General features: G+C 51.7%; 5 protein-coding genes across 13 annotated transcripts; 3 read left to right on the plus strand and 2 right to left on the minus strand.

Moving 5' to 3' along the window:
• Positions 1-9,048: 9,048 nt before the first annotated feature.
• AGBL5 (AGBL carboxypeptidase 5) lies at positions 9,049-28,795 on the plus strand (the record flags this gene model as incomplete). Of its 6 annotated transcripts, XM_080711703.1 has the most annotated exons (15): positions 9,115-9,329; positions 9,566-9,737; positions 9,867-9,953; positions 10,049-10,212; positions 10,712-10,889; positions 11,436-11,614; positions 12,018-12,474; positions 13,911-14,080; positions 14,507-14,642; positions 15,234-15,436; positions 15,913-16,127; positions 25,937-26,096; positions 27,181-27,307; positions 27,610-27,656; positions 28,122-28,170. In XM_080711703.1, 15 exons carry the CDS (start codon positions 9,115-9,117, stop codon positions 28,168-28,170), a joined length of 2,559 nt encoding a protein of 852 aa, XP_080567829.1. The 6 variants fall into 6 exon arrangements, with proteins under 6 accessions (XP_080567832.1, XP_080567831.1, XP_080567829.1 ...); XM_080711706.1 differs by lacking the exons at positions 9,867-9,953; positions 27,610-27,656 and adding an exon at positions 28,624-28,795 and having other exon boundaries at positions 9,049-9,329; positions 25,937-26,083; positions 27,198-27,307; positions 28,122-28,255; XM_080711705.1 differs by lacking the exons at positions 9,867-9,953; positions 27,610-27,656 and adding an exon at positions 28,624-28,795 and having other exon boundaries at positions 9,072-9,329; positions 28,122-28,255.
• Positions 28,796-29,045: 250 nt separating this feature from the next.
• On the minus strand, positions 29,046-30,157 carry OST4 (oligosaccharyltransferase complex subunit 4, non-catalytic). Its single transcript, XM_080711707.1, has 3 exons — positions 30,151-30,157; positions 29,893-30,030; positions 29,046-29,255 (listed from the first exon to the last, which is right to left on the minus strand). Exon 2 carries the CDS (start codon positions 30,027-30,029, stop codon positions 29,916-29,918), a length of 114 nt encoding a protein of 37 aa, XP_080567833.1. The 5' UTR covers position 30,030; positions 30,151-30,157; the 3' UTR covers positions 29,046-29,255; positions 29,893-29,915.
• A 7,204-nt stretch (positions 30,158-37,361) lies between these two features.
• On the plus strand, positions 37,362-46,113 carry EMILIN1 (elastin microfibril interfacer 1; the record flags this gene model as incomplete). The annotated part of the gene is made up of 8 exons (XM_080711863.1): positions 37,362-37,531; positions 38,356-38,481; positions 38,923-39,143; positions 42,131-44,056; positions 44,401-44,517; positions 44,932-44,949; positions 45,095-45,232; positions 45,776-46,113. The coding sequence occupies 8 exons, from the start codon at positions 37,362-37,364 to the stop codon at positions 46,111-46,113; spliced, it is 3,054 nt and encodes a 1,017-aa protein (XP_080567989.1).
• A 1,083-nt stretch (positions 46,114-47,196) lies between these two features.
• KHK (ketohexokinase) lies at positions 47,197-62,673 on the plus strand (the record flags this gene model as incomplete). Of its 4 annotated transcripts, XM_080712014.1 has the most annotated exons (9): positions 47,197-47,288; positions 53,912-54,028; positions 56,837-56,971; positions 57,143-57,277; positions 58,991-59,063; positions 59,997-60,143; positions 62,137-62,225; positions 62,346-62,503; positions 62,588-62,673. In XM_080712014.1, 9 exons carry the CDS (start codon positions 47,197-47,199, stop codon positions 62,671-62,673), a joined length of 1,032 nt encoding a protein of 343 aa, XP_080568140.1. The 4 variants fall into 4 exon arrangements, with proteins under 4 accessions (XP_080568140.1, XP_080568142.1, XP_080568141.1 ...); XM_080712016.1 differs by lacking the exon at positions 57,143-57,277; XM_080712015.1 differs by lacking the exon at positions 56,837-56,971.
• A 1,639-nt stretch (positions 62,674-64,312) lies between these two features.
• CGREF1 (cell growth regulator with EF-hand domain 1) lies at positions 64,313-67,646 on the minus strand (the record flags this gene model as incomplete). Its single annotated transcript, XM_080710969.1, has 5 exons — positions 64,313-64,825; positions 65,018-65,139; positions 65,275-65,345; positions 65,438-65,503; positions 67,561-67,646. The coding sequence occupies 5 exons, from the start codon at positions 67,644-67,646 to the stop codon at positions 64,313-64,315; spliced, it is 858 nt and encodes a 285-aa protein (XP_080567095.1).
• Positions 67,647-68,702: the final 1,056 nt, after the last annotated feature.

Genomic DNA, 68,702 nt, shown 5'->3' on the forward strand with positions numbered 1-68,702 from the left:
AACTGGAAGTTTGTTAAAATGAGGATTTCCTAGTGCATTTGCCATGTTCCTATTAGACCACGTAGTTCATAACAGAGCTACTCTCTGTGGTTTGGTGCCATCTCTGTATGCTGCTGAGGGACCTGACATTGTGGATATTTACCCAGGGACAGAATGCTGCCATGGAAAAATCCATCAGAGAACGTTGAAAGTGATACCTAGAAATGTTCCTGAGAGCGAGCTGGGCCTGGTGACGCACGCTTGTAATCTCAGCATTTAGGAGGCTGATAGGAGGATCGTGGTTTGTGGACAGCCTCAGATACTTAGGCCCTTTGGGGGTGTAGCTCAGAGGTAAAATACCCCTAGGTGTCATCCTCAGTACCGCAAATAAATGTTCCTGAGACATTAGAAAACAAGCAATCTTGTCGGCCCTTAGACCTGAGTGCATTAGGCGAAGCGTGCAGAAAAGCATTGCTTTGTCTTCACATTTCTCCAGACATCATTCATGTACAGGACATGACTGTCTAGAACAAGGATTAAAATGGTAACTATACAAGCCAGGGCAGGATGAAGAACAAGGCTAATAAAATCCCAGTGTGAGGATCCCTCATGTCATGAGGAGTAACTTTCCTCTCCATAGTTCATTAGATGCCTGAATAATAGAGGCCAATAAGTGAGAAGCCCTGGAAGCCAAATCAGGGCCTTGAGGGAAACTGGCTGGAGAAATCCTTACTGAAGCTGTGAAGTGATTTGGATTTTAAGACATAATGGACCTGGACGAGCCTGCTATCACGATCAGCAGAAAGTTGGGACCTTTAGGGAATTCTAAGAATTCAAAATTATTTTCATAACACTACTAAGGTGCCATTTGCCTTTGTTACAACATTGTACTCTGCTTGATGTAAAAATAAAACTGCTAAAACATTAACAGGAATCAAGGCAGTGGCACCAAAGTACACCAGTAGTTGTATTCTTCACCCCACCTTTTTTTTTGGGGGGGGGGCGGGTCTGGGGATGGAACCCAGGGTATTTGACCTCCGAGCTACACCTTCTGCCTTATTATTTTGAGACAGGGTCTCACTAAGTTGTGGGGGGCCTCACTAAGTAGCTGAGGCTGTCCACGAACTGCAAACCTCCATTTTCGGCCTCCCAAATGTTGGGATTATAAGTGTGCACCACCACACCTGGCTCCCGCTTTTCTTTTAAGGTGTGTACTGAGCATTGCAACCAGAGACATTTTACCTCCGAGCTACATCTCCAGCCCTTTTTTTTTTTAGGGGGCGGGAGTGGGCTTTCTACCTCCGGGCTATACTCCAAGACCTATTTTATATTTTATTTGAAAACAGAGTCTCACCAAGTTGCTGAGAGCCTCACTAAGTAGCTGAGGCTGGCTTCAAACCTGTGCAATCCTCCTGTCTCAGCCTCCCAAGTACAGGGATTACAAGCATGCATCAGTACACCCAGCTTCACCAGCCCTTTTTATTAATCATTTTGAAACAGGGTCTAACCAGATCACTGAATCGCACTACTTTGCTGAGGCTGGCCTCAAACCTACGATCCTGTCTCAGCTTTCCAAATACAGCTCATATGCTCTTTTAAAAGCCAATTTAAGCCTAGCATGGTAGCACCCACCTGTAATTCCAGCACTTGAGAGGCTAAGAAAGGAGGATCACAGGTTCAAGACCAGCCTCAGCAACTTAGTGAGACCCTGTTTCAAAATTAATTTTTTTAAAAAAGCTTAGTGATAACATTCTCCGGAATCGCTGTACTGCATTGATGAAAGTACGTTTGAACCCTTTTCCATCTGACCGCCGAGGGGGGAAAAAAAAAAAAGCCAGGCGTGATGGCGCGTGCTTGTAATCCTCACACATGGGAGGCTGAGACAGGAGGATCACACAGGCTCAAAATCAGCCTCAGCTATTTAGTGAGGCTCTCAGCAACTTAGTGAGACCCTGTTTCCAAATAAAATATAAAATAGGTCTGGGAGTGTAGCCCGGAGGTAGAAAGCCTCTGGGTTCTACTCCTAGTGCCACCAAAACAAAGAAGGAAAAAATGATGATGATAATAATAATAATAAATAAGAATAATAATGGGCTGGGCGTGGTGGTGCAGGCTTGTAATACCAGCATTTGGGAGGTGGAGACTGGAGGATTGCAGTTCACAGACAGCCTCAGCTACTTAGTGAGGTCCTCTGAAACTCATTGATACCTATTTATTTATTTATTTATTTATTCATTTAGTGGTACTGGGGGTGGAACCCAGGGGCTTTCTACCTCCGGGCTATACTCCCAGACCTATTTTATGTTTTATTTGGAAACAGGGTCTCACCAAGTTGCTGAGAGCCTCACTAAGCAGCGGAGGCTGGCTTCTAACCTGTGCAATCCTCCTCTCTCAGCCTCCCAAGCATGGGGATTACAAGCGTGCGCCACCTCACCCGGCTTATTCTTTATTTTGAAATAGAGTCTTACTGAGTTGCAAAGGGCCTAAGTAGCTGAGGCTGGCTTCAAACCTGCACAATCCTCTTGTCTCACCCTGGGATTACAAACATGAGCCACTATGCCTGGATTAGTCTATTTATTTATTTATTTATTTATTTATTTATTTATTTATTTAGCAGGTCTGGGGATGGAACCCAGGGTCATTCGACCTCCAAGCTACACCCCCTGTCCTATTTTTTATTCTTTATTTATTTATTTTATTTATTTATTTATTTTTGCGGGTCTGGAGATGGAACTCGGGCATTTGACCTCTGAGCTACACCCCCTGCCTTATTTTTTATTATTTATTTTGAAACCGGGTCTCGCTGAGTTGCAGAGGGCCTCACTAAGTAGCTGAGACTGTCCGCAAACCGCAATTCTACAGGTCTCAGCCTCCCAAATGCTGAGATTACAAGTGTGTGCCACCATGCCCGGCTATTCTTTATTTTTGAGACAGGGTCTCACTGAGTTGCAAAGGGCCTCAATAAGTAGCTGAGGCTGTCCGCGAGCCGTGATCCTTCAGTCTCTGCCTCCCAAATGCTGGGATTACAAATGTGCACCACCACGCCCAGCCTAACCTATAATGTCTTGAAACATCATTTTTTACTGAAAAAACAACTAACAAAGATTATTTAGCACAATTTTGGCAGATAGTCCTCTTACATGAACAAAGTAAGCCTTTCACTAGAAAACCAACTGACATTATTTTGCTTCCAATAATAAAATTTGAACTTTCAAATGAAATTGGAATCTTGGCAGACTTGTACCTCCCTTGCTTGTCAGCTTTCTCATCTGAAGCCCTTTCACCAGATCAGTGGTGACATTCTTAATTATGTTTGTGTGTGTATGTGGTACTACGGATTGAACCCAGGTCCATTCTACCTCTGAGCTGCACCTCCAGCCCTATTTTTTATTCTTTACTTTTGAAACAGGGTCTCACCAAGTTGCGGAGGGCCTCACTAAGTAGCTGAGGCTGTCCTTGAACTGCGAACCTTCTGTCTCAGCCTTCCAAGTATTGAGAGTACAAGCATGCGCCACCACGCTCGATTTATAATTATGATTGTTTTATATCAAATAGTGAAATGTGTTGACATTTTGAAGATCTTCATAACTTCGTCAACCAATATAGTTCTAGTGACCCATGTAAAATGCTGTTAAATAACACATAAGTTAAAAAACATTGAAAGCAGGATGGACCATTGCATTTTAGTATAAAATATTGAAAAAAAATTTTTTGCCATGGTAATAAAAAAGAATGTCCAGAATTACCTAAAGGGCAATTGAAATACTCTTTTGCTTTCCAATGATAAATTTGTATAAAACCAAATTTTTCTTATACCTCAACTAAGGCAACAGATTAGAGATTTAATACAGAAGACATAAGTATACAGCTGTATTACATCACTACAGACCAGAAACTTGCAAAAATGTAAAATAATGCTACTCTCATTATTATAGTTTTTGGGTTTTGCTTTTGGAAATGTATAGAAAACGCACATATTGCTTATTAAAATGGTATAGAGGCTGGGCGTGGTGGCGCACGCTTGTAATCCCCGCACTTGGGAGGTAGAGACAGGAAGATCGTGCAGGTTTGAAGCCAGCCGCGCTGGCTTAAGAGACCCTGTTTCCAAATAAAAATATAAAAAATAGGTCTGGGAGTGTAGCATGGAGGTAGAAGGGTTTCCAGGAACCCCAGTACCCCACCCCCACACACACACGGTATGGAGCTGGGTATGGTGGTGCACACTTGTAATTCCAGGACTTGGGAAGTTGAGACCATAGAATCGTAGGTTTAAGAACATGATCAGCAATCTAGCAAGACTTGATTTTGAAACAAAAAATCAAAAGGTCTGGGATGTGCAGGAGGTTTTAAAAAGCCTCTGAGTTGAATCTCCAGTACCAAAACAAAGACCCCCACCATAATTTGTAAAAGAAATGCAAATGAGCCGGGCATGGTGGCACATGCTTGTAATCCCAGCATTCCAGAGGCTAAGACAGGAGGATCGAGGTTTGTAGACAGCCTCAGCTACTTAGGCCCTTCAGAACTTAGTGAGACTCTGTTTCAAAATAAAGAATAAAAAATAGGGCAGCGGGTGTAGCTCGGGGTCGAATGCCCCTGGGTTCCATCCCCAGACACACACACACACACACACACACACACACACACACAAAAATGCAATGAGCAATAAACTTGAAAAAAGACTCATTTCATGAGTAAACAAGTATGAATGTGCTGGATGTGGTGGTGCAGGCCTATCATCCCAGTTCTTGGGAGGCTGAGACTGGAGGGATAGCAAGTTCAAGGACAACCTCAGCAATCTAGCAAGACCTTTTTTTTCTTCGATACTGGAGATGGAACCCAGGGGCATTCTACCTCCAAGTGACACTCAGCCCAATTTTTTATTCTTTATTTTTTAACAGGGTCTCACTGAGTTGCAAAGAGCCTAAGTAACTGAGGCTGGCTTCAAACCTGCATGATCCTCCTGTCTCAGCCTCCCAAACGCTAGGATTACAAGCATGCACCACCATGCCCAGCTTTATTCTTTATTTTGAAGCAGGGTCTCATTGAGTTGCAAAGGTCCTCATTAAGTAGCTAAGGCTGGCCACGACCTGATAACCTCCTGTCTCAGCCTCCCAAGTACTGAGACTACAAGCGTGTACCACCACACCCAGCTATTTTTTTTATCTTGAAATAGGGTCTTATTGAGTCTGGTGTGGTGGCCCAAGCTTGTAATCCCAGTACTTGGGAGGCTGAGACAGGAGGTTCACTGCCAGCCTCAGCAATTTAGTGAGATCCTCTGCAACTTAGTGAAACCTTGTTTTCAAAATAAGAAGTAAAAATAGGGCTGGAGGTGTAGTTTGGAGGTAGAATGTCCCTGGATTAAAGCCCTAGTACCAAAAAATAAAATGAAATGAAATAGGATCTTACTAAATTGCTGAGGGTGGCCTCGAACCTATGTTCCTCTTGTCTCCGCGCCCCCACCCCTTACGGGATTACCCCGGAGCACCACCATACATGGCTTGTATACAAATGTTTAGAGCATCGTTATTCATAATAACCAAATGGTGGGAACAATCCAAATGTTCACAAAGAGATAAAAGGATAAACTAATAGTAGTGTACCCAGACAATGGAATGTTAGTCATAAAAACGAATGAAGTACTTATAAATGCTACAACTTGGATGATTCTCAAAAACATTTTGCGAAGTGAAAGAAAGCAGACTCCAAAGGCCACATATTTTACGGTTTTTCAAGAAATCTTCAGGAGTTGGAAGTGATGGTGGGAAGCAATTAGGGCAGGGAGTGTTCTCTGGAGGTGGTAAAAGAAGTTTTGCTACTAGAGAGAAGTGCCATTTGCACGGCGTTGTGGTTACACTCAGTGTCACTGGACTGCTCACTTTTGGTTAATTGTGTGTTATGTGAATTCCAGGTCCTTTTTATTTTTATTAAAAAGAGGCCATAATTAAATTAGAGAAGAAATATCACAGAGCTAAACATCGTGCCATGAAAACCACCCCAGGCTAAAGCTCTGCCTGGATGATACCGTTTGTTTGCAACAGCAGACTGAAACTAACCCAGAACTTGAACCGGACCTTGGACACGAATTTGCGGGGGGGGGGGCGGGGGGGCGGTGATGACTCAAGAGCCCATCAACTGCACAGCGGGCCTGGGAGCCCCCTCCCGCAACTTGCCCGCCATCCTCGGAGCGAGGCCTCCGTGGGGCTTAAGTTTCTTTATTTGATATCACGGTGAGCCAAGGTCAGTGGCCTGGCCTTGCAGATCCCTGAGCAAAGGTGTGAACTTCAAGGGGCAGTGGGGGTTGGGGGAGGCCGCAGGGTCAGTCCAGGATCCTACAGTAAACGCTTAGACACCCAAATGGCAGGGGAGGGGTCCCAGACAGTGCAGAAGACCCTTCCCAGGACCTGGGGGAGGGGCGGGAAACCCTGCGCGGGCTCTGGGGCTGCTGCGAAGAAACCCTGTTTTGTGGGCACTCGTAAGGGCGGAACACCGAACCCCAGCTCTCGGCCGCGGCCTGGCGCGGGGCTAGGGCGGGACTCCAGGGGCATCCCGGGGAGCTGCACCGCCCGGCTCGCCTCCAGCAGCTCCGTGCGTCTCTCTTGCTCTATTCAGGAAGAATCGATCGTAATAAAACGTTAGTCTTGGCATCAGAAGAGCGTGCATTTTGCTGGCACGCCGAGAATGGCGCTGGGAGATCAAAAGCGCCGCGGGAGGAGCGCTGCCCCGTGCTCGGGCGTGCGGCTCTGGCTGCGCGTTCGCGGTCCTTGGGAAGCCACCAGCGTTTGTAAAAAGCCGGGGCGCGCCAGGGAGGCGCCTTGCCCCGGCTCTCGGCCCTGGGCTGGCAACCGCGGCGTGGGTTGTTGTTCTTTCCTTGTCTTTAGGGCTCCGGCTTCCTCGGCTATCAACAGCCCACAGACTCGGCGTCCGCGGACTCCTTTCGCTAGAAAACCGGCTGGAGAACAGTCTCGCCGGTTCCCGGGCAGCGAAGGGTGCGGCCGTAAGCATTAGAGGGCAATCGGCAGCGGGCGGAAGCAGCGAGGCCTTCGATAGCTCAGTTGGTAGAGCGGAGGACTGTAGTGGATGCGCTGTAGTAATCCTTAGGTCGCTGGTTCGATTCCGGCTCGAAGGACTTCGTGTAATCTTTTTAGTCTGAGCTGAGTTGTCCTCCCGAGGGAGTTTCCTGGTCCGCAGTGACTTCGCGTGGGTGCTGCCGAGACTCGGAGGGGCACGTTCAAGGGCCGCGAACGATAATGCCTCTCCGCACATAAGGTACGAAGGGACAAACCTTTATTGTTTATTCCTAATGATTACATGCTTTATTTGAAAGCATCTTGCCCGTGCTTCCATTGTACAATTAGATAAATGTCTTGTAGTTGTTCCATCGGTCAGCGGGCAGCTCTGAAAAGCCTGTAAGGCAAACGGAGGAGAAGCAGGAGCAGCTGGGGGATTAGCTCAAATGGTAGAGCGCTCGCTTAGCATGCGAGAGGTAGCGGGATCGATGCCCGCATCCTCCACTCAGCTTTTGCACCCCACACTCGGGAGCCCCAAGCGCGGGCAGAGGTTCACCTGAGCGTGTGTTTTATGGCACTGCACAGTGAGGGGCACGTTAAGCGGCACTTGGCTTCACACGGCTCCTTTTTACTCGTAGGACTTAGGTGAGTCTTCGCGCTTGCCGCTCGCCCCGGCCCTTCCCGTCTCCCAGAGGCAGGCGGTTAACTGCCCGGAGAAGGCGGGCTGAGCCGCCCGCGCCCGCCGCCGGGGCCCAAACCGCCGGGCCGCAGGTACCCACCAACGTGCGCGGAACCCCGCGCGCTGACCAATGGCAGCGCGCCTTACTGGGCGGGTAGCCAGCTGCGGCCGCGGCCAATCGGCGAGAGACTTCTTGTTTCCTGGCAGAGCGGGGTCCCGGCACCGCGGCGCTCGGGTTTTGTTTGGGTCCTGGGTGGAGGGCCCAGGTGCCGGGGCCCGGGGTGTCGCCTCGCTAGCGGGAGAGGGAGCGGGAGCGCCGGCCCGGAGAGAGGTGAGGGGCTCCGCGGGGACCGCGGCCCCGCCCCTTCCGCAGCCCCTGCCGCCCAAGCCCCCGCCGAGCCGCTGCCCGGCCGACCCCGCCCCTGCCCGACCCGGCCCCCGCCCGGCCCCACCCCGCCTCACCCGGGACCAGACCCCGACCCCCGGCCCGCCCGCCCGGCCGCCCTCCAGTGTGCGTCCCGCCCTCCCGGCCTCAGACCCGCCTGCCCCGAGCGAGCCCCGAGCGAGGGCTCTCCGAAGCTCCCCGCCCCCACGTGGAGCTCTACCAGCCCGGCTTCGCTAGGGGGCTTAGGACACCCATTTGCCCACCCACAACCACCGGGGTGGCCTTTGCAGGGGCTCCAGTGTCTACAGGGTGGGGCTGGAGACAGACCCGTGCCCTGTCTGGAACTGACCCGAGGTCGCTAGGTGAGCAGGTGGCATCTGCCCAGTCTCCTTTGGCTTGGCACAGACCACGCTTTTCTAGTTTTTGTGGGTAGTAGGCATAAAGGAGGAGCCAGAAAAAGAAAGAATCAGCTCTTCAGGGATCAGGGAAGCTACAGCAGAATTCTGGTCCAGGACTTGTGAGGACACGGGTGAAAAGTGGAAGCTAGGCATTCACACTTAGAAACCTGGTTCTCTGCTCTCTGCCGGATTGCAGAGATGATTTAGAAAACAGCTCCTGAATGGCCACCTCTAAAGATGGCCATGTGCTGTGGGGGGTGTATACCAGCTAGGTTTGGGAACTCCGACGTTTCTATATTATCTACTCTTTGAGCTGCAAAGAAGCTTAGCTTTAGAGTCTAGTGTTTCTGAACATCGTTAAGCCACTGAATATTTTATTTGGAAAAGCTGCACTGTAGTACACCGAGGTTCGTTTAGGTGGGTCATAAGCTTTACTGTGAGTTACAGAGTGCTGCTTTCTTTAGCCTTGCTGGAAGGTCACTGCCACATCTTCTAAGGGGAGAGCCTTTTGTTTCACAGGGCACTCCTTAAAAACGGCTCTCATTTATCCCGAGATAACAAAAAGTCTTGTTTTATTTTTCTCCCCCTTCTGCCCTACCCCAACCCTCATTTTTCCCCAGCTCTCAGGGCCAGAGAGGGGCAAGAGGATGCTTTCCCAGCCCCACCATGGAGCTGCGCTGTGGGGGATTGCTGTTCAGTTCTCGCTTTGATTCAGGGAACCTAGCCCATGTGGAGAAGGTGGAGTCTGTGTCTAGTGATGGGGAAGGAGTTGGAATTGGGGTGTCAGTCCCCACTAGTGGCATTACTTCTTCCCCTGACTACGAGTTCAACGTGTGGACCCGACCAGACTGTGCTGAAACGGAATTTGAGAACGGGAACAGGTATGAGGAAAGAAATGGAGGGTGGAAGGAGAAAAGGTGTCCAGGTACCCAAATTCCTGGTTCAGTTAGCTCTTGACTCACTCATTACCAGCACGAGCACTTCTTCTTCCAAGTCCTCCTCTCTCCTTTCCTCTCTGCTCAGTAGCCCTTTCCCATTTTGGCTCGCTTCGGCAGTCCTATATCTCCTTTATCCAGACCTACTCTGTGTAGAAACCTGCTTCTTCTCTGGTCCTCAGGTCATGGTTCTACTTCAGCGTCCGGGGAGGAACTCCAGGGAAACTCATCAAGATCAACATTATGAACATGAACAAGCAAAGCAAACTGTATTCCCAGGGTATGGCCCCCTTTGTGCGCACACTGCCCTCCAGGCCACGTTGGGAGCGCATTCGAGACCGGCCCACCTTTGAGGTACGTTCTCCATGAGGAGGAAAGAGACCTGGGTGCTGGTAGAGAAAAGTGGGTGCTGATTTTTCCTTTGATAGAGAGTGACAGGTAGCAGGACCACAGGTTTTGGTCTCAGCTTTCCTCCAGCGCTAGCTGGAGTCCAAGATGAGCCCCTGCCTCGGGAAGCCCAAAGGAGCTGGTTGTCTTATAGAAAGCATCAGAGGGAGGGAAGTTGGTGAAGGAGACAAGGGTGTGAGTCGGTTCCTGGAACCCACAGGAGCTCGTTCTCATAAGGACCGCATGTTGCCCCTCCCTCTTCCTCCTCTGCTCCTCAGATGACAGAGACACAGTTTGTGTTATCCTTTGTTCACCGTTTCGTGGAGGGCCGTGGGGCCACCACCTTCTTCGCCTTCTGCTACCCCTTCTCCTACAGTGACTGCCAGGATTTGCTAAGCCAGCTAGACCAGCGCTTTCTGGAGATTCACTCAGCCCGTAGCAGGTGCCAGCCTCATTCTTATTCCTGCCACACCATCCTGGATTAGACAGTACCTCTGCCTCTTTGAAATTTGCCCTAAGTGCTCTGAACCAAACCTTCATCAGCCTTTTCTCTGTATAGAGTACGGGGCTTTGGATACCTTTGAAAACTGTATCTCTTTGTGACCTTGATCCCAGTGTATCACCACCTACGGTCCACTCCCCCCTGCCCAGTCCAAGCTTCTTTCTGTCCCAGCTCTCATCTTTTATCCAGAGTGTAACCAGCACCGCCACTGCTCACTGTCCCCACAGAGGGCAAATGTCTCCATCTACACAAAGCCCACTTTGTCCTGTACTCCACATTCTGGCAGTGCAAGCCCATTCAAATCCTTAGCATGAAGGACTTTGAGGCCCAGAAGTTAGGGTGAACAACCAGAATTTACAAATCCTGGGCTGGTAACAAGGCCCACCTTTTGCTAGGACTTTTTGGACTCTTCCTGGCGTAATGATTTTTATTCTTGTAGCCCACTGGATACCATCTATTACCACCGGGAGCTCCTTTGCTATTCTCTGGATGGACTTCGTGTTGATCTGCTAACAATCAGCTCCTGCCATGGGCTTCGAGAAGATCGAGAGCCCCGTCTAGAGCAGCTATTTCCTGATACCAGCACCCCCCGACCATTCCGTTTCTCAGGCAAGAGGGTGAGTGGGGATAGCATGAAGGCAGCTTTCTCTCCCTTCCTCTAGCTCCAGGCACTGCAGGTAGCTAAGACCATTCTCTCTAGGCATATAGGTTCCAGCTCAGCCTGCAGCCTGAGGCAAGGGTCACAGTTCCTGCTCTCTCTCCTTTTCTTTTTTGGTTCTAAAGATTGAACCCAGAGACTTTCTACCTCCAAGTTAATATCCCCAGCCCAATTATATATTTTTTTATGGTACTGGGGATGGAACCCAGGGACATTCTACCTCTGAGTTATACCCCCAGTTATTCTTTATTTTGAAACAGGATCTCACTAGGTTGCAGAGGGCCTCACTAAGTACCTGAGGCTGGCTTTGAATCTCCGTTCTTCCTGTCTCAGTCTTCCAAGTACTGGGATTACAAGTGTGCGCCATCACGCCTGGCACTTTGTTTCCCCTTCAGACTCAGCCAGCTGGAAGTCCACTGGCTCTTTCTGCCTCACCCACCCCTGTCCCTACACAATCAGAACCATTGCGTAACTGACCTACTGTCTGCTCTCCTCTCCATCTCAGATATTCTTCTTAAGCAGTAGGGTACACCCTGGGGAGACTCCATCTAGCTTTGTCTTCAATGGCTTTCTGGACTTCATCCTTCGACCTGATGACCCCCGGGCTCAAACCCTACGTCGCCTCTTTGTCTTTAAGCTGATTCCCATGTTGAACCCAGATGGTGTGGTCCGGGGCCACTACCGGTAAGTAGCCGCATCAGCCTTTTTGGATCGTGTCCAGAACTCCTCATGCTTTTCTCAGTGAAGACTGTCAGCCTTCTGTCTTCTCCTGTATCCCCAATCCTCTCACACCTTAAGAAGGGCAAGCCTGTCTAACCTTTCAGTGACTGAGAGGGGATGCAATTGCATCTAGTGACGTTCCTGGGAAGGAGAAAAACTAGGAGAGTTACAGGCCCCTCTGCGTGGAGGGAGCTACCTGTAGGTTTCTGTAGTGGGGTAACAGCAGGCTGGGGAGTCCTGTCCTCAATTATTTCTTTCTTAACAGTTTCAGCCACCAAGTCAGTTGCCCAGTCCCCTTGTCCTCTACTCTGGTCTCCTTCACTGGCCCCGACCTCTAGACCCAGCCTCAGTTCTTGTTTTCCCACAGCACTGACTCACGTGGAGTGAATCTGAACCGCCAGTACCTGAAGCCTGATGCTATCCTGCACCCGGCCATCTTTGGGGCTAAAGCTGTGCTTCTCTACCACCATGTGCACTCTCGTCTGAACTCCCAGAGTCCCTCTGAACACCAGCCCAGTCCCCAGCTCCCTCCTGATGCTCCTCTTTCTGACCTTGAGAAAGCCAACAATCTCCACAATGAAAGTCACCTGGGGCAGTCACCTGATGGGGATAATCCTGAGACCTGGACCCAGACAGAGTCAGCAGAACAGAAGGCCAGCAGCGTGTGGATTATGCCACAGCCGTCCACTGAGCTTGAAGAGCCAGCCCCTGACGCCATCCCCCCAAAGGAGAGTGGTGTTGCTTACTATGTGGACCTGCACGGACATGCTTCCAAAAGGGGCTGCTTCATGTACGGAAACAGCTTTAGTGATGAGAGCACCCAGGTAGGAGTCCAAAAGTGTTGCAAGTTGGGAGATAAGGGTTATGCCATGGACAGAGCAGGAACTTAGCCTTCTGGCTGGAAGGCCTGTGCAGACTACGTCTGCTGAGCTTCAAAGAGCCAAAAAGAGATGGCATGGAGCCTGGTGTGTCAGCTTTACATCAGGCATGGCCTTTGTGTAAGGGTCAAGCTGTCAGCATTGCAGTCTTTCCTAGAGTTTGGGAACCCAGGAGAGAAAGAAAATTTTGCACTGGAGGAAAGAAGCTAACCTTAAAGGAAGTAGAATTCTACCTCTCCAAACCTAGAAATAATGCCAAACAATGAGAATTAAAGAACTGTTGATTACTAGCTGGATGTGGGGGGTACATGCTTGTAATCCTAGTACTTGGGAGGCTGAGACAGGAGGATCACAGGTTCACAGACAGCCTCAGCTACTTAGGCTTTCAGCAACTTAGTGAGATCGGCGTGGTGGCACATGCTTTTAATCCTAGTACTTGGGAGACTGAGGCAGGATTGCAGGTTAGAAGCCAACCGTGACAATTTAGCAAGGCCCTCCACACCTAGTGAGATCCTGTTTCCAAATAAGAAATAAAACCGGGTCAAGGGGTTTAGGCCAGAGGTAGAATACCTCTGGGTTCATTCCCCAGTGCCACAAAATAAAATAAAAATAAAGAATAAGCCGGGTATGGTGGCGCACACTTGTAATCCCAGCATTTGGAAGGCTGAGACAAGAGGATCACAGTTTTCAGACAGCCTCAGATACTTAATGAAGCCCTTTGCAGTTCAGTGAGACCCTGTTTCAAAATAAAGAATAAAAAATAGGGCTGGGAGGAGTGTAGCTCAGAGGTAGAATGCCCCTGGGCTCCATCCCCAGTACCGAGAGAGAGAAAAAAAAAAAAAGCCAGGCATAGTAATACACGCTTGTAATCCCAACATTGGGAGGCTGAAACAGGAGGATCACGGTTTGCAGACAACCTCAGCTACTTAGGCCCTTTGCAACTCAGTGAGACCCTGTTTAAAATAAAGACTTTAAGCCAGGCGTGGTGGCGCATGCTTGTAATCCTTCTGCTTGGGAGGCGAAGACAGGAGGATCACGCAGGTTCGAAGCCAGCAGCCCTGGCGTAAGAGACCCTGTTTCCAAATAAAAAAGTATAAAAATAGATCTGGGAGTGGAGCCCGGAGGTAGAAGGGTTTCCAGGAACCCCAGTACCACCCCAAAAAATAAAGACTTTAAAATATAGGGCTGGGGGTGTCACTCAGTAGTAGAATGCACTGGGTTCTATCCCCAGTACTGCAAAAAAAAATAAAAAGAAGTGTTATTACTAGTGATGGTTATGATGGTATCTGCTGTGAGAGGTCATATGGCCCATGCTTGCTTCCTCTTCCTTTTTCCCCTTCTCTGTCTCTTCTTCTGAGTTGCCATTTTCTTTCCCTAAACAGGTGGAAAACATGCTATATCCAAAGCTCATCTCCTTGAATTCAGCCCACTTTGACTTCCAGGGCTGCAATTTTTCAGAGAAGAACATGTACGCCCGAGACCGTAGAGATGGCCAGTCCAAAGAGGGAAGCGGCCGTGTTGCAATCTACAAAGCCTCAGGGATAATACACAGGTTGGGTGGAAACTGAGATACAGTTGAGGAAATAGCTTCCTTAAAGAAAACAGCCCCTGGCTTGGGCTGTAGCTTAACAGTAGAACACCTGCCAACCATGCATGAGTTTTGGGTTCAATTCCCAGCACCACATAAAAAAAGAGAAAAAAGAAAGAAAACTACCTAGTCAAGGGTGTCAGTGGGGCCAGGACTTCCCAGGTCTTCTCAAAAGAAAGTTTTACAAGTAACAGTATTATCTTTAGTCTGGGCCTTCCTGGGTACACAATGTGGTGCCAGGGTCAGTTGTTAGTTGCTAGGATTATTAGGACTTTATATTTGTGTTTCTTTTTTTCCAAGTAATTACCTTCCTAGATTATCCAAGCTATCCCCCAGGATTGTCCTCATATCTGTTCAGGCAGGACACTGATAAAGGTTTCTGTGTCTTAGTTACACACTTGAATGCAACTACAACACTGGGCGCTCAGTAAACAGCATCCCTGCTGCCTGCCACGACAATGGGCGCGCCAGCCCCCCTCCCCCGCCGGCCTTCCCCTCCAGATACACTGTGGAACTATTTGAGCAGGTATGAACCCGTGGGATAAGTGGGAAAGGGGAAATCTCAGGCCGGAAAGGCCTTCAGGCTGTTACTCGCCTCAGGCCATCCACCACTGGTTGTTTTTTTGAGTTAACAGGAACGAGGCTCTGACTGTAATGGTATCAAGGGGATGAACAGGCAGTATTTCTGACCCCACACAGAGAATCCTGAGCACATCTGAGTCAGATTCTCTACCTCTGAGCTGGTCTTCCTCATTCTGTGGGTTTTATTCACTCCTGGGTTCAAAGTAGCACCCCACTATTGTGGTGTTGATGGTGCTAGCTACCCTAGGACACAAAAGAGGAGAAAGATCTTCAGGTCAGAGAAGTCAAAAACCCCTTCTTTTGGTAGAATTTCTTCAAGGAGCCAGCCAGAACACATTCCTGCCCCTGTTCCTGATGGATAGTAGATTAAAGAACAGCTCCAAATTGAAAACAGCTAAACAGCCTGGGCACAAAGTTAGGGTACTCAGTGAGCAGATTTTAGGCCTGGCCTCCTCTTTCTTCCACTGTGTCATATACCCCACCCCACATGGCCGGCTGGATTAGGGGACCAAAATGCTAAGCCAGTCTCCCACAGGTGGGACGAGCTATGGCCATTGCCGCTCTGGACATGGCAGAATGTAACCCGTGGCCCAGAATTGTGCTGTCAGAGCACAACAGCCTCAGTAACCTGCGGGCCTGGATGCTAAAGCACGTGCGCAGCAGCCGCGGCCTGAGCAGCACTGTGAACGTGGGCATCAGCAAGAAGAGAGGCTCTCGAACTCCACCCAAAAGTAACAAGTAAGACCGGCAGCGTGGAAGGGGGAAGGGCTAGGAGTGGGCAGGGGTCCCAAGGGGTTTGTATTCCTTCCCTACTCCTAGAAGTACCACTTGGTGAATATTTTCCTGATAAATTCAAATTAGTAAGATTGGTTCATGTGGGAGAATGGGATCTTCTTCCCTTCTAAGAGATCTGAAAATCTGGCTAGATTTCTTATTCCACAGCCCTCAGAAAAATCAAGTAGCACTGTGTTGGGGGTGGGGCAAGTCTCAGCTCCCGGAGGCTGTGAGACTGAAGGGAACGCAAGGGGTAGCGCTAAGGCAGTAATGGGGGAATGAATTGGGAGGGAAAGCTGCTGGGACAGCGGGTATGCCGTAGGTTAGATACCTCATCCATGACATAAATTCTTCCCTTCTTCCTTGAGCATCAGACCCTGGGGAAAGCCTTGGGACACAGCCTTCGTGGCCCAGGGTTAATGGCTTCTGCTTCCTTGCAGTGGATTGCCTGTTTCCTGCTCTGAAAACACCTTGAACCGGACACGAAGTTTTAGCACTGGTACAAGTGCTGGTGGTAGCAGCAGCAGCCAACAAAATTCTCCACAGATGAAGAATTCCCCCAGCTTTTCTTTTCATGGCAGTCGGCCTGCAGGGCTGCCAGGCCTAGGCTCTAGCACCCAAAAGGTCAACCATCGGGTGCTAGGTCCCGTCAGAGGTAAGCCAGTCTGGGAGCCCCTGCAGCAGGTGTTCAGTTGTTTGGGGTATTGCTGGGGGAAGTGAGAGCTTGAAGACATTCACTTGACCCAGGACCAAGGGGTGGATCAATAAAAGTAGTGTGTAGCAGAATCTGCAGCCTTTCCTGCGACCTTGGTGTTCCCTGCGGCATGACCAGAGTGGGGGCCTGGGGATCTGGGCTTGGGCACCTGGTAGGAGCCGGAGAAGCCGGAGAAGCATCCAAGGGAGAAACACTAGTTGAACAGCGCCAAACGCAGACATGGACCCTCCACATTGGGGATGATGGCATTTTGTCTTCTCGGGGGCAGTGTACAGAAATGCCCTTAGAACCCAAATTGTAGCACTAGGGAATGATGAGGAATCCCATCCACGGTCTTTATGGGCTGAAATGGTTCCTGGCTTCAGAGCTTATTCAGAAAGTGCTATCAGGGCTTCAACTCTTCCAAATAAACATCAAACTGCAGCAGTTTCTGTTATAGACTATCAAATCAAGAGTCTTACTCTTTCCAGCAGTGGGCATAATTGTTCAACTATAGTTCCCCGAGGTTTTGCTTGATAAATATATTTTTTTCTGGGTCAGAAATAAATACCAGAAACAGATGGGCCTTTAGAGAAAAGAAATGAACTACAAGTAAGTTAGACTGTGGAAGGGGAGAGATTGTTGTAGTGCCACTTCCAGAAATATACCACACCAGAGAGGAGTACTGTGCATGCTTCTAGGCTGTAGAAGTCTTAGCAGACTCGGAGGCCTAGAAGCCGGAGCTGAGTGCTGATTTCCCCTGCAACCTCCTCGTTAGCGTGTCTGCTGTTCAGGTCGCATCCTGGCTTCTGGAGAGGTTTGATGTGTACTGGGGCGGTGGCTATCAATCTGATGCACTAGTTAAGCCACAGAAGAGAAAGCAGTGGTCCCTAACAGTTTAACCGTTATGATGCTCTATCCCTGATAATCAACCTGATGCTATTTATATTCCAAACCCTATCCTCTTGAGAGTCTATCTTTGTTGGGCAAGGGCACTTTGTATGCTGTTTGAAAAATATCATTAAATTAGTAATAATGCCTTATATTTAAACAGCATTTAATAGTGAACAGGACAGTATAACATGTATAATTTCACTTAATCCTCATGAGGACCCATTGGATGGATGACATTTCCATTTTTCTGATGAGGAAACTTTGTGTTGTTTAAGAATAACTTGCCAGCCGGGTGTAATGGAACACACTTGTAAGCCCAGTACCTGGGAGGCTGAGAATGGGGGATCGCAAGTTTAAAGCCAACCTTGACAACTTAGGCTCTCAGCAACCTAGTGAGACTGTTTCCCAATAAGATATAAAATCAGACTGGGGGTGTAGCTTGGAGGTAGGATGACTCTAGGTTCAATCTCCAGTGCCATAAAAAAAAAAAAAGGAAAAAAAGAAAGAAAAGGAAAAAGAAAAAGTAGCTTGTTCAAGATCTCACAGCTATTAAGTAGAAGACTTATCCCAACTTAGGACTTTTTATGCTCTAGTATATCTAGTTTCGCATGTTATATCTGAATGAGGTTTTCCTGGCATTTTTGGTTAGCTTCTCCTAGCTCATAACTGGTAGTTCCTAGGAATCCCTTCATCAAATCATAAATTCTCCTTCCTTGACCACTATGGGAATTAGCAAAGAAGTCAGGCATAGTGACTCATGCCTGCCCCAGTACTTGAGAGGCTCAGGCATAAGGATAGCAGGTTTGAAGCCAGCCTCAGCAACTTAGTGAGACCCTTGTTTTCAAATAAAAAATAAAATAGGGCTGTAGTTGTAGCTCGGAAGTAGAATGCAACTGGGTTTAATCCCTAACACCACACACACACACACACACACACACACACACACGGTAAGCAAAGGGCCTTTCTAGGTTGTCACTGGAGGATCCTAGGCAGTTTCTAGCACTTTGTTGGCATCCTTCCTGTCCCCCTGCAATGCAGAATTGTGTTTTGAGCTTGAGGTGAGGGACATTGTATTCTACTTCTGTTACTTCACCAGATAACTAATGGAAAATAGGCTACAGCAGCAGTACTAAGTAACTTCTGGTTCACTGACTTGAAACTTAATAGAGGAAACAGGACGATAAACAGAACATAAACTCACACACATTATAAACATCCAGAGCATTTGGAGAGCTCCTGTGGTAGATAAACACCAGAGTAATTAGCCAAAGAATGTTTGGTAGAGAAACAATCTTGAAAAACAGGCAGTATATGGATTAAAAATATTCCAGAAATGATAGGATCAGGAAGGGAGCTCCTGGGTGGAGAGGACAGAAGCACAGACATCTCGCTCATGTACAGAGGGCCTCACTCTCCACTCAGGAAACTGAGTGCAGAGTGGCTAGAAGTTGAAATGAATTGAAAACAAGGATTGAGTTAACAGACATACGGTCACTGAGGTGAAGACATTGTTGGAAGGAAGAGAAGTTATCTACTTCAGAATGCTTGGCTACCTTACGCTATCTCTATGGAGATGCCCTGCAGGCAGAGAAGGAGGTAAGGCAGCAGGGTTGGAGGCCTAGGAGTCATATGTACACAGCTGGCAGGTAAAAAAAACCATGAGAAGACATGAACTTGGCAGAAAACAGAGCTGGCTCAAGTGCAGAAAAGAGAGCTGGCTCAAGTGGCCCAGGAACTTGCATAGATATTTGTAAGAATTAGGAAACTATGTTTCTGGATCAAAGAATCTATTTTTTTTTTTTTTTTTTTTTTTTTGCGGGTCTGGGGATGGAACCCAAGGGCATTTGACCTCCGAGCTACACCCCCTGCCCTATTTTTTATTCTTTATTTAGAAACCGGGTCTCACTTAGTTGCAGAGGGCCTCACTAAGTAGCTGAGGCTGTCCTCGAACCGTGATCCTCCAGGTCTCAGCCTCCCTAATGCTGGGATTACAAGCGTGCGCCACCACGCCCGGCTAAATTTAAAGGGGTTCTTTTTTTTATCTTTTTGGAACTAGGGATCGAACCCAGAGCACCACATCTGCAATGCAGGCACTTTGCCACTGAGCTACATCCCAGCCTGGATCAAAGAATCTAGATGAGAGTTACTAAACTGGGTGTGGTGGCACACACTTGTAATCCTAGCACTTGGGAGTCTGAGACAAGAGGACTGCAGGTGTGAGGACAGCCTCTGCAAGTAGTAACAACTCTCCTCAACCTAGCAAGACCCTGTTTCAAAATAAAACTAAAATAGGGCTGGGGGTATAGCTCAGAGGTAGACTGCCCCTGGGTTCAATCCGCAGCACCACACACAAAGATGAGAGTTACTAATAGCAAACACGGATACTGTTGTAAGGAGTTGAAGAGATCCCACCATCTTGACTCCCGTTGTTTTCCTGGGCATTTGCTGGCACCATTATTTTTCCAGGATGTGGCCCTGCAACAGAAGACTGTGGCATCTGAATTTGGCATCTCCAGCCAGCCCTCAGGAGACCTTTAGGGTCTGGTGCCAACTGTCCTGTCCTATCACTCTGCGACACACATCTGGTTCTGTGGCCACCACTACATTCTAGCTATGTTTTGTTTTCCCAAGCTAGAAAGACCAAGATCCCTATATCTCAGGAGTGAGTGAGTGAGTGAGAGAGAGAGAGAGAGAGAGAGAGAGAGAGAGAGAGAGAGAGTATGTGTTACTGCAGTTTGAATCTAGGAGTGTTCTTTCTGCACTATATCCCCGAGCCTTCATTGTTTTTGTTTTTGCTGTACTGGGAATGGAACCCAGGGACATTCTACCTCCAAGCTACACCCCCAGCCCTATTTCTTTTTTATTCTTCTTTTTTTTTGGGGGGGGGGTGGTACTGGGGTTCCTGGAAACTCTTCTACCTCCGGGCTACACTCCCTCCGCCTCCCAAATGGCGGGGATTATATCAGTGTGCGCCACCACGCCCGGCTAGTCTTTATTTTGAAACAGGGTCTCACTAAGTTGCGGAGGGCCTCAGTAAGTTGCTAAGCCTGGCTGTGAACCTGCGATCCTCCCGTCTCAGCCTCCCAAGTACTGGGAGTACAAGCATGCACCACCATGCTCGGCGTACTTCATTGTTTTAAACTTTATGCATTTTTTATTTTTGTACTAGGGATTGAACTCAGGGGAATTTTACCCCCAAGCTATACTCCCAGCTCTATTTTTATTTTTATTTTGAAATAGTCACATTAGGTTGATGAGTCTCACTACTTGCTAAGGCTGTCTTCAAAACTGCAATCCTCCTGGGAGTGGTGGTGCATGCTTGTACTCCCAGTACTTGGGAAGCTGAGACAGGAGGATTGCAGGTTCACAGCCAGCTTCAGCTACTTAGGCCCTCTGCAACTTAGTGAGACCTTGTTTCAAATTTAAAAATAAATTTAAAAAAATAGGGGTAGGGGCATAGCTTAGAGGTAGAATGCCCCTGGGTTAATTCCCCATACCAAAAGAAAGAAATATACCCTGCAACCTGCAATCCTCCTGTCTCAGCCTCCCATGTACTGGAATTATAGGTGTGTGCTACCACACCTGGCTTAGAAATTTTAACTGCAAACTAGCTGTATTTTCTAAGCCCCAAGTTGGGGTTGTGATTTGATAAGGGATTTTTTGATATGTTAATTTATAAGAAAATTTCTAGTGTATAAAAATTATATTACTTTGAGCTAACTGGATGGTACATTCCTGTAATCCCAACTACACAAGAGGCTGGGTCAGGAGGGTCACAAGTCCCAGGCAAGCCTGGGCAATCAGCAAGATCCTGTCAAAATAAATAAGGGCTGGGATAAAATTGAGGGCAGAGAGCTGGGCGTGGTGCAGCACGCTTGTCATCCCAGCATTCAGGAGGCTGAGACCAGAGGATCGCGGTTCGTGGACAGCCTCAGCTACTTAGGCCCTCTGCAACTTAGTGAGACCCTGTTTCAAAATAAAGAATAAAAAATAGGGCAGGGGGTGTAGCTCAGAGGTCGAATACCCCTGGGTTCCATCCCCAAACCCGAAAAAAAACTAAATTAAATTAAGGGCAGAGTATGTGCAGGGTCCTAAGTTCAGTCCTCAGTGCCATGAAATAACACTTATATCACATTTAATTGTACATTTAGTTGACTATCCTTTATTGGCTAGAACAAACATGAGATTTGGCTGTCCGGGAAAATTCAGAAAAGATCTAGGCAGTCCAGCTATAAGCTTGGGCAGAAATTCAGGGAACTGGTGTGATAGGTTCTGTCAAGAGGCTTGGAGATGGTTTTAGAAGGCCATCTGGTTGCAGAGACTAGGAAAGAGTTCTAGTAACCTTAGGTTTAAGTGGCAGAGCTGGGCGTACCACACATCTGCAATCCCAGTACTTGGGAGACTGAGACAGGAGGATCACAGGTTCAAGGCCAGTCAAATTAGCAAGACCTTGTTTCAAAACAGAAATAAAAAGGGCTGACTTAGGGTACAGCTGAGTAGAGTGCCCTTGGGCTCAATCCCCAGTATTAAAAAAAAAATGTTCCTGAGACAGAATCACCTCCAGTTCTCTAATTCTCCCCAGTGCAAAACATGTTGCTATAAGGAAAGAAGTGGTTATCAGAAAAGGGTTAATACAGTATAGAGTGAGAAAAAAATTAAAAGCTTGTGAGATACTGTGCAAAAGCAGATATAAACAATTAAAGAAGGATCTGCTGGGACTAGGGGGAGGAGGTAAAGCAGTTTCTCCTTCTATGGCTATATATGGATTAATGCAAGACAAAGACTAAGGGGAGGTGCCCAGGACAGTTTGAGAAGGTACTCACTCCCAGGATCGAGCAGGTGCCCTCCAGCTTTGCACCCAAAGATGGTAGGGAATGAAATGTGTATGCACAAATCAAATAACTGCTCTTCTAAGTTGTAAGGCCTTAGAACAGCCATTCTAACTCACACAAGGTGAGGTCAGCCTGGCTCGACTCCAAACCGTCGCCCCAGGACTATCCTGTCACCTCCAAAATAGAACCTATAGCTGATTACCATGAAATATTTATCTCATAAGTCAAGCATGGTGGCACACGCCTGTAATCCTAGTCCTTGGGAGGCTGAGACAGGATTGTAGGTTCACGACCAGCCTCAGCAACTTAATGAGACTCTTAGCAACCTAGTGAGATGCTGTTTCTAAACAAAATAAAATAGGGCTGGGGGAGCCAGTCATGGTGGTACATGCTTATAATCCTAGCACTTGGGAAGCTGAGACAGGCAGATGGCAGGTTCGAGGACAGCCTCAGCAAGTAGTGAGGCTCTCTTCAACCTAGCAAGACCCTGAAAGTTTAAGTTTCAAAATAAAACTTAAATAGGGCTGTGGTGTTCAATTCCCAGGACCAAAAATAAAAAGCAGAACCAGGGATGTAGTTTGGAGGTAGAATGCCTCTGGGTTCAATCCCAGTACCCCCACACACAAACATGAACACGCACGCGCGCACACACACACACAACCTCATAACCTCTGGAAGCAGAGTTGATCATACATCACTTGCTCAACCTTAGGCTGCTATTCCTATAGAAATGAGACATCTAGGATTGAGTCGCTGCTTTCCCTTGCCTCAACAGGGACTGCATAAGCCTGGATTACACCAGGGGCTGAAAGTCAAACTATGAGAAACTAGGCTGTGCGTTCTCACAGCCAGGTCTCAAGGCCGTCTTCTAAGTGATGATAGGTTGAGGTGCTGTCTTTAAACACCTTATACTTTCCAGACCAACCCTTTCTCCTCAATCAGATCTTCTCCCCTAGCCTCAAACTTTGACTAGGGGCAGGATGCCTAGGTATGGCCTTGGTGCCTTTTCCATGATCCCTTCCCTCTCCATTTGGCACTGACACTTTATTTTTATTTGCAGGTCTGGGGATGGAACCCAGGGGCATTCTACCTCTGAGCTACACCCCACTGCCCTATTTTTATTCTTTACTTTGAAACAGGGTCTCACTAAGTTGCGGAAAGCCTAAGTGACTGAGGGTGTCCGCAGACCGCAATCTATGGTCTCAGCCCCCCCGATGCTGGGATTACAAGCGTGCGCCACCACCCCTGGCTGACACTGACACTTTTTATATTTGCCTGCTTTGCTTCAAATCTTCTGGAGGAGCAGCCAGTTTATTACTAGAACATCAGTGTCCCCAAGGCTTCCACTCGCTTTCTTGCTTCTGTTCTTTATTGGGATGGAATGAGGGTTCATCCCTTAACGTGGTTTCAACATGCCTGTGTGTAGATATTTTTCAGGTTGTTAATGGACCTAGAATTTCCTCATTAGCACAACTCCATATAGCTAAATGACTTCTACCCTGAGATCTTTCTTATTTAATTTTAATTTGGAGATCTTTTTAGAAGTGTTGGTACTGCTTGTTACTGCCTAGTGTAGCTAGACAAGTTATTGACATGTGCTTAAGTTAGAGGCTTTTTTGCACCTAACACATGTTGCTTTGTAGTAGGGATCAGCTGAGATGCTGGCACCACCACTGAACTCAGTTCCAGGAGGGTTCAAGAGCATGTGGCACCTGCTCTCCCTCTGGGATGAAGACATAACTGCTGAACTTACAAGCCTCCCCATCCCTATCCCATCCATTCTGTCCCACCGGAGCCCACCCCTCAGAACTTACAGTAGTGAGTCTCCAGCCACAGTGATAGACCTAGAGAGTTGCCCCAAAGAACATAACTGCCTACCAGCTGGGCGTGGTGGCGCACACTTGTAATCTCCATGCTTGGGAGGCAGAGACAGGAGGATCGCGCAGGTTCAAAGCCAGCCTTGCTGGCTTAAGAGACTCTGTTTCCAAATAAAAATATGAAAATGGGTCTGGGAGTATAGCCCGGAGGTAGAAGGGTTTCCAGGAACCCCAGTACCACCAAAAAAAAAAAAAAAATTATATATATATATAATCTGCCTACCCTTAAACTCCAAGAGATGATGGAACCATAAACTACTAGCCACATGAATAAAAGACAAGGTAATGAGAACAATTTAACTCTGCTTGTAATTGTCAAGGAGCCTCACAGAGGTGAAATTTGAGATGGAACATGGAAAGTGGTTGAGGTTTTACTAGAAAGGGAAACAAATTCCAGAGGAACCACACAGTTAGTAGGAACAGAGGCTAGAGCATAGGATATTCAGTCAGCATCCTACTAAGAATGTGTGAATTGGCACCACTGGTTTCAGTCAACATACTGCCAGAGCTTCTGGGCAGGGTTAGAAGGTTTAGACTTTATTCAGAGGCATTCTACCTCCAAGTTATACTCCAAACCTGACTTTATTTGAAAACAGGATAATCTAAGTTGCAGAGGGCCTTGCTGAGTTGCCAAGGCTGGCTTTAAACCTACAATCCTCCTGTCTCAGCCTCCCAAGTACGAGGATTACAAGCATGTACCACTATGCCCAGTTTAGACTTTATTCTCTAAAAGCCCTTCAGTATTTCCCTTTGCCTGATTTTTTTTATTAGGTCCCCATTTTAGAGGAAAAGTTTATGATACCTATATGAAGGATGGATGGTAAAAAGGGAAGACTCAAGCTAGGGAGACGAGTAGGGAAATGTTTCCACAGTCTCAACGTATCTGGATGCTGGCCATGCAAGGTAGAGGAAAGGAGCGACTCCAGTGAATGCAGAGGTAGAGCTACCACAGTTGATTAAACAGAGCTGAGCATGGCGGCGCACGCTTGTAATCCCAGCATTTGGGAGGCTGAAATAGGAGGATCACGGTTCATGGACAGCCTCAGCTACTACTTAGTAAGGCATTTTGCAACTCAGACCCTGTTTCAAAATAAAGAATAAAAAATAAGGGTGGGGTATAGCTCAGAGGTAGACTGCCTCTGGGTTCCATCTCCAGTACTGCAAAAAAGAAAAAGGAAAAGAAAAAAAAAAAGAATTTGATTAAACACAAACTTCCATCTAAGAAAGGAGTAGAAAGACAAAACAGGTTTCTGATAGGGTTTTTTTTTTTTTTTTTTTTTCTCCAGTACTGGGGATTAAACCCAGGGGTATTCTACCTCCAAGATACACCTCCAGACCTGTTTTTTAATTCTTTTATTTTGAAACAAGGTCTCACTAAGTTGCAGAGGGTTCACTAAGTAGCTAAGGCTGGCTGCAAACCTGCGATTCTCCTGCCTCACCCTCCCAAGTACTGGGATTACAAATGTGCACCATGCTCGCAGATAGGCCAGTCTCAGCAACTTAAGCAAGATCCTTCTCAAAATAAAAAATAAAAAGGGCTGGGGATGTAGCTCAGTAGTAAAACACCCCTGGGTTCATGCCCAGTACTGGGGTGGGGAGAGAGGACCAAGGGCAGAACTGTGGGGTAACATTTAAGGGGCAGGAAGAACAGGAGAGGTAAGAGAAGCACCTAAAGATGGGTTGCTTTTTTGTTGTTGTTTTGGTGGTACTGGGGGTGGAACCCAGAGACTTTGTACCTCCGGGCTATACTCCCAGACCTGTTTTATATTTTATTTGGAAACAGGGTCTCACTAAGTTGCTGAGAGCCTCACTAAGTAGCTGAGGCTGGCTTCGAACCTGTGTGATCCTCCTGTCTCAGCCTCCCAAGCGCAGGGATTACAAGCGTGTGCCACCACACCCAGCTTGGGAAGCTGTGTTTTAGAAGCCAAGTTTAATAATGTCTTGCTGAAAGAATGAATTGGTAAGATGAGGGCTGTCTGAGAACTGGATAACGAGAATAAATATTAGAAGTCTTCTCCCCACCTTATAGTTACTTCAGAAGAGGGGTGTGAGTCTGATCACAAGCTTGAAAACAGGCATCTTTTGACTATAGGGAGTCAGCAGGTCGGTGAAGGCTATTTCATAATAGCTGATTAACCTTTTATCTGCTTGTGTCCCTTCCACTCAGAGCCCAGAAGCCAGGATAGGAGACGGCGGCAGCAGCCACTGAGCCATCGCCCTCCTGCAAGCAGCCTGGCCCCATCCCCAACTCCTGCTAGCTCTGGCCCAACCTCCTCACGTAACCTGGGCTCCTGCCTACTGCCCAATTCACTCAGTATATCAGGTCTGTTCCCACTGCCACTGAAATCTGGGTTGACCAACCTCCTCCCTTCCCTACCACCCAGGGCTTAGACCAGGTGCCCGAGGAGGCTTGAAGAAAACCCTTCAGCCATGCTGCCACCTAACTGGACTTCCTTGACTTGATGTAATGCAGGCCACTCCAGACCAGGGGCATCAGTTATCCTCCTAGTATCCTAAACCCCTAACACCTGTGTCTTTGTATAGGAGGCTGGATCTTATTGTCTTTGTAAAATAAAATAACAGTTAACATTTACTGAGCGTGTACTATGTGCCATGCACTGCTCTACACACCTAGCTAATTTAATCCCAGTTTTACAATAGAGGAACCTGAGGATGTTTTCTTCCTGCAAAATGCTACTTACCCAGGAGCTTAAGGTTCCCAGAGCTGGGCAACATTAGACAGAACTAGAGAAATGAAAAAAAGCACAGGCCTTTCACCTGTCATTGCATATTTCTATCCTTCACACAAAACTTAAGCTCCCTACTCTTTTCGTAAGTTATAGACAGCTGTGATGAGGACTGGTTTATTTCTACCTTACCCAAAGCCCACTATTCCCAGCCTGTCAACTCTCAGTGGGTAACCTCCAATCCACTCTTGGACAGAGTGGATTGATCCTTAAGTGCCTGAATATAGGATTAGAGTACGCCCTAGGGTATATAAATTTCCACAGTACTTAAGACTGGGTAGGTTCTGATTCTCTCCAAAAGTTGCTGCTCCACCTCTTGGACTACAGTGGAGTCCCCCAAAGAACATCTGACAATATCTGGAGACATTTTTGGTCCTTACAATGGGGAGGGGCCTGGCAAGTAAACTGCATATACTAGAGGCGATATGCTAAACTGCATATACGATACAGCTCCTGTGACAAAGGATTATCCAACCCAAAATATCCATAACACCGAGGTTGGGGGCCGCGAGTATAGCTCAGTGGTAGAGTGCACAAAGTAGCATGCACAAAGCCCTTTGGGTTCAGTTCCCAGCACTACAGAAAACAAAAGTGCCAAAGCTGAGAAACTTTGATCTAAAGGAAGTTACCTCCTCTTCTTCATGGCCCCTACCTTGATGATCAGTTTCCTCTGTTCTCTAGGGAGCTGCTCACTCTTGTCTTCAGGGGACAAGCCAGAGACTGTCATGGTGATTGGGAAAGGTCTGCTAGGGGCTGGCGCTCGGATCCCCTGCATCAGGACTCGATTGCAGGTAACATTTCTTGGGTCTTCCCCAGTCCCCAGCATAATAACTGGCAGAACCCAGCAAGGCACTGTCCATCTGGGCAGTGGGAGGGAAATGCTCAGCCCTGCTTTCCAGCCTCTACCTCCAGTCCCACCAAGAGCTGCTCTGGTACTCAAGTGCTTCTCTGTCCTGCCCCAACCCGGTCCTCATCAGCCAGGTGTCTTGCTTGCTTCCAATCCCACTGTCCCTGCCAGACGCACCCCAACCTCAGCCTGCTAGCTTTGGCTTTCCCTGCCCCCGCCCTTAGCTTCTCCTCTCTTTCTGCCCAGACTTGTCCGAGGAGAGTTTCCGCCAGGAGGGGTCCCGGATTCCCCAGGTAACACATCTGGTTGCTGCTCCTAGGAACGGCCTTGCCACCACCTCCAGTTCAGTCCAGATCTCCATACTACTTAGCTAACATGGAGCATAGACAGAAGCTGACTGGATGGGTGAAGCTTAAGCTGCTCTGGCAGGGACTGAGGCCTAGAGGGAGGCCTACAGTCCTCTCCCATCTTGATACACAGTTCTCCACAGTGCTTCTCTACTGAGCCAGACCTTGGCCAGGGCTAAATGCTGGATCCTGTTACTACCCCTAGCTACATAACATTTGGAATGCATAGTCATTGATTGAATCCAGTTCTCTGGCTGACATCCTGCCTCATCCTCTCAGCTAGAAACAGTGCTCAGGAATTCAAGGTCCTAGTACCTCTGTTGCTCTTTTACTAGACTCAGCACAGTGATGCTCTAGAAGCAAATGTAGATAAAGAAAACCCAGCCTCTTAGCCCACCCCTGTCTACACAGGCTAGGCCCAGGTTGGGCCGGGGCTCACCGCCGACTTGCAGAGGGATGAGAGGCTCTTCTGGCCCCACATCCCCTATCCCTCGGACCAGAGAGAGCAGTGAGCCAGAGCCGGGACCCCGTTCTGCTACACCAGGGTGAGCACACAGCTCCAGTCCCTCACCCCACCCCCACTCCTTCTATTCCCCTCATCTCCAGTTGTCATTCAAGGTACTTTTCCTACTCCCTTTGATCCCAAAGACTAAATGTACCTTAAGAATCTAGTCCTTGATTTTTATTCCACCATGGCCTCAGTTTTTCCTTCAAAGGACAAGAAACAACTTCTAGTTAGGACCTAATACCTTGAAGCTAACTAGCTGGTTCCAGCATCAGATCTCACTGCAGCCATCAACCTGCCTATTGCTAACCGTCTTCACCTCCCCTGCTTCACCTCCCAGCCCCTGGCTAACAGACCAGAAGAGGGGAGGTTTCCACAGCCCTGATTCCTTTCTCCTCTTTGTTGCAGGCTGCCTCAGGCTGGCCCCCCGAGGCCCCGCTCTGCTCCTGCCTTTTCTCCTATTTCCTGTACTCTATCTGACTCCCCATCCCGGATTTGTTACAGCAGGGGGCCCTTGGGCCAGCCTGAGGTTTGTTTCGCCCCATTGTCCCCCCCACTCACTATTTCCCCCAGGGTCTGATAATGCCTTTACCTCCATACCCAGGACATACCCCAAGGGGGGTAAACACAGTGAGAAATATGCTACTCCCCTCCCTCAGCTGCTAATTCCATGTGACAACCATAACTCCTTGGAATGCCAGCCACACTGTCTGAGGCCTTGCAGAGCATTACCTTGAGACAGGACCAAACAGGGACCTGCCATCCCTTCCCTCCCTCCACAGCACAAGATTTTGGGACCACAAAAAATATATATATTTTTGTATTGGGGGAGGGAGTAGAAAAGAAAGCAGCCCCTATGCTGGGCCCTATTCAGTGGCAGCTTCTTGTTCCATAGGGTTAAGGAAGACTTTGAGGAAATAAAAGTTGTTTGGAAAAATCCAGGTGTAGTTGCTTTGTATGCTGTGATGGGTAGAAGGGATGAGGTGAAGTGTGAAGGCCCCTCACACCCTCCATCTTGCCTCAGACTATGTCCTGGAACCCTAGAAAAGAGGGGGAAAGACCTGAGGTAAGGAAATGCTGCATCTTTTTTCTAGGGAATCCTTCTGGCGTCAACTCCCATCCATCCTATTCCCCTCAACATCTTTGACCCACATTTAAGGTTGGCCCCCAAGCCCTCCCTCTTCCCTTTTGTTCGGTAGCTTGGATCTACAGTAGTCAACCCCTAAACCAATGCTCCTGACCTCAGAACATGGAAATATAGAAGTCTAAGACATTTTCACCCCTCACAAAAAATTTGACTAAAGCTTCAATAGCCTTGGGGAAGTGGGAGCTGCTGAGGGGAGGCGCTCGAATCCTCATACTCCACTGGCACCTTCAGTACTTTTGTTCCTAACGGTGTCGGTGCCTCCTTGTAACCATGCCTCCAGCTTGGGCATCCGCCTCCCGGGGCCCCCAAGGAGATGGGAACTGGAGGCTCAGGAACACCCCCTTCCTCGTTCTAGCAGGGAGCAATTCGGGGGTCAGGGCACTGCAAGGCACTCTAGTCTGCGGATCCCGGGGCCCACTTCTAGACTGCACCGTGCTGGGCCCGACGCTTTCTGAAGTTTCGAACCCTGCTGGCGCCTGGCTACTCAGCGCTCCGGGGCCTGGGCGCTAGTAGCAGCCCCGGACCGTTACCTGGGGCGGAGAAAGCGCCACTTTCATTCCTGCTTCTTGGGATTGTTGACGGCCACGTAGTGGTAGAGAACGACCAGCAAGAAGAGCGACACGCCCAGCATGTTGGCGAAGATGGCGAGCTGCACGTCCGTGATCATCCTGCGGAGAAGGGGAGGGTGAGCCTCGGGCGGCGCGCTCCTCGGCCCGCCAGGACCGGCCCGCGCTCCCCGCCCGCTGCCGAGCCGCTGGCCGGGGGGACGGCGCCTGCGTGCGGCTCACCTGACGGGCTCCCTCGGCTCCCACCGCCTGCGCACCAGCCCGAGGTAAGCGCCTGAGCGGAACTCGACAGGCCGGGCGCGCCGAGCGGGCACTTCCGGCGGCGGCCGGGAGGCCTCTCTAGCCCGCCGTCTCGCCTGCCCGCGCGGCGCGCTCCGCGGGGGGCGGGGCGGGGCTAGAAGGGGCGGGGCTGGGGCGGGCCCAGAGCGGGGCGGGCCCAGAGCGGGGCGGGCCCAGAGCGGGGCGGGCCCAGAGCGGGGCGGGCCCGAGAGCAGACGTGGGGCCGGCCGGAGCCGCACAGCTGGCCGCAGCTGGCGCGGCTACCGTCGCGGTTAGCCGAACCGCGGTGGCCGCCCCCGGAGCCGAGGGGTGGACTAGGGCGAGGCGGGGGCCTGGGCCTGGGCCTGACCCCTGTCCCGGCCCCCCGCACAGCTGCACACCCTTCGCTTCCCGGCCCGGCCCGGCCCAGCCAGGTGCTTCCTTTGGGCTCTGCCCTCAGGTCCCCTCCCTGGCTCGGGCGGCCGAGATGGGTGAGAGGCGGAGCAGATCCGGAACAGGGCTGGGGCTACCGGTGCCAGTCTTTCTGACCCTCATCCGAGCTAATGCACCGGTCCTGCCTGAGATCCGACCAGTGTCTGTCTTTACCGGGCTCCCCACTTCCACACCGCTTCTGGAGGTGGGCGTCGGAAATGGGGCGGACCCTCCCGGAATCCAAACCCGAGCTGTGGGCCCTCGGCCAAGTGGGAAATCACCCCCCGGATGTTAGGAAGGGAGTAGAGAGGAAGGGCTCGGGCCAGCAAGAGGGGTCGTGGGCTCGGGGCGGAGAAAGAAGAGGGGTGCCTGTGGTAGAAGTCCGAGGGTCTCTGGTGAGGAGTGCGACACCCTGGAGCTCTACAGCCCTCTGCCCAGCTAGAACTTCTCCCCCTCACTCATTGATTTCTCGCGGCTTCACCATAAAAGGGAATGACACGGAACCAGACGGGGGGCCGGGCAGGCTGTTGCTCTGGAGCTGTCAGGGGTAATGGAAGCCAGTTGCTTTGCGGTAGAGGGGGGCCAGGGCTCAGGGGAGGCCTCTGCTTCTCAGAGCCAAAGAAAACTCTACAGGAGCTGCTATGGGGCTGGAACAGCTGGGGCGGGGGACCAGCTTGCCTACTGTGTGCTCAGTGAGCTGGGGTTGCACTACCCCAAGTGCCTTCCCTGGCCTCAGACCATCTGCAGTTTGCCTCCCTCAGCCCAACCCTTCCAGGCCAGTGGTTCATAAACTCAGGCCCTGCCATGAGTAGCTGGTAGTTCCCCTGGCTTCCTTCCACCTCCCCACCCAGCCCCCATCTCCTGTTTCCCAGAAATTTCATATTTAGACTCCCAAGCCCACATAACATTGATGAAACCCCAGACATGCCCACCCCATGGATACCACATGGAGCTGGTCTGTTCCCAGCTCTGCTCTGGGGAAGTGAGGGTCGAGGTCTTAAATGATTACACATCACTGTGCTTCATGTCTCCTGGAAATTTGAAGCAGATCCAAGTCCAACCAGACACTTAGGTCTACTGTTGAATCAGAACTAGACCTCCCTTTTAAAAATAAGCTGTGCCTCTAGGCTGCCCTGGAAGGTAAACATTCTAGACTGCAGATGAGAAAATGAATTGGAAAGTGCTTCAGATTTCCAAGGCTGCCCTAAAACCGACTAACCCAGATGCATAGTATTCTAGACTATCAGAAGCTGGAAGGGCCTTTCAAGATCATTTTATAAAGAAGGAAACATGCCCAGAAAAGTAATTGGACCAAGGTTGTACAAGGAGGTAAAGATAGTATCACCTAGCTGGGTGTGGTGGCACATGCTTGTAATCCCAGCATTTGGGAGGCTGAGACAGGAGGATCCGGGTTCGTGGCCAGCCTCGGCTAGTTAGTGAGGCCTTTTGCAACTTAGTGAGACCCTGTTTCAAAATAAAGAATAAAAAATAGGGCTGCGGGTGAAGCTCAAAGGTAGAATTCCCCTGGGTCCCATCCTCAGCCACACACACACACACACACACACACACACACACACACACATACACACGATAGTATCACCTACTCCTTTTACTTCTACATCCCATGGACTGTGGATTCAGTATGTTGACCTAGGGTGCCAGTCTCCTAGGGACATGGTAGCAGGCATGGTGGCACATGCCCATATTCCTAATACTCAGGAGGCTGAGACAGGAGGATCACAGGTTCAAGACTAGCCTCAGCAACTTCACGAGACTCAGCAACCTAGTGAGACCCTGTTTCAAAACAAAAAAAAATTTTAAAAGGGCTGGGAAGTGTAGCTCAGAGACAGAATGCCCCTGAATTCAATCCTCAATTAAGAAAAATATTTTGTCCTAGGAACCAAAGAGAAGGGTTTTATTTTAAAACCATCCAGAAATAAATGTCCTTCACCTCCCAGAACTTCCTATGCCTAGGTCAGCTAGTCTTTATCTGCCTCGAATGGGATCATTTGGCCTGGTGCCTGGAAGAACTGAAATAAAGTTGGTCTCCAGGACTGAACTAGACTCAGCTAAGGACTGACAAAGCTTGAAAAGAGCTTGGATAGAAAGACATATGGGAACTGAGTCAGGCGAAGTCTCATCCTGGGGGACTTAAGGAGAGGGAGATATGGGGGACACTTAAGGAACTTAATCTCTAGGATTCAAGGCAAGGACATGAGGCTATGATTAGGCTCAGGAGTTGAGAAAACAACAAAACCTGAGAAAAGGGAGATTGATTGGCTCCTAAAGTAATATACCTACAGAGAAGGTTGGAAGGGGACTGGGGGGCAGCAAACTAGATCAAGGCTCCCATAAGCTTTAATTCCTACCTGGGATGGTGTGATGCAGTGCTCAATTCTCATGATTCCCTTTTTTTCTCCCAGTATTTCTGACAGAGAATAGAAAGTACTCCTGATTTTTGGTGTCCTCAGCTATTCAGGCCCTGGGAACCGAGCTCATTGCTCAGTCAGTGATGGGTAAATGAATGAGTTGGTCGCCTAACATGGCCATGATTTTCTACTCACACTAAATCCTTGGAAATCTCCCATCTTGGAGAAGTGAGAAAATACATCTTAGCTTGGTGGCCCATGCTTGTAATCCCAGTACTTGGGAGGCTGAGACAAGAGGATTGTAGGTTCATGGCCAGGCTCAGCAACTTGTGAGGTCCTTAGCAACTCAGTGAGACCCTATTTTAAAATGAAGAATAAAATAGAACTGGGCGTGGTGGCGCACGCTTGGAATCCCAGCATTCTGGAGGCTGAAACCCGAGGATCGCGGTTTGCAGCCAGCCTCAGCTACTTAGTGAGGCTCCCTGCAACTTAGTAAGACCCTGTTTCAAAACAAAGAATAAAAATTAGGGCAGGGGGTGTAGCTTGGAGGTCGAATGCCCCTGGGTTCCACCACAGACCCCCCCACACACAAGATAATAAAATAGGGCTGGGGGTATAGCTCAGATGTAGAATGCCCCTGGGCACAACCCCCAGTGCCACAAAAAGTAATAAAATAGATCTTATTCTAATGCTCCAGAGACTTAGCCTTTTTTGGTGTCAACAATTCTTGGCAATTGCCTTGGAAATTTGTAGCTGCCTACCAATACTACCATGATGGCACTGCCCCCGTCACCACCGTTACCTTCCCTCTAACCTTAGTCTCCCTTGCAACCTGTTTCCTCTCCAGGGAACCCAGAGCCACTGATCTGAGATCTCACAGACATTCATGTCAACTCCTAAGTCTTAGCTCCTAATTATAAAACTACATGAAATGCAAACTACTACAATTGTATTTTAAAGCCAACATTTTTTTTTTTACTTGACACACTTGAACTGTAAAGCATTTTTTAAACTCCAGGGGGCCTGAGAGGGAATGGGTATCAACAGGGCAGTGACAAGATGACTGGGGTGGTTTTTTAGGTTTCCAGGGGCTCCCTGGAGCAGAAGAGATGGGGAAGAACAGAGAAAGGAAGCCCATAGCATCTGGAGGGGACATGAGCTGTCTTCCTGCTAGGGCCAGAGCCAGAGCCTGGAACTAATGCAGAGACCACAGACAAAGCTACAACCATCTATTGACAGGGCCTTTGAAAGCAGAATCTCCTGTGACCATTTCCTTCGAGTTTCCCCCTGTGTTGATTCCCCAGATCTCCAAGGAGCTCACAGATTTCCAGCTCTGTGGGTCCCAGAGTTTATTTTCACTATCCTCACATTGTGTCAACCTTTATTCCCTCCACCGAGGTCACATTCTAGGCCAGAGGACGTCCGAGGTAGAAACAGAGCACCCAGAGTCACGTTGAATGAAGACTGGTGGCATCTATTCTCATGGCTTCAACAATCGCCCTGCAAATGGTTCCCAGAATCCAGGCTCACATTTCTAACCATCTCCTGGACATGTATTTCCACTATGATTCTTTACTCTCAAATTCAGTATATTCAAATTAAGGTCAACTTTTCTTCCTTCAAACCTACTCCTTCACCCGTCTTCCCTGTTCTGGTGCAAACCCTGGCATCCTCTTTGGTGCCTCCTCTCCTCGGGTCCCTCACTACCAAAGCAGTCACCACCTTCTCTTTCTTTTCATGGTCACTGTCACCACCAGACCAGAGGCTGTGTGCATCACTTTGCAATGTAGATGTTGGAAGGGGCCCTTAGACAACAAACGGACTCCCAGTGGTGGCCTGGGACTTGCTCAGCTCTAATGCCAGCAGGCCCAGGGGTGGATAGGACTAATTACTTTTCCCTAATGCCCTGTCTATGGCTCTCACTGTTATCTTCTGTGTACGTATACCCACCCTCCTCTACTCAAAACCTTGCAATCTAACCTAACCAGCCATGTGAGCCTCTTCCTGATTTGCCCACAATCTACAACCTCTCTAACTTCCATCCCCCTCCTTCCTGATACAGTAAATGCTAACATTTATTGAGTACTCACCACATTCTAAATTAAGCTGGGCACAGTAGCACATGCCTGTAATCCGAGTACTTGGGAGGTTGAGGCAGGAGGATCGCAGGTTTGTGGCCAGCCCCACTAATTAGCGAGGCCTTCTGCAGCTTAGTGAGGCCCAAAGAGCTGGAGGTAGAATGCCCCTGGGTTCAGTTCCCAGTAAGTGCCACAAAAGAAAAAAAAAATAGTGCATGCATTTATGTACTTAATGCTCACAAACCTAGACAGAAGGTACTATTGTTACTCCAATGTTTTAGAGGAGGAAACTGAAACAGACCACTTTCCCTGGCTCTGAAATCTCTGCCCTCCCCATTGCCTCTGTTCATCATCCATCTCCACCCGCCCAGCACTGTTCAAATTCTGCCTTTTTCAGCAGCTCCCCTCTGACTACCCTCAGCAACCAGCTGTATCATCCCTCCTTTTAGCCAGAACACACATCATCCCTTTGTTCTGGTCTCTTGGCACTCGGTCCGTCTTCCCTTGTGGTAGTTCTGTTTCAGGGCTGTGTCCCATTCCCCAGCAGCCTGGGTTGAGCCCTCGCTGACAGTGACTGAGTTTCAGATATGCCTTTGCTGTGCAGGCACCTCTGTGATACCTGGCACACAGCACTCTCCTGTTCCCCTTCTGTCTAATTCCTCAGCATCCCATACCGAGGAGACAGCGCTGAGGACCAGGCAGGGGCCCAGCTTATGGAGCAGAACCTCACCAGGAGCTTCCAAGCCAGGCTGAAGGTCCTTTGCCTGCAGCAGAGAGGAAACTCGCCTCTAGGCTGGGAAGTGACAACGCGATAGCTATACTGTTAAGTACCAGTTCATCCCCACGCAGCCGCCCACCCCATCCTCCTCACTGCCTGGCCCATATTATTTGGCAGTTCTTTCTCCTCTTTCCCACATGCCCTCGATCACTTGACAGAGACTGTTCTCCAAGCCAGTTGCAGTGGTACACATCTATCATCCCAGTACTTGAGAGGCTGAGGCAGGAGGATGGTAGATTCAAGGTCAGCCTCGGCAACCTAACAGGACCCTCAGCAATTTAGCGAGATCTTGTTTCAAAATAAAAAATACAAAGAGCTGGGTGTAGCTCAGAGGTAGAATGCCCCTGGGTTCAATCTCCAGTACCAAAAAAAAAGAAAGAAAGAAAGAAAGAAAGAAAGAAAGAAAGAAGAAAAAAAGAAAAAGAAAGAAAGAAAGAAAGAGAAAAGAAAAGAAAGGGAAGAAGCCTGCTCTTCTTCATTTCCAGATCCCTCTCTTCCTCTTCTGTCTTGCACAGATTTCCTGCCTGCTTCAATGGAGTCCTTTTCCTTTTTCTCCCTGGTCTGGGAGCCCTCTCTCCTGTATCCTTTCTCCCAAGTCACTGACCACCGGCTTTTGAGAGTCTAATCGCAGCCCTACTCATGAGCAGCTGTGTCACCTTGGACTCATCGCTTTCTGTCTGGAGCCTCGGGGCTCAGGGCTCTAAGAGAAGCTGGACACATGCTGAGCCGGTGCTGCTCTCCCCTCTGGGCTGCCCACTCTCCTCTCCCTCCCACGGGAGGCTGCCCTGGCCCGGGAGAGCCACCAGCCCTGGGCCTCCTCTCCAGCCTTGGCCCCAGCTCCATGTGGCCCGTCTGAGAGGCTGGCCCCAAGCCCGGCGGCAACTCCACATTTCTGTTTTTCCTTTTTTTTTCTTCCCCTCGCTCTCTCTCTTTCCCGGAGTTAACAAGAAGCAGATGTGGCGCACGATGGTTGGAGAGGTGGGGGGAGGAAGGGGAGAGGCTGGACCGCCAGCCAGACAGGGGGAAGGGAGGGGAGCGAGCAGGGGAGGGAGGAGGCTGGCCCGCCCCACAGTCGTTCTTGCGCCTCTGCACGGCCACAGGGGCAAAGCCTTGTCACCCCCAGGATCAGTCACCAGGGAAAAAGCCCCGGGGAGCCCAGAAGAGGGCCAGCAGGAGTGGGGGGTGGAGGCCTGGGAAGCAGCATCTGAGAGGGCAGGGGCCAGGCACAGGAGGCCAGGGGCCTGGAGAACAGACTCCCCTCAGAAGTGGAGAAGAGAGGAGCGGAAGGAACCCAGGGTGGGACAGACGTGAGCCTGAGAAGGAAAGAGGAGGGAGAGGGGTCAGGCCTGGCAGCCAAGGAGGAGGCGTGTGGCTGGGGGCTGCCGGCAGGAAGCCGGGGACAGGACTGGCCAGCGTGCTGTCCCCTGGAGCAGCGGCATCCCCAGGGCCCCCCCCCGGCAGAGGCGCCAGTGGTCAGGCGGGGATGTGCCTCTGAGGGCCACCGCGGAGCTCCCTGCCATGGCTCCCAGCGCCCTCTGGAGCTGCTACCTCTGCTGCCTGCTGACCGCAGCCGCCGGGGCTGCCAGCTACCCTCCTCGAGGTTACAGTCTCTACACAGGGGGCGGTGGGGCCCTCAGTCCTGGGGGGCCCCAGGCCCAGAGTGCACCCCGGCCCGCCAGCCGCCACAGGTAAGAGCCTGGGTCCCAGCCCAGGGCCAGAAGCGGGTGGGCAGGCAGACAGAGGTGGGTGTGCCGTACCCACAGCGAGGGAGGAAGCCATCCATCAGAGGCCCCTCGCATGCCCATCTTCCTGCAGGGCCTTTTCCAGGGTCTGGGGGGCTAAAAGAGACCAGCTTCCCCCTCCTTCCCGTGGGCAGCTTCAGTTCAGCACCCAGGTAAACTGCCCCAAGGGGCATGAGCCAGGCCTTCCTGCCAGCTGTATGCCAGCCCTCGGTCCCCAGCAGACCTTCCATCCCCGTCCTGGGCCCCATGCGGTAATCTATAATGCCGACACACTCCAGCTCTGCTCCCTTCGGCTGAGCCTCATGAATGGGCCAACAGTGCAGGGCTGCAAGCCCCTAGGGGCGCAGATCAATGGCCTATTCTCTGCTTAACCTCTGCCTGGCTCTGGCCTCCCTAGGAGGTGGAGGTGCATGGAAGAGCCATGCCCAGGGATCGTCTGCAGGGACCAGTATGACAAGTGGGCCTTAGGACAGGGCCAAAGGGATACAAATGACTATATTCAGGGATTCCCCAGGATCCCATAGCCATGAGGACTAGCTTGTCTACAGTCATGGCTTTCTATTCTGTGGCTCTCCCATCTTGAAAAGTCTTTATCTGCTCTGGCTACACAGGAAAGCGTGGGGTCGGGGCTGCCCTTGCCAAAGATCTGGTTCTCACTGGTCCTTAAGGGCCCCAAATCCTTTAACCCTCCCTTAGCCTCTCCGGTAGCCTGGGCCTTCCTCTGGGCACATGTCTCTGGTCCTCCGGCCCAGGTGATGTTGTACCTACAGGAACTGGTGTGCCTATGTGGTGACTCGGACAGTGAGCTGTGTCCTCGAGGATGGAGTGGAGACCTTCATTAAGCCAGATTATCAGCCCTGTGGCTGGGGCCAGCCCCAGTGTCCCCGAAGCGTCATGTAAGCCCCGGGTGCTGAGGCGGGAGCTGGGCAAGGGCAGAAGGTGGGCGGCTGACTCGGGGAGTATGTGCAAAGCAGGCAGCAAGGGGCAGGCCGGGGCTTAGGAGAGAGCCTCGTGGAGGAGGTGCTGGGCAGCGCTTGGCGGGCGGGACGCTACAGGACTCTCCCTCACCTGCCGACAGGGTGCCTTCCCCATATCAGCCATCCTCCAGCAGAGGCACTCAAGGTCCCGTCACAGGACAAGGGGAGAAAGAATGGGGATTTGGCCTTTTGCCAAAAAGCTGACAGCTGTCAACTGAAAAAGGCCATATGCTAGTTGGAATGGGGGACTCGGCTGGAGGGACAGACCTTGCCCACCAGCCGCTGCCCATCCCTGAGGACAGCGGCCAGGGGCACTGACAGCACAAGGAGAATACAGAGGCTGCCCTCTGCCTCTGCCAGGTACCGCAGCTTCCTCCGCCCTCGCTACCGTGTGGCCTACAAGACAGTGACAGATATGGAGTGGCGGTGCTGCCAGGGGTACGGGGGTGATGACTGTGGAGAGGGTCCTGCCTCTGCGCTGGGCCCTGCACCCTCCACACCACATCCCCGGCCCCGGCCTGCCCGCCCCAACCTCTCTGGCTCCAGCGCTGGCAGCCACCTCAGTGGCCTCGGGGGAGAAGGTGAGTGTGGGAGCTGCTGGCGGGGCTGGGGAGGGGATGCTGGGCGCAAACTGGAGGGCCCCGTGCTCGGAGTCAGAGAGAGCAGAGACAGAGGGCGGCTAATGAGATGAAAGAGAGAGAGAGAGAGAGAGAGAGAGAAGGAAAGTGTGTGTGTGTGTGTGTGTGTGTGTGTGTGAGAGAGAGAGAGAGAGAGAGAGAGACAGACAGACAGACAGACAGACAGACAGACAGACAGACAGACAAGCATAGAGAAACAAAACCTGAAGACAGAGACAGAAATCTGAAGACCCAGACTAGACCTATAGAGAAAGGCAGAGGGAGAATTGCTCACAAGCGCCCACACGTGGCCAAGATCCCTCCTAGTTTGGGAACTACTGCAGGAGGGAGGAGGAATTCCTTTGAGATAAGGTCTTCAGGGAAGAAGAGAGTTGAGACTACAAGTCCTAGCATGCACTGCACCTGACTACAGGCCCCAGTCCCCTCTGTGGCCTCTGAAGACTGCAGGTCCCAGAATGCAGCAGTCCCCAGGGCCCAACTTCCCCTGGGGGGAGGGGGGATTTGTGCCTGCGCGCAACGGGCACACCGGATGTACTGTGCTTTCCTGCCAAACAGATAGGCGGCTGTAATTATGGAAACAGGAACTTCTGACGGACTCTCCCAGCCCTGCTAGGGCTCCGGCAGGCTTGCGAGGGAGCTTCTTGTTTGTCCCCGTGATGCTGTAGGGAAGTGCCCAGTCATCGCTGCAGTGAGGCTTCCAAAGCCCCCCCCCCCCACGTCCTGCCCTGCGCCTTTGACAGCCCAGTGAGGGAGGACAGGCAGTCATTCTCACTTCCCAAAGGAGGCAATTTACAAGAAGTTAAGAGACTCTGGGGGGGAGTGGAAAGGGCCTGGCCTTGGTGACCTGACATGATCTGGGTTTTCTTTTTTATTTATTTATTTTTGCGTGTGTGGTACTGGGGATTGAACCCAGAAGCATGCTACTTTCGAGCTACAGCCAGTTTTCTTATTTGGAAGCAGGGTCTTGCTAAGTTGATAATCATCTCACTACTTGCTGAGACTGTCTTAGAACCTGCGATATTCCTGTCTCAGCCTCCCAGGTACTGGTATTACAGGTACGCGCCACCAAGCCCAGCTCTCAATCTGAATTTTTTTTTTCTTTTTGTGGTATTGGGGGTGGAACCCAGAGGCTTTCTACCTCCGGGCTATACTCCCAGGCCTATTTTATACTTTATTTGGAAACAGGGTCTCACTAAGTTGCTGAGAGCCTCACTAAGTAGCTGAGGCTGACTTCGAACCTGCAAGATCCTCCTGTCTCAGCCTCCCAAGTGCGGGGATTACAAGCGTGCGCCACCACGCCCGGCTTCAAGCTGGATTTTGAACTTGGTGTTGTATATTAAACACCTAATATATCTCTGATCCTTCATTTCCCCAATGGAAATTAGACAGGCTAGAAGACATAAGTGTACACAGAAAAGAGACAAGAAAGCCGGGCGTGGTGGCGCACTTGGGAGGCGGAGCCAGGAGGATCATACAGGTTCGAAGTCAGTCGCGCTGGCTTAAGAGACCCTGTTTCCAAATAAAAATATAAAGAATAGGTCTGGGAGTATAGCCCGGAGGTAGAAGGGCTTCCAGAAACCCCAGTACCCCCCCCCAAAAAAAAAGACATGAAGGGCAAAATCATACCGGCCAGCCAGGGGCATGGTAGTGCATACCCGTAATCCCGCGTGCGTAGGCATCTGAGAAAGGAGGATCACAGGTCTGAAGCCAGCCTCAGCAACTTAGTGAGACCCTGTTTCAAATTAAAATAGGCCTGGAGGTGAAGCTTAAAGGTAGAATACTTCTGGGTTCAATCTCTAGTCCTAAATAAATAAATAAATAAATAAATAAATAAATAAATAAGTCGGGGTTGTACAATCCCCAGTACCACAATAAGTAAGTAAGTAAGTAAGTAAGTAAATAAATAAATAAATAAATAAATAAATAAGGTGTATCTCAGATGTAGATGTCTTTGAATTCAATCCATAATACCAAAACAATACAACAAAAAATAAGAGTGGCCATGATTAAAATTCCAGATTCCAAAATTATTTTCACATACTCTGATCACAAACAGCACACTGAAATAAATCCTTAGACCTCACTTGCAGGTCATCTGATTTCTTCATCTCTATCATACTTCCTATCAAACCCTCAGTGTCATATCAGTGCGGTACTGTTTAAGCTCACAGACCAGAACAACAAACCCCTCAATGAGGAAATTATTAGGGAAAGAAGAAAATACCATCTAGTAGGTAATAATTAATATACCCAGTCTCCAGCACAAAGGAGAACACAAAAGAACCTTTTAGATCATGTCCCTATACTATAGATTTTTTTTTTTCAGTACAGAGCATTCTACCTCCAAGCTACACCCCCAGCCCTATTTTTTATTCTTTATTTTGAAACAGGGTCTCACTGAGTTGCAAAGGGCCTCACTAGTAGCTGAGGCTGTCTGAGAACTGCGATCCTCCTGTCTCAGCCTCCCAAGTACTGGCATTACAAGCATGCACCACCATACCTGGCTTAGATTTTGTATATATAAACATGCCTAGCTAAGATGTAACTAGCATCTCATTCTCTGATGCCCACGCTCTATGCTGTCTCTCAGAGCATATAGTTCCTTCTCTCGATAAAATTAATCTGTGCCTCACTGTGGCCCATCCTTAAATGTCTTTCTATGACAATGTCAAGGACTCTCAGGGACAGGAAGAGTTCATAGCATCTACCTATGGGAGAAACTATAAGACTAGAGCAATGGTTCCAATTTGGTCTAGAGGCATTTGGTGAATGGAGTTTCCTTTCTTCTTTTCTTGCTAAAATTACCCAAAGGAGAGGCAGAGCCAGCTGGGCCTCTGACTCTTGCTGGAGCTGGGGAAAGCAGGGCTTAGGACCTAGGCCCTGAGCTCTGAGGTCCAACCCTTCTGCCCTTGGCCTTCCCCTCTCTTCAGGTCCTGGGGAGTCCGAGAAGGTGCAGCAGCTGGAGCAGCAGGTGCAGAGCCTGACCAAGGAGCTGCAAGGCCTTAGGGGAGTCCTGCAGGGATTGAGTGGGCGCCTGGCAGAAGATGTGCAGAGAGCTGTAGAGACGGCCTTTAATGGGAGGCAGCAGCCAGCAGATGCAGCTGCCCGCCCTGGTGTACACGAAACCCTCAATGAGATTCAGCACCAGCTGCAGCTTCTGGACAACCGAGTCTCCACCCACGATCAGGAATTAGGCCACCTCAACAATCATCACAATGGCGGTGGTGGCGGAGGCGGTGGGGCCCCCGGCCAGGCCCCATCCCCTCCTGGCCCCAGTGAGGAGCTGCTGCGGCAGCTGGAACGCCGGCTACAAGAGTCCTGCTCAGTGTGCCTGGCGGGACTGGATGGCTTCCGCCAGCAGCAGCAAGAGGACAGGGAGCGGCTGCGGGCGCTGGAGAAGCTGTTGGCATCTTTGCAGGAGCAGCAGCGGCAGCTCGCAGGGCCAGCTGTGGGCCGCAGGCCCCCTCAGGAATGCTGCCCTCCAGAGCTGGGCCGGAGGCTGACTGAGCTGGAGCGAAGGCTGGACGTAGTGGCCGGCTCAGTGACCATGCTGAGTGGACGGCGAGGCGCCGAGCTGGGAGGAGCTGCTGGGCAGGGGGGCCAACCCCCGGGCTACACCAGCTTAGCCTCTCGGCTCTCGCGCCTGGAGGACCGCTTCAACTCCACCCTAGGTCCCTCCGAGGAGCAGGAGGAGAGCCGGCCTGGGAGGCCTGGCGCGCTAGGCCACTGGCTGCCTGCTGCCCGGGGCCGGCTAGAGAAGCTGGAGGGGCTGCTGGCTAACGTGAGCGGGGAGCTGGGTGGGCGCCTGGATCGCCTCGGGGAGCAGGTGACAGGGGCTGTACAGGCATGTGGGCAGCTGTGCTCTGCGACCCCAGGGGAGCAGGACTCGCAGGTCAGTGAGATCCTCGGTGCCCTGGAGCGCAGGGTGCTGGACAGCGAGGGCCAGCTGCGGCTGGTGGGCTCAGGCCTGCACAAGGTGGGAGCAGCAGGGGAGGCCCTGCAGGTCACGCTGGAGGGCCTGCAAGGGGTGGTGGGCCGGCTCCAGGAGCGCGTGGATGTGCAGGAGGAGACAACTTCGGAGCTTGCGCTACGGCTGAATCTCACAGCGGCACAGCTGGGCCAGCTGGAGGGTCTGCTGCAGGCCCGTGGGGATGAGGGCTGTGGGGCCTGTGGTGGCGTCCAAGAGGAGCTGGGCCGCCTGCGGGATGGTGTGGAGCGCTGCTCGTGCCCCCTGCTCCCCCCACGGGGCCCCGGGGCTGGTCCGGGTGTTGGGGGGCCAAGCCGTGGGCCCCTGGATGGCTTCAGTGTGTTCGGGGGCAGCTCGGGCTCAGCCCTGCAGGCCCTGCAGGGAGAGCTCTCTGAGGTCATCCTCACCTTCAGCTCCCTCAACGACTCACTGCAAGAGCTCCAGACCACCGTGGAGGGCCAGGGTGCTGACCTGGCTGACCTGGGGGCCACCAAGGACAGCATCATCTCTGAGATTAACAGGCTGCAGCAGGAGGCTACAGAGCACGCTGCTGAGAGTGAGGAGCGCTTCCGTGGCCTGGAGGAGGGACAGGCCCAGGCCGGCCAGTGCCCCAGCCTGGAGGGGCGACTGGGCCGTCTCGAGGGAGTCTGTGAGCGTCTGGACACTGTGGCTGGGGGGCTGCAGGGCCTGCGCGAGGGCCTTTCCAGACATGTGGCTGGGCTCTGGACTGGGCTCCGGGAAACCAACAGCACCAGCCAGACACAGGCAGCCCTGCTGGAGAAGCTGCTGGGGGGGCAGGCCAGCCTGGGCAAACGGCTAGGTACCCTCAACAGCTCCCTGCTGCTCCTGGAGGATCGACTGCAGCAGCTCAGCCTGAGGGACCTCACTGGTAAGAGTCACCAAGAGGCATGGCGGGGGTGAGGGGTTCAAGCCCGTTCTTTCTCCTCCCTCTTCCCCATAACAACACAGCCCTAAACCCTCTCCCAAGGGTTACATGTGTCCACAGAGATGCAAGATCTTAGCTCCCTGCCCTCCGTCTGGCCTCTCAGAGTGGTCTGTGGGGGGAGGTGGCACGTTGCTCTGCCGGCCAGGTGTCCAGCCAGCATGGGCATCAAGGGGCCCCATCTCCCCTTCAAGCTGTCTCCCAACTCCCCGTCCATGCAGATCTACACCTTCCTCTTCTGGTGGAAACTCCCTTTGGGACTCTCCTTCAACTTAGTTTTGTTGCCATAGGGCCTTCTGGCGAAGCTGGGCCCCCAGGGCCTCCCGGGATGCAGGGGCCCCCAGGCCCTGTGGGACCTCCAGGACCTCCAGGAAAGGACGGACAAATGGGGCCTGTTGGGCCACCAGGTATGTGGGTGAGATCTCTGTGTTGCTACTCCCTTGGGCAGCCATGGGCTTGACATTCTTTTCTGAGCTTGGCAGAGGAGAAAGAGGTGAGAAACTGGGGGCTCCTGAGGGCTGATAGTGGAAAGACAGGGAAGTGCCTAGGAGCTGGGACGGTCCCTATGTTTGGCTATTGGCTCTGTGGGTCCCAGTGCTACATGGAGACTAAGGCTGAGCCTGCAGGGGCCATCCGGGTGTTGAACAGCAGTTGAACAGGGTGGACCCTGCACATTCCTCCTTTTTTAGATACCCCCTCCACACACACTCCTGCTTGGAAGCCCACATAGCACCCAAAGCAGTGGGAGAGACTCGGCAGATGTTTGCCGAGTGACTTTGTGAGCTGCCCCGGTCTCACTGCTTCCTTTCCTCCTCCCACAGGTCCCCAAGGTGAACAGGGTAAGATCTTCTCATTGGCCTCTGGAGGGGGGAGAACTGAACCCAGGGCTGCAGGATGAAAGTCCTCAGGCTGCTGGGTAGAGGGGAAGGGAGGGCAGGCTCACACAGCCTCCACCCTAACACCCGCTCACCCTGCCCCATCCAGGAGTGGAGGGGGTACCAGCGGCCTCTGTGCCCCGAGTGGCATTTTCAGCTGCCCTGAGTTTGCCCCGCTCTGAACCGGGCACAGTTCCCTTCGACCGAGTCCTGCTTAACGATGGAGGCTACTATGACCCAGAGACGGGTAAGCTACAGAGGGGTGACGCTGGACAGTGATAACTTTTTTTTAACCTTTTTTTTTTTCCTACTGGGCATGGAACCCAGAGGCATTCTGCCTCCGAGTTACACCTACCTAGCCCTATTTTTTACTCTTTAATTTGAAAAAGGGTCTCACTAAGCTGCAGAGAGCCTAAGTAGCTGAGGCTGTGGACAGAGATACTTTTCATTCCTGCCTCTGGAGAAAAATGCGAATGTTTTCATTGTCTGATTTGGGGCCACGCCTACTCTTTCCTTCATTTATTCGTCCTCATCACAGCTTGGGCGAGGTAGGGGTGGTGGAGAGGAGGAGCTGTTCATTGCACAGATCTTCAGTGGGGCGTGCCCTGCCCAGGCACTGTAGTAAGCTCACGCAGTCGTGAACACACTACCAAGTTCTCTGTGCACCCTCGTGGAGGGGAGGTGCAAGGATCCGGCGGGTCCCTCGCTCATCCAGGAGTGCTAGAGGGTCTCCCGGGGGTCTTCCTATTCCCACCACTGTCTCCCTTCCTGACGGCATCTTTGTCCCCAGGTGTGTTCACTGCACCACTGGCGGGACGCTACTTGCTGAGTGCGGTGCTGACCGGCCACCGGCACGAGAAAGTGGAGGCGGTACTGTCGCGCTCCAATCTGGGCGTGGCTCGAATAGACTCGGGTGGCTACGAGCCCGAAGGCCTGGAGAATAAGCCGGTGGCCGAGAGCCAGCCCAGCCCGGGCGCGCTGGGCGTCTTCAGCCTCATCCTGCCGCTGCAGGCCGGGGACACGGTGTGCATCGACCTGGTCATGGGGCAGCTGGCGCACTCGGAGGAGCCGCTCACCATCTTCAGCGGAGCCCTGCTCTACGGGGACCTGGAGCTTGAACAGGCGTAGAGGGTCCGACCCACCGCGCGAATTGTCTACACCGGCCACGGAGCCGGCAGGGGGAGCGGGGTCCATGCCGGCATCCAGCCCTCTGCAGGCCGCCTGCACGACGGAGCGGCCGGCTCGGGGACTGCGGGTCCGTGGTCCAGACTTTTGGCCTGACCGCCGCCCCCTGAGGACCAGGACAGCGGAGGAGGCGCCAGCCCTTGCGGCCTTTGCTCCCCACACCGGCGCTCTGGGCCGCTAGCCTGGCTCCGGGGCTCTCCTGAGCAGGCTTCGGCCCCACCGCCCTACTAAGCCATTCAGGAATAAAGACACTTGTGTGTTTTTTATTTTTTACAAACACAGAGCGGTTCTGCTCCAGTACGTGCTCGGGGGAGGTCGGGAGCACTCGAGATTGCAGGCGCCGGGGGCCTACGGAGGGGGCCCTGGGCTCCCCATTGCGCTCGCCTGGTGGCACAGCTCAGCTCAGCTCGGTGGCTCCGCCCGCCCTGGCCGCCAGGTGCGTGGGCCTCTTGGGGCCCAAGCGGCCCCTCCTCCCGGTCACGCGCATCCCTCCGCGTCCGCCAGGGGTCGCTGGGCCCCGAGCCTCCGCTCCGAAGGACCGGGAGCCGGGTCACGTGACGCTCTCCGCTAGCCTTGCGGGCCAGGCGCCAGGGGGCGGGCGGGGCCTCGGGCGGGGCGGCAGCGGGAGTCGGCGGTGGCTTGGGCAGCTAGGGCTGCGGCTCCCGGGTCCAGGGTGGACAATCCCAGAGGCAGGTGCAGGAGAAGGCAGGCGGTTTACTTAGTGCGCTTTCGCTTTGCATCGGTGGGATTGCCTAGCCGCGCTCTAGAGAGGTGCATCGCTTTCGAATCTTAAGGGAGGAAACTGAGGCCGAGAAGGGGGAGGCGGTGCCATCTGCGGGGCCAAGCTACCTGCATCGGTGCCCACTGCACCCCTGGCCGCCGCGAGAGCACTGGAGGAGGAGCTCTGCATGCGGAGGAGGAGCCAGGGCAGCCCCTGGGAGCAGGGACACCTTTCTCCAGAATAAGAGGCAGAACCCGGCCAGAGCTCAGTCAGCCAGGCGGGCAGAAAACTCGGGAAGCAGCGTTATGGAGGAGAAGCAGATCCTGTGCGTGGGGCTGGTGGTGCTGGACATCATCAATGTGGTGGACAAGTACCCGGAGGAGGACACGGACAGCAGGTAGGGGCGCCCAGGCCCCTCGGATACCCCAGGGCTACTGCAGCCCTGCCTTTGTGCCTGGCGGCTCAGGCTAGGAGCTGCCAAGCCGGGGAGTCCGCCCACTGCGTCCCCCACCAGGGAGCCCAAGGGTCTCAGAGAGGAAAGGACGGAAGCCTTTAAAAACAAGACCCAGGCTCTGGACAGCATTGTTAGCTAGTTCTCACTTCAACCCCAGGGCTGTGGCAGGCATCAGGATCCCTATTTTACTGATAAGCAAGTAGAAACTGGGGGATAAAGTGATTTGTTCAAGGGCACACAGCTCTATATCCAAGGTGCGGGCTACTTTCCTTCATTTCTAAAAACCCCAACCCTATGCACTTGCTCGTCACCAACAGTTACTTTAATTTTTCCACTTAGATAGCCCTATTTCATAGATGCATGTGAGGTGGCTTGCAGAGAGAGGTATGCACAGTTCAACCCTTCAAGAACGTTGAAAGCCATGGCATCTGAGCTTTGACCACAGTTCAAGGCTCACTGGCACTGCAGGCACACCTGGGCAGCAGGTGAGGGATAGAGCTGGCTTGGGAGCCACCGAAAGTTGTTCTCTGGTGCTGAATTCAAAAGGAGTCTACCAAAGTCCTTTGAAAAGATAGGTGCACACCATAGTGGAACATCTTTTTTGCTTATCTGTGGAAGCTGAAGAGTCATTGGATGGTCCTTATCTTTACTCTTGATAAGGGCACTCCGTTACACCAGTCCTACCAGGAAGGTGTTTCTGTGGGCTGCAACACTAGCTTTCTCTTGATGCAGTGGAGTGCTGAGAATGCACCTTGTACCAGGTGTGGTGGTGCACGCTTGTAATCCTGGGAGGCTGAGACAGGATTGCAGGTTCGAAGCCACGGTCAGCAATTTAGTGAGGCCCTTTGCAACTTAGTGAGACTTTGTTTTCAAATAAAGAATAAAATAGATCTAGGCTGTAGCCTTGAGGTAGAAGGCCCCTGGATTCTAGCCCCATCAGATGCAACAGTGCCGAAGGCCATGGGTTTGGCAGAGGAAGGACATCGAGTGATCATCTGTCTTTGGGTCCAGAGAACACTGTGGACCCAAAACACTGTCGCATGCAGTATTTCTCTGGAAACTGTGTAAGCATCAGTCAAATCTCTTAAATACACAGAGAAGCTGAAGATTTGGAGAATTTCAGTGATTTTTTTCAGGCCACATTATTTTTGGTGTATGTGGTACTAGGGCTTGAACCCAGAGGCATTCTATCTCTGAGCTATGCTCCCAGTCCTATTTTACTTTTTTTTTGGTGTGTGTGTGGTACTGGGGATTGAACCCAGGGGTATTTACCTCTGAGCTATACCCCAAGCCCTATATTTTATTCTTTTATTTTGAAACAGGGTCTCACTAAGTTGTGGAGGGCCTCCATAATTAGCTGAGGCTGTCTGAGAACCGCAGTCCTCCTGTCTCAGTCTTCCAAATACTGGGATTATAAGTGTGTATCACCTTGCCCAGCATCCTATTTTACATTTATTTATTTATTTATTTATTTATTTATTTATTTATTTTGGTGGTGCTGGGGTTCCTGGAAGCCCTTCCAGCTCTGGGCTACACTCCCAGACCTATTTTATATATATTTTAAAATTTGGAAACAGAGTCTCTTAAGCCAGTGCAGCTGGCTTCGAACCTGCGCCATCCCCCTGTCTCCGCCTCCCAAGCGTGGGGATTACAAGCGTGTGCCACCACGACCGGTTTTACTTTTATTTTGAAACAGGGTTTCTCTAGGTTGATGAGAATCTCACCACTTGCTGAGGCTGTCCTTGAACCTGTGATCCTCCTGTTTCAGCCTCCTAAGTATTGGGATGACAGGCGTGCACCACCACAACTGCAGGCCACATATTTAACGACTGGCAAAGCAGCAATTACAAACTCACGTCCTCCGGCTCAGAGTTTAGTGCAGCCCTCTGTGGTCTCTTGTTTTTCTTGTTCCTTTGCTGCCAGCTCATCTCATGGAGTTGATTTGACCCTTTGCTTTGGCTGCTTTGTTTGCTAGGAGCTAGAGCCGCTGCTGGCAGTAGGGGCAGCGGGGAAGGGGCACAGGGTGTGTTGCTCCGTAGACCTAACTCACCTACCAAAGCGGAGCCGGCTCTGGGGCCCGTTTGCTCAGTGAGCAGTTGGGCTTACGCTCAGGAGAAAATGCAGATTCCAGGGCTGCAGCGACTCCAGGGATCAGAGCCGGAGTCCTGTTCCCCTTGAGCTCGCTGTGTGGGAGGCCCGGGCATGGGCCTTCTAGCTCCCCGCTGGCCAGGCAGGTCGGAAGGTGAGCACTGGGGAGGCCCCTCTAGGAGAATGCTTTGCCAGCCCCCTGCCCTCAGGGTGTGCACCCTCCTGGCCCTCTTGCAGCTTCCCTGCAGCCTGGCTCCTGGGTTCTGGCCTTGCCAGGAGAGCAGACCTGAGCTGGACCCAGTCCTTCCTGGGCATCTCAGGCCTGCTCGTCCCAGGGACTCTCGGCACTTTGAGACCAGCCAGACCCCTGAAGAGTGGCACCTGCCTCCAGAGCCCAGGCCAAGGAGAACCTCGTGCTCTGTTGAACATCTCCACACAGGAAGTACTGGTGTGAAGGGTTGCACAGGGATATTTCCTAGCCTTTTCTAGAAACCTCATTGACACCCAGGCCTAAATGCTTTCCATTTTAAAACACAGGGTAAGCTGGGAGTGGTGGTACGTGTCTACAATTCTCAGTGCTGTGGAGGCTGAAACCGGAGGGTTCAATCAGGTTTGAGGTCAGCCTCAGCAAGTAGAGACTCTCAACAACCTTGTGAGATCCTGTTTCAAAATCAAAATTAAATAGGGCTGAGGGTGCCGCTCAGAGGTAGAATGTCCCTGGCTTCAATCCCCAGTACCACATGCACGTAAGAAAAAGTAAACTGGGAGTGATGGCACATGCCTGTAATCTCAGCATCTGGGAGGGTGAGATTGGAGGATTGTAGGTTTGAGACTAGCCTCAGCAGTTTAGGGAGACTTTTAGCAACTTAGCAAGACCCTGTTTTAAAATAGAAAATAAAGGCCGGGCGTGGTGGTGCACGCTTGTAATCCCTGTGCTTGGGAGGCAGAGACAGGAGGATCGCGCAGGTTCGAAGCCAGCCGCGTGCGCTGGCTTAGGAGACCCTGTTTCCAAATAAAAGAAGTATAAAAAAAATAGGTCTGGGAGTGTAGCCCGGAGGTAGAAGGGCTTCCAGGAACCCCAGTACCACCAAAAAAAAAAAAAAAAAAAAAAAGAAAGAAAAAAAAGAAAATAAGTCGGGCGTGGTGGCGCACGCTTGTAATCCCAGCATTCGGGAGGCTGAGACCGGAGGATCGTGGTTCAATGACAGCCTCACCTACTTAGTGAGGCCCTCTGCAACTCAGTGAGATCCTGTTTCAAAATAAAGAATAAAAAATAGGGCAGGGGGTGTAGCTGAGAGGTCGAATGCCCCTGGGTTCCATCCCCAGACCTGCAAAAGAAGAAAAAAAAAGAAATAAAATAAAATAGAAAATCAATAAAAGGGCTAGGGGTGTGGGTCAGAGGGAGAATGCCCTTAGGTTCAGTCCCCAGCATCAGAAACCCAGGGTAAATCACAGTAGCTTTGGAGTTGGGAAGCCTGGGCTCTGATGTCAGCCCAGGCCTTAACGACTGTGATTTTGAGTCCAGTCTCACTCGGCTCTTCCTTTCTTTGCATGAAAAGTTCCTTGAAGCACATGACTTGACAAATATCTGATCCTGTACAAACTTGTGTCCTTTTTTTTTTATAATGAGGTCATACTCTCATTGTCCCAAGGCTGAAGAGAACTCCAGAGTTAAATTTTGTATACAAATGTAACTTAGCCTAAAAATTTTGGTTCTGTTATTTTCCTTAATTAGTGGTTATTTGATAGTTGCTTCTCTTATTGTAAGCTATTATTATTAATTTTTTATTATTATTAGTAGTAGCATTTTGAGGTACTAGGTTGGAACCCAGGGGCATTCTACCTCTGAGCTATACCCCCAACCCTATTTTTTCTTCTTTATTTTGAAACATTATCTCCCTGAGTTGCAAAGGGCCTCACTAAGTAGCTGAGGCTGGCCATGAACCGCGATCCTCCTGTCTCAGCCTCCCAAATGCTGGGCTTACAAGTGTATGACACCATGCCCGGCTTTATTACTATTATTATTTGGAATTGGCACCATGGAAAGAAACAGCCTCCACTGTTGCCTCAGAGTGTTACGGGAGCACAAGGGAGAAATCATGGAAGTGCTTTGACCAGGCATGTAAGTTATTTTTGTTGGTGGTGAGGACTGTGAAGCCCTCCAGGTATATCTTGTTAGTTTCCTTTTGAAAAATTTCTTTAAAATGGAGAAAAACTGATCTACCCTCAATAATCTTTTGAACATCTTCTTTTTCTTCTTCTCTTTCTTCTTCTCCTTCTTCTTCTTCTTCCTCCTTCTCCTCTTCCTCCTTCTCCTCTTCCTCCTCTTCCTCCCCTCTTCTTCTCCTTCTCCTTCTCCTTCTCCTTCTCCTCCTTCTCCTTCTCCTTCTCCTTCTCCTTCTCCTTCTCCTTCTCCTTCTTCTTCTTCTTCTTCTTCTGTTCTGAAGATTGAATCCAGAGGCGTTCTGCCTTCGAGCTCACCCTCGGCTCTTTTTATTTTGAAACAGGGTCTCCCTAAGACACTGGCCTCAAACCCGCAATCCTCCTGTCTCAGCCACGCAAGTACTGGGATTACAGGCGTGCACCACCATATCTGACTCTTGAACTTTTGGCATAGTGAAAGATTGTGAGAGTGTGTATGTATGTGTTTTGTGGAAGCCAGAGCCTCATACATGCTAGGCAAGTGCTCTATGGCTGAACCACATCCCACCCACCCCCAGACTTCTTTTTTCTGTGTGTGGTACTAGGGATTGAACCCAGGGACACTCTACCTCAGAGCTATGCCTCCTCCTCTGTCTCCTCTGTTTTATTTACTTTTTTTTTTTTTTTTTTTTGCGTTACTGGGGATAGAACCTAAGGGCATTCTACCTCTGAGATACATTCCCAGCCCCCCCCCTTTTTTTTTTACTCTTTATTTTTTGAAACAGGGTCTCACTGAGTTGCAAAGGGCCTCACTAAGTAGCTGAGGCTATCCATGAACCGTGATCCTCCTGTCTCAACCTCCCAAATGCTGGGATTACAAGCATGTGCCACCATACCTGGTTTGTTTAATTTAATTTTTTTTTGTGTGTGTGTGGTACTGGGGATGGAACCCAGGGGCCTTCTACCTCTGGACTACACTCCCAGACCTATTTTATATTTTATTTGGAAACAGGGTCTCTTAGGCCTGCTGAGGCTGGCTTCGAACCTGTGCTATCCTCCTGTCTCAGCCTCCCAAGCGTGAGGATTACAAGCGTGCGCCACCACTCCTGGCTGTTTTATTTAATTTTGAAACAGGGCCTCACTAAGTTGCTGAGGCTGGCTTCAAACCTGCAATTCTCCTGTCTCGTCCTTCCAAGTATTGGGATTACCAGTGTGCACCACCACACCCAGGCCCCACATATTTTTTTTTTATATGTGCGTGCGTGTGTGTGTGTGTGTGTGTGTGTGTGTGTGTGTGTGTTACTGAGGATGGAACCCAGGGGCATTCTACCCCCGAGCTACACTCCCAGCCCTATATTTTTATTATTCATTTTGAAACAGGGTCTCTCTGAGTTGCAAAGGGGCTCACTAAGTAGTAGCTGAGGCTGTCATCGAACCACGATCCTCCTGTCTCAGCCTCCCAAATCCTGGGATTACTAGAGCATGCGCCGCCACGCCCGATCCCCCACATACTTCTTAAGTGATCGCAGCCTCAGGTTTGCTTGCCTGCTTTCTTGTTTTATAACACTGCAGTTATTGTTGGAGTGGGATCTCCTGAGGTGGGATTAGAGAGTAAATGTGATCCCTCTGGGAAGAGGCCCTTGGAGTTGGTGTACTGACCGAGGAGGAAGGCTGCAAGCACAGCCCTCCAGGAGTGGCTCTGATGGAGGAAAGGGGCCATTGTGAAGGAGGAGAGAACCCAGAGTTAGTGGAATCCTTAATTGTAATGGACCCCAATGCGTGACTTCCAGAGGCCCTAAGAACAGGTGGGAGCATCAGAAGTCACCGCTGGGATCTGTCCTTAATTGTAATGGACCCCAATGCGTGACTTCCGGAGGCCCTAAGAACAGGTGGGAGCATCAGAAGTCACCGCTGGGATCTGAGCTGCCTGTAATCCCAACTTCCGAGGCTGAAGCAGGGAGATCAAGAGTTCAAGGCCAGCCTGGGCAACTTGACAAGACTGTCTCAAAATAAAAAATAAAAGGTGCTGGGGATATAGCTGAATGATAGAGTGTCCTTGGGTTCAATCCCCAACTCTCCCCCTCTCAAAAAAAAGTAACTGCTGTGAGCTTGGTTGTAGCTCAGGCTCTGGGGACAGACCTGGCCTGCAGCCACCACGCCCCTTCCCTGGGCTGAGCCTCAGCTGCTCCAGCTCGAAAATCAGCTGGCTGCCTAGACGCTTTCTGCGGGGCGCCCCTCGCTCCTGGGCCCCTACGCAGGGGACTGTGGTCCTGGTTGGCCCTGCTTCCCCTAGGACCAGCCTCTGGGGCTGCAGGGATCCACCTTGTGCTCTGCAGGTGCCTGTCCCAGAGATGGCAGCGTGGAGGCAATGCGTCCAACTCCTGCACCGTCCTGTCCCTGCTCGGAGCCCCCTGCGCCTTCATGGGCTCGCTGGCTTCTGGCCCAGTAGCCGAGTGAGTCAGGAGGGTGCACCGGCAGGGAGGCTGGCCTGCGGGGTGTGGAGAGAGGGATTCTGAACATTGCGCGGGCGGGGCGGGGGGATGAATTGCTGGTCGCCCCCAGCAGTCGTGGCAGGGGCGCAGTGGAAGACCAGACCCCCGACCTCGTGGGCAGCCTGGCTGCTGTTGTGTTAGCGCTGCTCCCAGGAAGGTTTCGTTTGCACAGCTTGCAGCAAGTTGCGCTTCGGCTTCCCGCTCGCCTTCCTTCTTGCTTGCTGCGGCCCCCGGTGGGTTTGCCTTTGCCCTTCCTAAGTCTTTTAGGATCCTGACTGCGCTCAAGGCAGAAGGCAGTTAGGGACACCCTGTACCCACCATGATCCCCGGGCCTCGGCCCACAGTCTATTTCCCAGCTGAGGGTCAGGGCCAGGGCTCATGTCCCTGTTGTTCACTGAAGTAGCAAGAGTGCCCTCCTGCTCAGGACATCCCGCGGCCACGTGCTAGAGCCTGGCCCAGAACCCCCGCCTCCCGCACACCGTGGCGGCTGCAGCCCATAAGTGGCCCACGCGCTTTCTCCATGTTGGCTGCTGCAAGAACCCAGGAGCCCTTTGACCGCTGCACTGCAGACTCAGCGAGCACTTATCGGGAGGTGAGGCCCACACTTTGCCCACTGTGGGACTAGGGCAGGCTGCCAGGTTGCTGGCCTGTAAGACAAAGCCCTTTGAACCCTAGTTTGAAGGGGCTATTGGCAGAGCCCAAGCACCCAAGCCAAGCCAAATTCCCTGACTCTATGAACAGGCACAAAGCAAATAGGGGCCAGAACCCACCCAGGAGATGGGACAGAGGGACTTGGTGCCAAGGGCTGGCCACTCATCAGCCCTCTTCAGGAGCTCTTTCCCTCTGAGCTGGAGGCAGGGCACGGTGATGTCCCTTTATGAAGCAAACATGTTGGTTTTGCCAGGCCATTCAGAATTTACCCATGGGCTTGATAAACATTTCACTAGCACCTACCATGTGCACTGTGGGTGTAAAGTTATTTGGCAAACTAAACCATATTTCGAATGCTTTGGGGAAACTACCATTTAAAGGACCTTTGAAGCCAGGCATGGGGGTGCATGCCTATAATCCCAGTGCTTGGGAGGCTGTGACAGAGTTACAGGTTTAAGGACAGCCTCAGCAAGGAGCGAGACTCTCACTAACCTAGTTAGGCCCTGTTTCAAAACAAAAAGTAAAAAGAGCCGGGGGCAGCCAGGCCTGGTGGCGCACTCTTGTCATTTCAGTAATTGGTAGCCTGAGACAGGAGAATCACAGGTTCAAGGCCAGCCTCAGTGAGGCCCTCTGCAACTTAGTGAGAGCTTCTTCCAAAATAAAGAATGAAAAACAGCTGGACCTGGTGGCGCACGCTTGTAATTCCAGCATTCGGGAAGCTGACACCGGAGGATTATGGTTCAGGGACAGCCTCGGCTACTTAGTGAGGCCTTTTGCAACTCAGTGAGCCCCTGTTTCAAAATGAAGAATACAAAATAGGGCAGGGGATGTAGCTTGGAGGTCAAATGCCTCAGGGTTCCATCCCCAGACCCACAAAAAATAAAATAAAGAATGAAAAACAGAGCTAGGCGTGGTGGCACACACTTGTAATCCCAGCTTTCGGGAGACTGAGACAGGAGGATCGCGGTTCGCAGCCAGCCTCAGCTACTTAGTGAGTCCTTTTGCAACTCAGTGACACCCTGTTTCAAAATAAGGAATAAAAAATAGGGCTGGGGATATAGCTCAAAGGTAGAATGCTCCTGGGTTCTATTCTCAGTACTGAAAAAGGGGGGGGCTGGGGCATAGCTCAGAGGATTCAGTCCCAGTGCCAACCAAGTAAATAAGTAAATAAATCTCTAGTTGTAAGTCTAGGAACAATGCCCTAATTTGGCATCCACAACTCTGCCTTATCTGGCTTCAGTGAACGTGGGTCTGGTCATAGAAAACCTTGGGTGGTGGGTGGATTGCTGGATTCTTGGGCACAAGAACAGTGTGATTCTGGTAGTTGCCAGCTCTTGGGCACAGAACAGTGTGATTCATGGAAAGCTCAGGAAGGGGAAGGCTGGCATCCTTGTTCTTCCACTGGTACAGTCTTCTGAAGGGTCGTCCCTGGGCTCACTCTGCCTGGAGGGAATTCTGGGAAATTGTCTGGACCAGGCCTGTACCCAAGGGGCCTCAGGCGCTTGGAGCCAGCTCATTGGCAGGGAGGGCTAGCCTGGCTTTGAGAGGACAGGGCATGAGCAGGCCCGCCGAGGCACCACTCCTGGCGGGGCATCCTAGGGGCAAACATAAGACTGGCAGGGACTCCAGAGAGGACAGCTCTGTGGGGATGATCATGCAGAGGACAGCCCAGGGTGAGGGTGGTGCAAAGTATCACCTTGGTGATTAATTATTAATTTTGCCTCGGCCTGGCATGAACCAGCCACAGTGCCCATGCCTGCTTGGTTCAAGCAGGATAGAGGTTCTAGGCCTCACATCTACCCCTCTCTAGCTATATGAGCAGATACAAATCCTTTCCAGCCTGAGGTGTACTGAAAGATGGAGTTAGGGTTGGAGTTTGCTGCAGGTGGGACAACACAAAAGAATGTTCCTTCACACTCCTCTCTGAGCTCCAGGCCAGCACCCTCGTCTTTCCTGCACATTTGCACAGCCTATAGCAAGACTGGGATTTCTGGTTCTCTCCCAGCTCCTCTGCTCACACCCTTGCCTTTCAGGGTCTCTAGTGACCCCACCAGCTCCCCTCCAGCCCCCCAAACCCTTGCCGAACTGCACCTCCCCTGGGTTGCTCCGCCCTGGCAGCTTTATCCTGGATGACTTCCGTCGCTATTCTGTGGACCTCCGCTACACGGTCTTTCAGACCATGGGCTCCGTCCCCATCTCCACAGTCATCGCGAACCAGGCCAGTGGGAGCCGCACCATCCTCCACGCCTACAGGTTTGTACACCTGTCTGTGCTTTGCCAGCTGCCGCCGCCACTGTCACTAAACTTCCAGGACAAGACCCTTCTTCTCTCAGAGGCCCATGTGCTCCCGTGCGAGATCCAGGCCACACGTGGGCTCTAATCTGTGTCTCCTTGCCCTTTCCCTGGCCCGGGCTCCACCCCAAGCTTCCTGGTTGCTGACTTCAGGCGTCGGGGCATAGATGTGTCTCAGGTGGCCTGGCAGAGCAGAGGGGACACCCCTTGCTCCTGCTGCGTCGTCAACAACTCCAGTGGCTCCCGTACCATTGTGCTCTACGACACGTAAGGCCCCCTGGCCTCACCTGCCAATTCCTCCACCAATCAGTTTCCTGTAATCAGTTCCCTCGCCCCCAATGTCTCCGAACCAGAAATTGCCCATGCCAAACTGTTCCGTGATTTCTGAATTGCTTACAATTAAGGGGGAAGTGAGGTGGGAAGGGGTGGGCACTGCTCTGTCTGGAACTTGGCCTTGGTCAACACTCCTGACAGGCAGACCTACACAGATGTAATTGATGATGTGATTCTTCCATAATTAGCCAATCAGCAGCTTGGGTGTGGGTGTGAGGGACTTGTTCTCAGGACAGAGAGATGTGAGTCAGCCTGTGTGAAACCCTGAAGGGCTAGGGGACCCACTGGGTCAGCTCCAGAGTTTCCAGCCTGCAGCATGGCACCAAGTTGCCGGGACATTAGCCCCATAAAGGTCCCAGCATGAATCCAAGCACACTGTACACAATTTGCAGTCATTGCTGAAGGAGAGGGAAGGGGATGTTGGGTTAGCAAATCAGGACCATCTGATGTGGTGCTGACCTTGGAGAAAGGATCCCTTCAGCATCCCGAGCTCCTTAGGAGAGGCCCTGTGGGCCTGGACATTTGAATTCCTCAGACCCCTTCCTGAAGCATCTCAGAGACTAAGAACCTGGGTTAGGGCTGGAAGTGTCCAAACACAACTGCCCCAGGGCTCAGCTGTTCCCACTGGCTAGCAGGACCACCGCACTGGGGGAGCAGGAAAGCCATCCCAGGACCAGCTCTCTGGTCCCTGAGCTCTGAATGACCCAGTGAGTGAGTGGGTGCACATATGCCCTCAGATTGGGCAACCATTGCCATCTGTCATTTAAGCAACAACCTGTACCAACTTTGATCAAGGACAAATATGGGTACTCACAGGAAGGGGGAGGAGCTCTGAGGAGAAATGTTTATTGCCCCCTGGCCTCGGTCCAGGTGTATTCACACAGGTATCTCTAACTACAGCAGGCTTGAGAGGCTGTGGGCTTCAGCCCCGCCCACCGACAGCAAAGCAGCCTCAGAAAGGCCCAGGCCACATAGACAGCAAAGTGGACCAAGGATTTAGCCACGTTTAGGACACGTTTAGGACACGTAGGGAGGACAGTGTGGGGGTCTCTAGGCAAGGAGTGTCGAGGCAGACCCCTTCGCAGGTCTCTACACCTAAGCCAGCCAAACACAAACTCTTCCTCAAGTGCCACTTTGAACTGAGGATCGAGACAGGAAGCAGCCAGACTCGGGACAGGGTGCTCTGGGTGTCACGGGCAAACTCCCAGTGCTAGTGTGCCAGAACTGCACAAGAGTAGAGAGCATATCCAGCAGGGCAGCCTTAGGCTTTGCCATTCACCTGGACAATGCCACGGGAGCTGTGTGCTGCCAACAAGCCAACAAAGGGGATTCTGGGAAGTGTAGTCTGTACTCAGAGCCTTCTGGGAGTTGTGGTCTGCAAGGAGCACAGACGGAGCCCCTTGACATGTTGCAGTTGGGTTTACCCTTAGATAACATCACAGCATTGAACTCAGAAGAGGGCACGTCAGCAAAGTGGGACAGGGCTCATTCTAGAGCTGAGCCTGAGAACCCTGCTTCTCAGCTTCCAGCGTGTCGTCAGCAACACCAGTAGGCACAGGGTCCCCAGCAGCCAGTTAGAGGTCCTGCCTGGCCTTGGCTGATCTCACAGTGTCCTTTCTTCTCTACCCTTTCCATCTCGTGACGTAGGAACCTGCCGGATGTGTCTGCTAAGGACTTTGAGAAGGTCGATCTGAGCCGGTTCAAGTGGATCCACATTGAGGCAAGCCCTGCTTTACCTATGTTTTTAGGGGCTCAAAGTGTAGGCCTCTCCACGTGTCCTGCCTTCTCTTGGCTTTTTTGGATCATGAAGTCGCTAAGAGATAAGTGAATCCAACCCCCCATGTCTCCTCTCCATTCTTCCTAATGTTGCCAGGTGAGGAAACGGGCCCAGAAAGACTGGGTGCTGTAGACACAACTGGCTCGCGGCAGAGTCCAGTACTTTTTGTGTTATGGCTGCCTGGCCTCCTCCAGCGATGCCTCTAGCAGAAGGCTGGCTGCTTAGGACCTACTTTACCCCTGAGGAAGCAGGAATGAGAGGGCTGGCCTCTCCCAAGTAAAGGGAACTAGAACCTTCACTCCAGGGAAGAAGTTTTTAAGTCTGCATGAGAGGAAACCCTGAGAGGTCAGGTCCAATTCTTGCCCTGTCTTTGTGTGTGTGTGTGTGTGTGTGTGTGTGTGTGTGTGTGTGTGTGGTACTGGGGATGGAACCCAGAGGCTTTCTACCTCCAGGTTTCTAGCAGGGCAGCTAGACCTGAGGATCACTATACTCTCAGACCTTTTATATTTTATTTGGAAACAGGGTCTCACTAAGTTGCTGAGCACCTCACTAAGTAGCTGAGGCTGTCTTCGAACCTGTGCGATCCTCTTGTCTCAGCCTCCCAAGCGCAGGGATTACAAGGGTGCACCACCACGCCCAACTTGCCCTGTCATTTAACTTATTCTTCAGAAAGTCTCTATTGTCTAGTCTCTTCTGTGAAATAGGAGAGCTGGTCAATAAGATCTCCGAGGTCCCCGATAGACCTAGAACCCTGTACCTCAGGACAGGGTCCAGCCCAGCCTCCCCCAGCCCCTCTCCCTCCTCACCCAGAGTCCCAGCATGCAAGGAAGAAGGAGGTCGGCTGGACACTAGCTGAGCTGCCCTGTCCTGCTCTAGGGCCGGAACGTTTCAGAGCAGGTGAAGATGCTGCAGCGGATAGAACAGCACAACGCCAGGCTGCCTCCGAAACAGCAGATCCGGGTGTCCGTGGAGGTGGAGAAGACCCGGGAGGAGCTGTTCCAGCTGTTCGGCTATGGAGAGGTGGTGAGTGTTCCTGCAGCCTCTCCTTGCCACATCCAGCCAGAGAGGCGCCCTGGCCCGCCTGATCGCCAAATGACAGTCCTGAGTGGTGGTGCTGGGAGGGGGCAGAGCTCCAGCTTTGGGTCTCGTAGTGGCCAAGAGGCACAGTTTTTCCACCCCAGGTGGATGCATGGGAACAAGTGGGTCTAGAGAGCCTGGGCAAGGTCCAGATAGCCACAGGCATCTCCCCTTCTCTCTGGGCTTCCTCTGTCGCCTTCTGTGCAAAACGAGGGGATTGACCTGTTTTCCGTGAGGTTCCAAGACTCTTCCAACTCTTGGGTGTGGGTGGCAGGTTGTGGGAACCACTAGGAGTGAGGGAGGAACTTACGGAAAGCAAACTGAGCAAGGCTGCGTGTGATGGAATTTAGGCAATTGTCCCAGCATCATAGCTAACGCTGGCTGATGACTGTCCAGCTGTTGGTCCTCAGTCTCTGTGTGCAGCTTAACAGTACTGACGCCTGGGCCGGGCGTGGTGGCGCATGCTTGTAATCCCAGCATTCAGGAGGTGGAGACCGGAAGATTGTGGTTTGCCGACAGCCTCAGCTACTTAGCGAGGCCCTTCAAAACTCAGTGAGACCCTGTTTCAAAAATAAGATGGGCCAGGAGTGGTGGCGCACGCTTGTAATCCCAGCATTCAGGAGGCTGAGACTGGAGGATCGTGGTTCGTAGACAGCCTCAGCTACTTAGTGAGGCCCTCCGCAATTTAGTGAGACCCTGTTTCAAAATAAAGAATTAAAAAATAGGGCAGGGGATGTAGCTCGGAGGTCGAATGCCCCTGGGTTCCATCCCCAGACTCACACACACACACACACACACACACACACACACACAAAAGACTAGCTGGGCGTGGTGGCGCATGTTTGTAATCCCAGTATTTGGGAGGCTGAGACAGTAGGATCAGGGTTCATGGACAGCCTCAGCTACTTAGTGAGGCCCTTTGCATCTTAGTAAGACCCTGTTTCAAAATAAAGAACAAAAAATAGGGCTGGGGGATGTAGCTCAGAGGAACAATGCCCCTGGGTTCCATCCCTCAATCCCTCCTCTCCCTCTCTCTCTCTCTCTCTCTCTCTCTCTCTCTCTCTCTCTCTCTCTCTCTCATGCTATGTGTTGAAGAAGTTCACAAATGCCTATCACTTTGCTTTAGAGAGATGGGGGGGGGGCAGAAAACAAAGCAGCTGCTAAGCACCAACACAGTTTGAGGGGACATAGGCAGATTTCACCCCAAGATGGCGCTCCAGGCTTTCTGTTGGCTTTCAGTTCGCTGACCCTAGAATAAATAGAGCAGGGCGTCGCTTTCACAATTCACGTGGTTGTATTCTTTCTTTTTTCTCTTTCTTTCTTTCATTCTTTCTTTTGTTTTTTGCAGGTCTGGAGGTGGAACCCAGGGGCATTCAACCTCCGAGCCACACCCCCTACCCTAATTTTTATTCTTTATTTTTGAAACAGGGTCTTACTAAATTGCGGAGGGCCTCACTAAGTAGCTGAGGCTGTGTGCGAACCGTGATCCTCCAGTCTCAGCCTCCCGAATTCTGGGATTACAAGCGTGCACCGCTGCCACGCCTGGCTACGTAGCTGTATTTTTTTTTTTTTTTTTTTTTTTTTTTTTTTTTTGGTGGTGGTACTGGGGTTCCTGGAAGCCCTTCTATCTCCGGGCTATACTCCCAGACCTATTTTTACATTTTTATTTAGAAACAGGGTCTCCTAAACCAGCGCGCGCGGCTGGCTTCGAACGTGCGTGATCCTCCTGTCTCTGCCTCCCAAGCGCGGGGATTACAAGCGTGCGCCACCACGCCCGGCCTCGTAGCTGTATTCTTAAGCAAGCATTAAAGTGTGTTCTCTGTTGGGGATTTATGTGGCTGTGATGGGGAGTCACATCGCAGCGTGGAGACAGCCCCAGGCCGCGGTGGCAAATGACTAGAGCCAGAGGTGGCTGCCAGCCTCTTTTCACCGTCTGCAGGTGTTTGTCAGCAAAGACGTGGCCAAGCACCTGGGGTTCCGGTCAGCGAAGGAAGCCCTAAGGGGTTTGTATGGCCGAGTGAGGAAGGGGTAAGTGGGGAGCCAGGAAGGGGCCCGGAGGCGCCTGGGGGTGAGCCTGGACTCCCAGGGCTCACTCTGACAGGTCTGGGGTGGGGTGGGCGAACCCCGAACTCAGTGGCGGCTTCATAGGGCTACGCTGATCTGCGCCTGGGCGGAGGAGGGCGCCGATGCCCTGGGCCCTGACGGCCAGCTGCTCCACTCTGATGCCTTCCCACCGCCCCGGGTAGTGGACACACTGGGGGCCGGGGATACCTTCAATGCCTCGGTCATCTTCAGCCTCTCCCAGGGTGAGCACCCGGCGGGAGGGGCAGGGCTGGGGCCTGCCCGCCTCCAGCAGGCCAGGCTAACCCAGCTCTTTGTCCCTCCCCCAGGGAAGAGCATGCAAGAGGCTCTGCGGTTTGGCTGCCAGGTGGCTGGCAAGAAGTGTGGCCTGCAAGGCTTCGATGGCATAGTGTGAGCGCCGCGTGGCAGAGGCTCCGGCTCACGGCTCCCTCGGAGGCTGGCACTCAGCTGCCATTGCCTTTCGCCCTCTGTCCAGCCTGGCGGCCGGGCTGCCTGGTGCCCTGGGCAGGTGTGGGGAGGGCTCTGCCTGGGTACTGTGTCCTTTACCCTGCCCCTCCCCATTCACCTGCAGAGCTTCAGAGCAAATAAATCTCCTTCCCCTGAGTCAGCTTCCTATGGTGCGTCGTTTGTCTTCTCTTTGTTTGGTACTGGGGATTGAACCAGAGGCAGTCTGCCTTTGAGCTACACCCCTGGCCCTTTTTGTTTTGAGGCAGGAGGGTCTCACTAAGTTGCCGAGGCTGGCCTGCAACCTGGAATCCTCCGGTCTTAGCCTCCCAAGTACTGGGACTGTAGGTGTGCACACCATGCCCAGCAGCTACTTGTCCTTCTTGGTGTTCAAACTGCTCTGGTTGGAGATTGCTGTGCCCAAATTAACCTCCCCACCCAGGCCCAGAGGAGCAGAACGTGTCCCAGCCTTATTACCAAGAGCATCCACAGTGCTGGCAGAGAGGTGAGCACCCTGAGCCCTCCTGGCTAAGAGACACTTAGCTCCCGCCGCCCAGCCAAGCATCCAGATAACCAGAGCCACGGAACAGCCTGTCTGGGCCCTCCAATGCACAGACTCCACAGAGTGGCCCCAGGAGCTGGGAGTCCACATGGCTGAGCCAAGCAACAGGTCACTGGGCAGGGAGCCACCTCTGTGGTTCCGTGGGGCCTTCACAGTCCAAAAAATAATACTGCCCTGAGCTGAAAGCCCGAACCCTGGAGCCCGCCTTGTAGTTAGGGCGGTACCTCAGCCACAAGTGTGACCCAGATATGAAGCATCGCTCTCTCTGGGAGGTCAGGTCCAGGTAGCCTACTGGGATGGGTAGCTGAGCCTTCAATAGGAGGGTTGGGGCTGGAGAGGTGATGTCACGTGACATAATCAAACATGGCTTTAGCTTCAGACCCAGATTCAAATCTGCCATTTAATTAACTGTGTCTGCTCCTGGAGAACCCATCATTTAACTCCACCTTCCTCAAGTTATCTGTCAAGGAGAGTTAATTCTGCCGGGTCATAGAATTATTGTGAGGATAAAAATCAGATCATATATAAAATGACGGCATGGTGCCTGGTGAGTACTAGGCTATAAAGGTAGTTACTATTCATATTATCAGAGCGGCAGATAAAGGGTGATGGGGACCATCTGCCCTGACCTGCAGGAGGGCACAGGGTGTCTGGACCCAGGTAAAGGGGGAACAGGAGGGTGTTAGGGCCCCAGGGAGAGCCTGAGATTTCTTCATGGGGTTGTCCGAAGCTGGCGCCAAGGAACACTAGGTAAGCTGAATCGAAGCTCCCCTGAGGGGGTCTGGGTAGGCTGAACCAGTAGAGAAATGGCCTGGAGGATGAATTCATTCTGTTCTTTATTGGTTGTTTGGGCCTGAAAGCCGCTCCTCAACTAAGAGTCTCCCTGAGCTACCGAGAAAGATCTGCTACCTACTAGGGCCAGAAAGGGGATGCAGAGATGGTCCTCATCCCAGCGCATACACCCATACCTTAGGGCTTACGATCTGGCACAGAGACGTTGAGGGATGCAGGACTGTATCCTCGAGATTTACATCTCATCATTCTCCAGTTGGATACTGTGAACCTCCAACTCTTGAGGGGTGCTCTTGGACCCCAGTGTCTCCCCTGGAGGCTCTTTGGCTTCTTCTCCATTGTCCCTGGCTTCTATCTGTCCCCCAGCCTCCCCTCCAGGAACTGGGGCATCTCGTTCAGCCTCTCTCTGACCCCCGGCCTCCTCTCCGGGGCCTGGGGTATCTCCCTCACCCCCCACCTGAAGCCCAGCCTCCTGTGCAGACTCCAAGGGCTCCCTTCCGGCCTCTTGGTGGCCTCCAGCTTCTTCTCCAGGCCCTGGGGCTTCCTGGGCTTCTTGTCTCAGTAAGCTCTGAGCTAGTAGGGGCTGCCTCTCTGCAGCTTGGGGTTCCTGGGGAGCTGGAGCAGAGGGCTCTCTGGGCTCTGCGTGCCCGGGGGCCTCTCCTGGGAAGTTGATGAGCTCTGCAGGGGTCATAAGCCCATCCCCGTTCAGGTCCTGCGTCTCAAGCACCTTGTCCACGACCAGGACCACCTGTGGAAGCACAGTGTCACTGTGGGGTCTCCAGTAACCAGAGATGTTTCCAGGAGCCCTGCCCCTCCCCACACACCCATTCCTGCTGCATAGACTCTGAGCCCCCTTTTAGAGGGGATCCACCAAGAGTCATGGTGGAAAAGTCCAGAACACCAGGGAGCTGGATGTCTCAGACTCCCCAGCAGGGCTCACCGGGTTGATGGGAAAGGCAGCAGCTCCTGGGGCCAGGACTGCGGTCAACATGGACAGCAGCTCCAGGCCATCCAGCTGCCCGCTCTGGTCATAGTCGTGGAAGGCAAAGAGGTAGAGGAGAACTAGGGAAGAGAAGCGGGGTTAGAAGAGGCATCTGCGGGCAGGTGGAAGAGACAGGAGTCCACAGGGCAGTGTTCAGTCCCAGCTCCGGCTTCCCTGAGCCTCCGGCCCCTGGCTCAGCACCCGCAGCTCCTCACCCTGCTCCCGGCTCATGTGCTCTGGCTCCTCTTCCATCTTCTCCAAACCCTTCAGGTAGTTCTGTAGAAGCCTGTGGGGAAAGTGTCCAATCAGCCCGGAAGAGGCCGGTCTGCAGCCCCAGGCCCGACCTACTCACCGCAGGCCCTGGTCCAGCCTACTCACAGGAGCTGCTCTGGGCCTGGTTGGAAGGGGTTGGGCAGCAGCTGCTGCTGGGCCTCAGGATCTGGCCTGGAGGAGGGAGAGAAGGATCAGCCTTGCAGAGAGCATCCCGGTGGACCCAGCCTACCAGACCTTCACCCCTGCTTCCTGGCAGAGTGCTCGCTCTAGACCCAAAGGGACACCCTCTGATCTCCTTGGAAGCAGAACCTTATTCCCTCAGACTCTGTTTTTGCAACTGTCTTATTTAGACTTCAAATGAAAATGCAAGCCGGGCGTGGTGGCGCACGCTTGTCATCCCCGCGCTTGGGAGGCAGAGACAGGAGGATCGCGCAGGTTCGAAGCCAGCCGCGCACGCTGGCTTAGGAGACCCTGTTTCCAAATAAAAATGTAAAAATAGGTCTGGGAGTGTAGCCCGGAGGTAGAAGGGCTTCCAGGAACCCCAGTACCACCACCAAAAAAAAAAAAAAAAAGAAAGAAAGAAAATGCAAAGTATCTGGAGAGGCAGGGGCCAGATGAGGCCGCACTAGTAGACAGAAGAAGATAGCGCTGTGAGGGGCGGAGCAGCAGGGGTTGTGGCAGCCTTCTTCCTCCAGGCTGGGAGCCAAGGGGCAGGTGTCCGGCTGGGCCTGGTGGCATTGCCCAGGTTTAGACAGACCCAATTTCCTCCATGACATACAACTGACTCTTCCTTTTTCAAGCAAAGGGCATATATGTCAGTTGCAGGGTGTTCTTTAAAGCTCAAAATGTGGTCCCAGTTCTAGGTGGGGCTACCTGTTTGCCCACATCCATCCAGCCTGTGACTCCAGGGAGCTGGTGCAGTTGCTGCAGACACTTTGGTCAGGGCGCCGGCCCTTGCCACTGTCCCTGTGTCTGTCTCCCTCCTACCCAGCATATCCACCGCGCAGCAAGCATAGACAAGACCTCCAGAAAGCAATTCTAATAAAGCAGAAATGATATGCTAATGATCTCCATTTCCTCCCCCCCACAATTAGGTATTTTGTGGGGTGAGGGTAACTGGTATTGACTGGTATTGAACCCAGGGAATTCTACCTCTGAACCACACCCCCAGCCTCCCCTTTTTTTGGTGGTACTGAGGGTGGAACCCAGGAGCATTTGTACCTCCAAGCTACACCCCCAGCTCTCTATTTTTTATTCTTTTTTTTTTTTTTTTTTTTTGGTGGTACTGGGGGTAGAACCCAGGGGCTTTCTACCTCTGGGCTATACTCCCAGACCTATTTTTATATTTTATTTGGAAACAGGGTCTCACTAAGTTGCTGAGAGCCTCACTAAGTAGCTGAGGCTGGCTTAGAACCGGTGCAATCCTGCTGTCTCAGTCTCCCAAGTGCAGGGATTACAAGTGTGTGCCACCACACCCAGCTCTATTCTTTATTTTTGAAACAGGGTCTCACTAAATTGTGGAGGACCTTGCTAAGTAGCCGAGGCTGTTCGTGAACCACAATCCTCCAGTCTCTGCCTCCCAAATGCTGGCATTACAAGCGTGCACCACCACGCCCCGCCCTAGCCCTTTTTATTATATTGAAATGAGGTCTTGCTAAATTGCCAAGGCTGAGCAAGGTGTGGTGGCGCACGCTTATACTCCCAGCACTTGGCAGGCTGAGACAGGAGGATCGCACAGGTTTGAAGCCAGCCTCAGCTACTTAGTAAAGCTTTCAGCAACTTAGTGAGACCCTGTTTCCAAATAAAATATAATATAGGTCTGGGAGTGTAGCCCAGGGGTAGAAAGCCCCTGGGTCCCATCCCCAGTATAAATAAATAAATAAATAAATAAATAAATAAATAAATAAATAGCTGAGGCTGGCCTCAAACCTTCCTGGCTCAATTAGGTCTTGAGAGGACCACAGCCCTTCCCCTGGCCTCTCACTTCTTCCTGGTGCTTCACCCCACACTGGGACTGAGCTTTATTTCCAAAGGGGTCCAGCAAGCACATACTGGATGCCCATTTTGTAGCATTCTGACAGACATGGAGCAGGAGGCTGGGATGGGAGGGAGGACAGAGAAATCAAGGAGCCTACAGCCCAGTCTCCTGGCTCCCACAGGGCCGCCTCAGCCTCAGATTCTCCAGAGCCTCCAGGCCCAGCCCTGGGTCCTGCCTCCTAACCCCTTACCTCATGGCTCCATCCTTGGGGGCAGCTTGGCCCAGGGGGAGCAGCAGCAGCGGCAGCAGTAACGCTCTCATCTGCCAAGGCGACATCCTTCCTGGAACTGGACCTAGGAACAGAATCAGGGGTCAGCGGGTTGAGTATCTCCCACCATGTTGGGGACCAGTTGGGTCAGACTTGTCTTTGGTCCCCACCTCTACCTGCAAGTGCAGGGGACAGGGCTCCTGCTCAGGAAAGACTCCTGCAGGGACCGTAGCGATCTTCCATGGAACTGTGTCCAAAGTAACACAGGTCCAGAACAGAAAGCACAGCCACGCAGAGCTGCTCGGGTGGAATCAGCGCTGGGGGCAAACCCTTCTCTCTAGGAGGAAGAGTCAGCAGATGCTTGATGGTCAAAGCAGAGGGTCAGGAGCCCCTCAACATGGTACCCCGCATTCTGGCAGGCACTGGGATTTCTTAGAGGAAGATACATAGCTTTCAGCAGATTAGCCAACACTTCCGCAATCCTAATAAGGTCTAGAACTACTGCCAGGTGGGCACCAATTTTCTAAGAGATGAGGGATGGGAGCAGGTGACTGTCTGGCCCACGGGAAAATAAACAAAAATTCTGTCTTGAGCAAGGAATAAAGCATGGAAAGTCCACAGAGGAGAAGCTACTGAGATCACAGACACTGTCTCTTCATTTTTTTAAATTTTCTTTCTTCCTTATTTACTTATTTTGGGGAGGGGATGGAACCCAGGAGCATTCTACTTTGAGCCATACCACTAGCCCTATTTTAGTTTTATTCTTTATTTTGAAACAGGGTCTCACTAAGTTGCAAAGGCCTCACTAAGTGGCTGCGAACCTGCGATCCTCCTGTCTCAGTCTCCCAAGAACTGGGATTATGAGAGTGCCCCACCACACCCGGCTGCTATTTACTTATTGGTGTGTGTGTGTGTGTGTGTGTGTGTGTGTGTGTGTGTGTGTTACTGGGGATTCAACTCAGGACCTCATAGCCAAATGTCATTAAGTGTGCATGGAAGTAAGACACTTTGAGAAAGGGCAGCAGAAAAATAGGCAAAACAAGGCCTGCAAAAACTACACTGCTATATTAGAATCATCATATACAGAATATAAAATAAGCCAGGCATGATGGGGCACACCTGTA

This window comes from Muscardinus avellanarius (assembly GCF_963383645.1).
Source record: "Muscardinus avellanarius genome assembly, chromosome: 15".
Taxonomy (NCBI): Eukaryota; Metazoa; Chordata; class Mammalia; order Rodentia; family Gliridae; genus Muscardinus; species Muscardinus avellanarius.

Bases quoted from the DNA above. Each gene is read 5' to 3' on its own strand.
- OST4 (XM_080711707.1), bottom strand. From the start codon at position 30,029: ATGATCACGGACGTGCAGCTCGCCATCTTCGCCAACATGCTGGGCGTG.